The sequence below is a fragment of the Photinus pyralis genome, unplaced genomic scaffold (genome assembly GCF_008802855.1).
Source record: "Photinus pyralis isolate 1611_PpyrPB1 unplaced genomic scaffold, Ppyr1.3 Ppyr1.4_LG1, whole genome shotgun sequence".
In the NCBI taxonomy this organism is placed as follows: domain Eukaryota; kingdom Metazoa; phylum Arthropoda; class Insecta; order Coleoptera; family Lampyridae; genus Photinus; species Photinus pyralis.
In genome coordinates, this window is record NW_022170249.1 from 2090320 (window position 1) to 2162408 (window position 72089).

General features: G+C 37.5%; 1 protein-coding gene and 2 long non-coding RNA genes across 3 annotated transcripts; 1 reads left to right on the forward strand and 2 right to left on the reverse strand.

Moving 5' to 3' along the window:
- Positions 1–2440: 2440 nt before the first annotated feature.
- Positions 2441–25496, reverse strand: LOC116177235 (uncharacterized protein CG43867-like). The gene is made up of 12 exons (XM_031496153.1): positions 25401–25496; positions 13377–14021; positions 13137–13325; positions 10692–10806; positions 10420–10593; positions 9972–10372; positions 9762–9923; positions 9494–9712; positions 9245–9445; positions 5278–5530; positions 4272–5230; positions 2441–3406 (listed from the first exon to the last, which is right to left on the reverse strand). Exons 2-12 carry the CDS (start codon positions 14010–14012, stop codon positions 2942–2944), a joined length of 3774 nt encoding a protein of 1257 aa, XP_031352013.1. The 5' UTR covers positions 14013–14021; positions 25401–25496; the 3' UTR covers positions 2441–2941.
- Positions 22151–23099, reverse strand: LOC116177243. The gene is made up of 3 exons (XR_004146632.1): positions 22969–23099; positions 22653–22919; positions 22151–22215 (listed from the first exon to the last, which is right to left on the reverse strand). It is a non-coding gene; the product is annotated as an uncharacterized LOC116177243 (long non-coding RNA).
- LOC116177250 lies at positions 22696–23943 on the forward strand. The gene is made up of 4 exons (XR_004146634.1): positions 22696–22817; positions 22885–23039; positions 23091–23234; positions 23477–23943. It is a non-coding gene; the product is annotated as an uncharacterized LOC116177250 (long non-coding RNA).
- Positions 25497–72089: the final 46593 nt, after the last annotated feature.

Below are 72089 nucleotides of genomic sequence, written 5' to 3' on the forward strand. Positions count from 1 at the left end.
ACAAAGATAGTAAATGCATAGGTATACACAATGTTGGTTACACTCAAGGTTAAAGCAAGTTTTTGGGGACAATGGGTCAGGTAGAAGCAGGTACCAAGATTCTGAGAAAGGGTGAAATACACAGGATGTGACTCATCTTTGGTGCAATAAAGTCCTTTGTTGAAAGCAAGATGGAAAATTACATGGCCTTGTAGGCAAATTTGACTAAAAACAAAATATGTGGAAATTATTGAATCGCCACTCATTTAACGCACATAGATTCTAAACTGAAGAGCTTTGATTAGCGTAATCTCGCTCCTGCAAGATGGGTAGTCCGCCCCTGGTTTCGGGGTTTCGAACCTACAGTTGGATGTCGAAGACAGTGCACGGAATTAGGTGCCCTAACACATAATTATAGACTACAGTTTCTTTTTCCACCTTCCCGAGACTGCTTCATTCACGGAGAAAATTGTTAGTAACAAACAACAAGTCAGTACATACATCAAACGAATCAGCAATTTCCACATACCTATTAAAATAAAATGAAAACCTACATGAATGTAACTTCAAGGACAAGACCAAGTAATCAACATCAATAAACATAAATTAAGCAAACATTACACCAAAAATATAAACAATTACAAACAATAGCATAACGGTATCACACATATGATTGCATTGCGGTTAAACCAAGTAAATTTCAAAAACAAATATTGAAACACACACAAAAAATATATAAAAGGCGGCAAACAAATCACAAATACGTAAATGTAAATGTATGTATCGTCGTAAGCTGTATATACAGGGTGGAACCTTTCAAATGTTTGCTTAATTTATGTCTATTGATGTTGATTACTTGGTCTTGTCCCTGTGAAGTTACATATTCATATAAGTTTGGATCATTTTATTTTAATATGTGGAAATTACCGATTCGTTTAATGTATGTACTGACTTGTTGTTTGTTACTAACAATTTTCTCCGTGAATGAAGCAGTCACGGGGGTGGTTAAAACTGTAGTCAAATTTGTGTTACGACACCTAATTCCGTGATTGTCTTCGACATCCAACTGTAGGTTCGAAACCCCGAAACCAGGGGCGGGTTACCTATCTTGCCGGAGCGGGATTATGCTAATCAAAGCTCTTCAATTTAGAATCTATGTGCGATAAATGAGTTACGATTCAGTAATTTCCACATATCTTGTTTTTAGTTTTTTTTGCCTACAAGGCCATGCAATTTTCCATCTTGCTTTCAACAAAAGGACTATTGCACCAAAGATGAGTCACATCTTGTGTATTTCACCCTTTCTCAGAATTTTGGTACCTGTTACTACCTGACCCATTGCCCCCAAAAACTTGCTTTTAACCTTGAGTGTAACCAACATTGTGTATATGCATTTACTATCTTTGTTAACTACTGCTTAAACTTTTACAAAATATTTTGTTAATTAACTTTTGGACTGTTTTAATCAAACTGCAAGGTTTTTCTTTGTCGTACTGTTTTTACCCTTGGCAGTTACTTTTGCGAGAGTACGACTCCTTTTGGCTTTGCTTGCTTTGTTTACATTAATGTACATCAACTAAATTTCTGGGTTTTCACAATCTTAATTACGATCATTATTAAACAAACTTTTCACAATTACAGTGTTTTATTTAACGTTCCTTCCCTACTGTTCTTCAGGTCAAAGCGTTGTCTACAACTAACGTAAGGGGGCTCTGCCTTATATGTTTTATCACGTGCCACTTTTCAAATTTAAGCGGGATCTTGTTTAATTTTAGAGGGAATAGTCATTCGGGGGGAGGGGGGGGGCCATTTTTAAACGTTGCCGGGTTGACTTTATTTCCGTGTTCTTGTAGTGTGAAGTTAGCGTAGAACCTGGGGGTTAAGTACACTACAACAATATGGGCCTCGAAGTAGGTGGCAGGTGATGCCAGGAGGAAGAAGAAACTAATCTGTGTCACCGCTCAGGAATGCTACAGGATGCTGCGCCCATTATAGGATTCTAGATTAATAATAATATTGAGCATTCTACGGAGCCGAGACTAAAATGAGGGACAGGGCTGTATGTGAGGGTATATACAGGGAGACAGATAGACAGACAAACGAAGAAAACCATTACATTTTTGGATAGAAAAAAAATTCCCCTAAAAACTCATGGATGTGTAGAGAAAATAAAAAAAAGTTTTCGTACTAGCACAATTGTGACCTCCCTCACCCCGCCGACTTCATCTAGCGTACCTATACGCTAACTAATTTGAACAACACTAGTCCCCTGACTAAGGCATGGAAACAACAAACATGAAGACCAAGAGAAGCCAACCTTGTTGCTGAAAACGGACAGGACTGAATTAAAAAAAATAAAAATGGTTTTCTCTCTTTTAATAAAGTAAAAATAATACACAATAAATAATCTACATGTATGTTACAATGAGTAGTACATTTATGAAGATACAATTAAAAGAAATAATAAATTTGTATAAAATATTTAGATAATGAATCTATTCATCATAGAAAGTCAACAGTTAATTAAAATATCATCATGGTAACTATTAAATAAGAAACTGTAAGACTAGTTTAACATTTAAATGACTTCTTCGTTCACAATGACGATTATGAAGACTAAAAAATTAAGAATTAGCCTGCACCATATTGATGGCTACAGAGAGAGTTTACTAGAAAAGGTACATGTATGTTATAAAATATCATAAAAATACTGAATATGTCGTATGTATTTTCTCAGGCAAAAGCTAAAAATGATATCGTTACATAAATCTATCGCACTGTATATACATCTGCTCACAAAATACAGACAAACAGTAAACTATTTACATACCATTTTCTAAGTTATGTGGCACATAGCGTTAGAAAGCAACAAATAATTTAAAATATTTAAATCACAATCAAATATTACACCTCAACAAACTAAAACGTTGTTGCAACAAAAACTTACCACCTTATGACAATATCACGCGAGACCGGAATCAATGTGAGTCCGTCTTTTCGAATCTGACCTTTGTAAACCGTGATCGGGCGTTGACTTTAAAATATCCGGCTGACTTTGACTGACAATCGCCTGATTGATGATCGATTGGTTCACGACCGATTGATTTACGGAGACCATTGTGCCCCTACTTAACGTGCCTAAAAGAGGGGTGCCCGGGTTTTGTATGAGGAGATTCATATAGTCCGCAATTAGAAGCGTTAATTCTAATATTTTCGGTTTACTCAACGAAAAGATTAACTTCTGCGACGGCTGCTGATCGTTTTGCGTTACCACTAACATAAAATCTTCCTGGCAACCGCCGAAAGTCAAGACGTTCGTATAGGGATAACGAACGCATTGTTGCATCGTTGCTAAATCTAGTACGGTAATTGAGTCTTCATTCACAGCCAACCATATCATAGGGGAGTCGTGCTGACGCAGTCTTGCCTGTAACGCAAATTAAACATAAAAAAGTAGGTAGACACAAAGATTAGAGTCTATATACCACCTCTACGACTACAATAAAAAAATCATGACGGAGAAGACAATTAATGCCATACAAAGCGCTCTCCATAGATTATATGGTTAACTGAATCGAACTATCTTGGACTTGACTCTGCGCAAGATCTCAAGGTCAAAGTGACAAAAAATCGGCCTGTCCTGGCATGGTCAAAACCGACGCAATGCAAGTGAAGAGACTCCCACTACTCTCTATGAATGTTTAGCGCACTCAACCAGTCAAAGCAATCCATATTAAAGGGCATCCTGGTCTGGAGTGACCAAGATTACAGCCTCAATTTGTCTCAACTATGGGATATATGGCTTGGGTGATGTAAAGCAAGCGGGCCACTCTAAAGGAGAGTAACACTAAAGCATTGAAGAATTATAAGTTCAATTGTAATTCTCAACTTCAACGGAAGAGTAACACAAACCGGCGAGACACCTGACAGATGTTTCAATTGTGAGTCCGAGGGACATTATGCCAATGAATGTCCATCTCCGAAAAATTATAGTGCATGTTTCAAATGCAAACAACCGAGTCATGCAAAGGACAACTGCACCACTCAGAAATAGACGTCTCAGAAATAGATGTTTCGCTGAAAATACAACGCCAAAGGCGAGCACTTCCAGCAGACACAGGATCCTATAAGATTGCATACGCTAGAGTGGACGGGGCAAACTGGTAGGTATTCAGGGAGTGCGACGAATTTCCATTTAAAGAACAGAACAATAAACAGCCTCGTCAACCTTCCCTTCAAGTTTAATTAGTAATCCACCGCCAGGAGGCGCTAAAATAATAAAATTATCTTACCTGGAACAGAGTAGCTCCAAAGAAAGGCCATTTTCTGGTGCAAGTTAAATAAATCCTAACACAGTCGAGTTGCGTCCGCCCTTTCAGCGCGCGCCACTTCTCCAACAGTTTCGCCTGCAAATCGGCGAGCGCCTCCTGACTCAACTGATCTCTGTACCTATACGGGTAGAACTTATCTATCGCACTTAACGCTTGATTCGAGTGCGCGGTAAGAATGTGATGTACACTATTTAAAGCGGTCAGCGTGCTCGAATTTTGCAGCAGGTTGCTAGGGCTAAGAGTTCCGTGAAGGCTCGATCCGTTTAACGTACTATTCGGACTTTGATGTGCGCTGAGCGATTGCAGGTGGGTACTCGTGGGTTGGGCGTGTGCACTTTGTGCCGTGTGTAAGTTTAAAGTGTTGTTAATGCTAGTGTTTTTATGCGAGCCGAAACTGCAATCTCCGGTATCTAGTTGGACCATGAGAGCGGCAAGCTCCAATGCGAGCTCCTTGCTCAATGGAAACCGACCAGCAACTATCTGTTTATTGATTTGATAGCACAGCAACAGACGTTCCTTGTCGGTTTCCAATCTCGAGCTATTCTTCCACCATAACCTGTTTTTGTATGTCACCCTTATGACTCGCGTATTTTCGAATTTGCCTAGACCTTTCTCTCGCAAGGCCACCTCCCATTTGGAGATAACGTCGCATAACTTCGCCGAAGGGTCGAGAGTGTGTTCCAGGTCTTTTTCAATGGGATCGTCGCTGAATAAAGCGAAGCCGTTTGTCGCCCTACAGCCAATTTCTGTTGCCAAACTGTCTTGGAACTCTTTCACCGTACTCGAACCGTCGAAACTTGAAATGTGATATGTTCCGTTGAGGAGATGCACTGGCATTGAGTGAGGTAGCGCGTGGTGTTGAGGATTTTTCAGCAGTATACTTAGAACTTCCATTCGGGATGGTTTATATTCTCGTCCACCTAAAGTTAGGATTTATTTAAAGGAATTCCTTTGTGATAATGTGTACCTGTCAAAATGGTTCGTTCCAACGCTCTCTCGCAATACGAAGCGTATTTTCCACACTCCGTTCTGTTATCGGCGTTACGCTGGAGATGATGCTTCAAGAACCATAGCAATCTTGAAGATTTGGGAACGAAAAGACTAACGGACAAAGCCAATAATTGCCATCCTTGTATCAAAGTATAACTAGGAGGTCCCTTATGATCCTTGTGGTCTTTATAGTACTCCTTGTGTTCTTTGTATTTATCTTCTTGAGAAGCCTGTATATTGGAAGATGAAATTTGTTGTTCAGATGAACTATTTATACTGGGTGTTGTCTCACATGTGAATAAACTTTGTGTTGCACAAAGTAGGAGTTGCTGAAAAGAATTTTGGTGTTTCTTATTGTGTTTTGTGATAATTTGTGTTAAATGTGTGAACAGAGAAACCAGCCTGTATACCTATTTGTGTGTTATTTGTGCCTGGGTGTGTCAGTGTAAGTTGGTCGAAACATACACAGGCAGCTAAAATCTATTCTAGACTTCTATGAAGAAACATTCCGAAAACAGAACAAAATGAATGATAACTTGAAACACCAACATTCTTAATCAGTAGAACAAAAGTTATTGTACATTATCACAAATGCATGCACTAAAATAAGTGAAGTAACGATTGTGTGCAAGTGGAGAACCTCAAATGTACTGTGAAGCTAATTGATATGACTATACAATGAATGCGTGCAGAAAAATAATTTGGGATTTTAGCAAATCTGTTCAAATTGTGACACCAGAAATGCAATGTTGGACAAAGAAACGTTTACATCGTTTATAATCACTTTTGATTGTGCGATTGTACACCAATTTATAAATACATCAGTTTAAAAACTAGTAATACAGAGTAAGTTTATTTATTATATACCTAATAGCTTAAAAAGTTTAAGTTTAAAGTTTGAAAGGAAGGAAAACCTTAAATAAACTGCCCTGGTGACACAAGGGACTCTCCCCATTATGTGCACACACTAGGAAGCTTTTTAATAGAGCAAAAAACATGGGGGAGTATGGGTCATATCAAAATACACTTACCGAACACAATAAGGAGATATGGGAGACAAAACGTGATAGGAAATTGAACAAATTCCAGAACTCCACAAAGGAACAAAGGGTAGAATCGGTTCCTTGAAGAAAATTGAGGGGGGTTATACAGAGATCGCAAAGGAGACCTTGGAGCTTTTGCTTCAATCAAACTTTCCGGGATCAAAGACCCTCGCTCAAAATGAGGCGGGCGAATCAATAATTACTCTGGAACCACTTCTCAGGGGGAACAGAGAAAATTATGGTTTTGGCGTGACAGATAGTGAACCTAATCAAACTTAGGTGGGCAGTGAAGACTATGTACATTATTAAGGGCAAATTTTGCCCTGGAATACATACCTATGACGTGGAGGGACGTAAAAGTCGTATTCATACCGAAACCTGGGCGAGACTCATATGCCCAAGCCAAATCGTTAAGACCCATCAGTCTAACGTCGTTTCTACTACAACTAATGGAGGAATATATTGTAATGGAACCGAATTTGCCCGTTAAATTCGATTTAAATATTCCCGAAGCCACCTCTGGCGCAGAAGAAGTCAAGATTGAGCTTTGTTTCGTTTCCGTGGAACACGTGATTTTTTTCTTCTCTGCTCTACATTGAAATGGGCCATAATTTACAATAAAAGTGTCAAATATATCGCTATACGAGGGAACTTAATGATCCTTATCTTCGTCTATGATTTTCTTAAAAAAGGGAAATAGATGTAGATGTAGGTATTTGTGATTTTGTTGAGGGCAGAAGTAATTTTTACGTTTCGAATAGTGAGTGCAGCTTTGACGATTACAAAGGTTACATATGCATTTTTATCTCTACGTCTATTGCATCCAGGGGCGGAGTGATCCGGGGGGGCGGGTGGCGATTGCCACCTGGCCTGTAGGTAATACTCGCATATTGGCCCGTTGGAAATTTATAAGTCTGTGCTGTATTTAGTTTCTTGCACTATTAATAAATTATTACCATTTTCTCTCATTGGGGGTTGATAAAAAATTCTGTTTTTATTTAAGTGTTTTACAATGAATGTATCATTTTTGGTCGTATTTTGAAAGCGCTGAAACATAATTACAGGCGACGCGCCTCGCTTGGATTATGTATATTTTGTTACTTTTAATTATCAGCTGCAATAAAAAAAAAACTATATTCTAATTGATTTTCGAGAAAGGAATACTTTAAAATGAAGCAAAAAAGCAGAGTTGAACCCCCCCCCCCCCATCTCCATTGCACTAATACTTTTTAATGGCCCGTAACCTATGCAATTCCACCTGGCCCGTAAGTACCCAGTCCGTACCTGATTGCATCAATCTAGTAATGATATGATCATGTTAGATTATTTGACAATTTAACGGTATTCTCGTACAGCATGCGTATTGCCATTTATCACCCATTCTAAATACTAATTGCCCTTTTGTAATTATACTGGTCAGACTTTGAATTAAACGCATAGAGATTCTAGGTAAATATGTTGTTTTCCAATTTACAGTACTTTGTTTGTAGTGATGGTTTTACCTGCCAACCCGTAATATGAATTACTGTTTATTTACAGGGTGTTTCATCTGGGTACGTTAGGTGGTTGATTGTTACATATTGCACTTGGCATTGAGAATTAATTACTTTATACTAATTTTTTGCCACGACATGTTCCTGTGTTTTGTTGTAATGTGGTATTTAACGTTATGCTCCTACTATTTATTTGAATCGGGTGATATGATTATTAATATTTCGCAGAGTGACTTATTCCATACAATGTAACCATCCATACAATGTTGACATGTCATGACCAGAGCAACTAAAGACTACTCGGTGTGGGATTTGGACTGGCCATCCAATATTCAAACTTGTTAGGTGAATTTATTGCAATGTTTTAATGATTGTTTTTTTATTTATGTGTGTCAAAGATCGATTCTTTAGGAATTCCAGTGGAGCCTGTGACTCGACATTATATTAATTTACTTGACAACTATCATAATATGCATTTATCTCATTACAGATTTTGCTATAAAGTTTAATATTAATTTGTTCGCTGGTTTTTTTCTTGGTCAGTTCTTTTTTTCCCAGCCTATTGTCATATTTGTACTCGGTGAACTACCATTTTTTAAATTTGATCTTGCAATGCGAATTATTTGGATTAAATCTCCGTTTTTAAAGCATGTACTGGTTTTATTTGTATTCCTTACTTGATCCTCACTCTGACAAGCAATACATATCTTGTAGCGACTCTTAAAACACAACGTAGTAGTGGTGCTATTATTTTGTTATTCAGGTTAGGTAGCTTTGTCTAGACTCTAGACGATCATGTGGCATGCGGTTCAGTTAGTTTGGGAGGAAGGTTTTGAATTTAAATCTTGAGTTGCGCAGTCTCTCGGAGCTGGAATGGGTATGCCACAATATTGAGGGAGACATAAGGGATGAGGTGCTGAGGCCTGAACCCATCAGTAAAGACCAATGCGCCTATCAACCAGCAAAATCCAGTGAACTTGCTATCCACAGAGCAGTGGGTGTAGCTGAAAGGGCGATCTCCTGTATGTTACACTCGATATTTGCCATCTGATGATGCTAAATGCCTTTCCGCTTGTATAACGCTGCAGATATCACTTATCACACATCTACATGTTACAAGCTAAGATCCTGTAATTAACTTACTCTGTATAACTAGTAGCTAATAGGGATTTTGGTGTTTCAAAAGTTGAATATTTGTTACATGAAGTAAATGATGAACAAAACAATTTTTCATTCACAATAAATTAAACGGCGTTTTTGTAAGCCCACGATTTACGCATAAGCAAAAGCGAAACAATCGTTTATAACTTTAAGATCGAAATCTACCATGAGATGATCGCTAATCGTTTAAGAAATAAATATAAGAAGCAACACTTACACTTTTTTTAAGCAATTTTTGTGTAGATACCTGAACTCCTAGCTTGGGCAGGGGCGAACTTTTGCTCGTTTGTTTAATAAGCGCGCATATAAGTTCAGCTTGGAGTTCTGGCATATCCAGACACTGTTGCAACGCATTCTGCGCTAATATCACGTGATAGTCGATACCGGCCTGATCGACGGCCGCCGACATGAACAGCTGCAGACACTTAAACTGCTTAATTGCTTCGGCCTGTAATGAAATTCTCAGTGTTGCAAAACCCATTGGGTTGATAATCACCTGTAGTGCTTCGGTTGGAAGAGTTGTGAGTGGGAAGTAGGAAGGAATAGCTCCATCTTTGGTGCACGGGACGTGCAGTAAAACGGGATGCCTCCAAAGTACACAATTCGTATCGCCATCAACTTCCATCAATTTATGGATGAGCTGTTCGTACTGTGTACCACTACTAGGGCCCCCGCCGCTTGCAACCGTCAGATGGTACAACCACGAATCTTTTTCCTAAACTCACAGCCTTAATCTGGAGTTCCACACAACAGTACAAACTTACCTGTTTACCAGGGCAGAGTAGGTAGGTCGGTCCTTGGTGATTAGGAAATATGCCCAATGTCAACTCTGTGCATTCAGCATCCTTGTCCTCGGAATCGGAATCAGACAAATGATCAACTTCCTCCACCCGTGAATCGCGCATGTTGATCTGTCCGGCCGGTGTCTACATACCATAATTAGTCTCCCATCCCTTTGTGCGAGTAATACTTACAGTGTCAGTAGGAGATTTAAAATACAAAAACATTTTTCCTATCAACACACACCAGCATTTCTTCGCGTGCCCATTCTTAACTTTGGTAAGCCATCCTTGAACGGATGGCTTATTCTCCTCCTTACTTAACAATAACTTTGTCGCATTTCGGCGCTGTACATTTTGCAAGGTTCGTACCCAGTCTTCCATTGCAGTGATCGAGTCAGCAGTTAAATAGTACGTTTTCTTCCCTGTATCAATTTCAAAAGTATTGGACCCATCCGCTCTCGTTATTTTACAAATTTCATCTAATAATATTTGCCCTTGAGGTTTCCTATTAATATCACTTTGGTTCTTGTAGTACGTTAAAACACCATTTTTTAGAACAAACCACCGCTTCCGCCACGTTTTCAATTTTCCACCTGTGAACCACAAAGTAAACACCCGGTAAAGGTGGAGCTTACGGTACCTAATTTCGCTAAAGATCCACTCTTCTCTATACTCTCCGATTTTTTATTGGGACTATCCATAAACGAGGTTCGCAAGATTGATGATTCTAAACTTGTCGTATCACAACTAAGGGCGTCTGGAGGCACTGCGTAATCATCTGACATACCCGACTCGAATGAGGTATCTGAAACGCCTGAGTGTCATGGTTAACAACCACAACATTTGTAAAATAAGAAAAAGGAAAGTAAAATTGTACACGTAAATAAAAAAGTGTATAGTGTAAATATTAACCTCTTGTTTTACTTTTACTCGGCGACCCGCTGCTACTCGAGGCTGTTCGTTTGCCAGGACTCGAACCTGTTGTATCACCCGAACTTCTACTGTGAGTATTAGTTCCGTCGATTGCCTGAAATTGTTATACCTTTTAGATTATAATCGCATTGTAGTGTTTTTACTTGCGAAATGCGGGCGAAACAATTTCTACAAGTCACATATGATTCGAGTTATAGCGAGTTATGAGGATTCATATGTTGGCCCCTATTTTCAGAAGTTCAACTGGTTGCTTAGTTTTGCATTTGAACTTTTATTGTAACGGTAGCTCTTAAATCTGGATTTATTACTTCGAATTTTATAGAGCGTTAGAGCAGTTTGGGTATTACATATCATAGAACGGCTACAGGGTGTAAAAAATCGGAGGGATAAATTTTACAATAAATTATATGGCTGGTGTGAATGGTGGTTGAATTGTTAGAAAAAGTCTGTACGCAATTGGTAGAATTAAATTTTCTGCGACTTTTGATTTCTATAGAGCATTGTTACCTTACTAAATTTTGGATTTTGTTGCAAGAAATAGCTGACCAAAAAGTACCTAGCTGCAAGTTTAGCGTACCAATTTTAAAGATACAACTTGGTAGGCGTGGTTAGTTACGAGGTACAGCCTAAACCTCGTCTTTTTGGGGAGGTACTGCTAATCAGAGTTACATTTGAGCAAAATGGTTTACTTAGTCTCTAGACGCCATGTTAAAAAAAGTGAAAATTAATAAATAAAAAAGGGTGGAGTGATCTGGAGTAGTTGTGAAGGTATTCGTTCTTGGGCTACGAGATCGTTACGTACATGGTCCAAGACATGTGTTGTTTTTGAGCGCAAAACGCAAGATTTCAAGCAGTTGTAATCTAAAAGAAAGATTTTTCTGATAGATTCGTTTCTGTACCAATCGCGTAGTCACGGTATGGTTCAGATTAATAGAATCTGCCTCACGTTTTAAGCATTAAAAAAAGTTCCTTCGTGTTTTATCGGGGTGAAAATTGCAGTCTTTTCCTCAGAACGGAATCTTCAAACGCAAGTAAAGTGCGTTTACAATTAAATGAACGAACATTCGGTTAGTTCGATCGACCGACCGTGTCGGTTGTTATCTATGCTCAAGAAAAAGATTAGGGATAAAGAGAAGACGATAAAAATGGATGAACCAGGCGCTTCTTTATGAGAAACATACAGATCTGTTTATTTATGTTATAGGAGTGGGAAATATGAGGCAGAAGTAAGTGTTGTAACTTGTAGTGTCGTTGATAAGGAAAGCAAAACACCGTATCTATACTTGTTCCGTTTTTAATTGGTCACGTAGATATTTTAATGATTCTTGCAAGTCGGGAGAAAATATTGTGCTTCGTTAATTAATTATGAGCCGCTTTTAGTTTCTCAATGTTAAAAAAAGCGAGTATTAAATCAAGCAAGGCCATGTAGTTTATGATAGATAAGCAGACCTCTCGCTTGATCCAAACATTACAATTAACAATGCGCCTTACTCGATTACCAAATGTTGGAATTTTAATCCGGCCAATTAAGTGAGTTTAATTAGCCGTAGTGCAAACGTTATCAAAATGGGTCGTGTTTAGTATCAAATGAAGCGCGCTTAATTAACATGAATTTTAAGACTGGTTCCCGATTATCATAACAGGGAACACTGTAATTAATTAAAGAAGTTTACATTTTGGAATGTTATCTACAGAGTACGTTGTGCCGGTTGGAGAATCACCGGGCCCGTCCACAAATTTGCGAATTCTATAAAATAAAATAAAAGATCTTTAGGCGTCAACGAGTAAGTTTGGAACGTTGAATTTTCGCATTTTACCATACCGTTTAATTTCAAGCTAAGCATGTGAAACGTCTCTTTTCGTTAATTATGAAGGACATTTTGGGATTGGGAGTTTAATCTCCGAAAAAACTCTATCCAGAGGGCAACAGTAGTCATATAAGGTCGAACCTGGATCAGTTCAATGTCAAGTTATCTAGCTCTTCTGACGAGGAATTTCGAAGCTTGCTCACCGTTCAAAGTTCTAAGGTTGGTCAACGTTCAAAGTGCAAAGGTTGGCCGACGTTCAAGACCCCATTTTGTGATGTGATACTTCATTTTTAAGGTAACCCCCTAACCTAGTATGGGAGTACCTACACTTTCCAAGATTTTCATAATTCACTGCCCGCATTTCACAAAAACTCGATTTAAATTTGAAAAATTTAATAATTATCTCAACCTTAATTTTCCTTATTCGTCAAACCCTTGCCATTCAGTTATCTACAGTGCTGACAGCAGTACTGCTTTACCACTTCGAACTATGTCAAAACAACATAATTACTATTTATTTAAAATCATCAGTTTGAGGGTCGAGGAGAAAGGAAAATTGGTGTTGAGATAAGTGATTCAAGTTTTATTATTTATAGTTTACTACAACAATTTTTACCGCTGTATTGTTGCCTTCGCCATCGCTCGAATCGTCCGAAGAGTCCCCAGTGAAGGGCATAGACCTAATTTGACTAGCTCTTCCCTTGACAGTTGCATATACAGGCACCGGAATATCTTGGTAACCCGCCTGCTCGGGTCCCACATCACTAGGTGTCGTGCCTGTCAAAGTCAATCCATCTGCGGCAACCTACAAATGCTTAAACAGTGAAAAAAAGCGTTAAGTAAATCGCGTGCTCACTTGATATATCCTATTTTCCCAACTGGGAAATCGATGGAGGGGCGGCGTGGGTGCCCTGGGCCAAGGAACCTTTTCTCGACTGGGCGTGTATATTTCAGCGTAATCGTGCGCTAAATCGGGATCGGAGGCACTACCGCTCGTTATTCGACCTAAACTTAAATTATCGACAGCCACGCGCAAATCCTCCGAGAGAGGATCCATACTTGAATTGCTAGTTACAAAATTACTGTTTATAAAGCTAGCACTTGGCACAGATGGTTCGAATGAATTTGTAGATATGCAAACTGATTGATGCCTGCGGTGTCGGGAGGTTCTCGACGCGCTCTGCCCGACGGCGACCTGACCTCTCGGTTCGGGAGAGCAACTTTCCGATCTTCTCCTATCACTCAATGCTATGTGATTCTTTAACAGTTCCAACTGCTGATTGCACTTGATATTCTGCTCCCTTAAAACCTGGTTCTGCTGTTCCAATTCCCTAAGTTTGTTCGTGACCCATTCCTTTATGCGGGCGGCTTTAGCTTCGACCTGGCGGGCGTCGTGTAATCTCAATTGGCGTTGCTCTTCTATCTCTCCTTCCAGACGCGATATCTGGGTGTTGGAGTCATTTGATTGCGACCATGCCAGCTTTTGTTCCATTATTCGTACCTGCAAGGAGACAAACGGATTATTCATTGTGTCTTGTCAGAGCCGGAGTAGATCTTTATATAGCAATAGCGCAAAATTGACCACAAATATGAAGGAATATCGGATTGCTCTACGCAAATTGATGTCACTTGAGATGGGGGCGCCCAAGGGCACGTAAACATATACCATATCAAGTGTTTTAATTATTATTACATAGATTATTGTAATTTTTCGTCAAGGTTAAAGGTGCAGATGAGACAATTATTTACCAGCACACTATTCAAAATCTTGCGTCCAGATAATATTAGATATTAATAAATGTTTCAAAACCCATTCGTGGATGTTGCCAAGTAACACAACTGTAAATGATGAGTAAATGGCAAGTACAGACCATGATTGGAAGCAGGCCATCGTCGTCATAATCCTGCCTTTGACGTCGTCAGTGGCGGTTCCAGAGGGGGAGGGGGGGCGCCCCCCCCCCATTGTTCATTTTTTCCATCAGATTTCTTTTATTTTTTTCCGTGTTGGGACAAAGTTCGGGTTTGGGCCCCTCCCTTTACTAAATCCTGGGACCGCTACTGGACGTCGTTATACTTTTCCGTAATTATTTGGCAACTTAGGTCATTTACCTGCATTTTCAAGACAAATATGTTTGCACCACGTACTTATAATCGAATAAACTGAATTGCGTTTGCGTAACAATTGTTGACGTCGTTTGCGTGTAAGACTTTGGGGGTATATCATAGTCGAATTTATCATTAGGATTTGCACTCTAATTGTGTATTGATTTAAGACAGCATACTGCACTTGGCAGTATTTATTGATTTAAATGTATAATTCGGGTAACGTATCGATTTTGATTTTAATAGAATATTCATATTTGGCACTGAGCACAACGTTCCCAATTTGTTTTGTCATAATTTGCCGGCCCGTTCAGTTGAATCTGGACTGTGGTACTAAGGGTCCCTGGTTGGAATCCGGGTTCGGACATGGATATCTGTAAATGTATAATGGGTTGGGTTGGTAGAGCAGCCTTGGTTGAAATTTAATTACCACGTAATACAAAACAGGTATTTAAGAAAAAAAAGGTAAGTTGCAACGAGTTAATAACCTAAGGAGCAATTACAGGCCAACGAGTCAGTGAGTAAATATCAACAAATAGTGGCGTAACGACGTGGCGGTAGTACTTCCAACCCTACACATCTTGAAACATTACATTACCATCTCAAAAATTGGGTGACAGTGGATTATCATTTTCTTTGCCCCTTCCAATATGTACTTGTGCGAAAACTAAATTATAAATGTGAAAACAATTTTGTCGTGAAATACCATATTCACTATAGATGCATTCAAGAGAACCTTAAATATGCCAAAGGTTCTTATACTGAAAGTCCCTAAAAATACGATAGCAAGCGGAAACTAACTAGACTAAAACCTCTACTAAAGCGGTCTTAAGAACTGGTCGTATGTGAAACGGCTCATGTCATAACAGAACACGGTAACTTTGGCAGATATTTCAACAAATTCAAGGTTAAACACGCAAGGGCTTACCCCTTAATACTGCAGGAAAGAGAGAAAGAATATTTTTCAATGCATAATCGTCGGAACCTGATACGAACAGGAGCCGGAAATATGAACTCGTCCTATATGCAAAGAGGAGAGGGAGAGATGATGGATCATACTGAGAAGAAGAACAGAGTAGGAGTTAGCCACCGCAGGGGAAAATAAATAATTTAAAAAAACGGTTCCCACCTGAGATACACAGTGTTCTAACATTTTTTGATAAAAAAATCTTTAGGTTAAAAATTTTGACCATCAAGAGCGCCTTCAAAATCTTAAAGTTTCCCAATTTAGCTGTTTTTGTCGTAAATTTGAGAAATTATAAGGTTGCGGGGGCAAACAATTTGGATTTTTTAATTTTTTAGCATATTTAGCACATTTGCATGGCTACTTTACCATTTATAGCGCACACATACCTTTTAAAGCCTTTGGGATGTTAAAAAACTTCCGAATTCGACTATTTCCTTCGTCAATTTAAAAAATCATGAGTTTGGAGTAACAAAATATTTAAGAATGAACGATGGGGGCATCTGAAATCTGAATCTTTAAATTTTTTAGCACAGTTAGTACTTTTTGAGTCAAAAATCTTAAATTTAAAGCAGTTTTTACCATTGAAAATGCACATACGACACCTTTTATAGACTTTAAGATTATAAAAGCTTCCAAAATCGCCTATTTCCGTAGTGAATTTTAAACAATAATGGAATTTTTCACACACAAAATTAATAATACAGAAATGGCGCTGCTGAAACTCAAATCTATATTAGGTTTCAAGATTTTAAAGCTTCTAAATTCGGTATTTCCATTCGTAAATTCAGAAAATCATGAGGTTATGATTTAAAAAAAATGTAAAATGCAAAAATGGGTCTTTGGACGCTTAACAACTACAGTGAGTTTAAGTTTAGTCGGGTATGTACGTACTTCCCACCCTAATAGGAAGGAGAAACTCACCCTACCATTGGAAGATAGAACCTATGCAGCTTGGTGTCCTTAAAAAGTATACGGTAGCCTATCAATTCTGTAGATGCCGATTCTAATTAAAAACGTCCGCATGCCGTAGTTTACACAACAATACCTATTTGGTTTAGCGGATCCCAAGCTTTTTTTATCTGGGAACTGGGAATCTTCATCTTCATTCACATGAATGAGAATTTTCTAAGTTTAGATATGGTGGTTATTTGAGATTGAACACGATGTCGATCATATTATTTGAATTTGAAGTTCATTGTTTTTTGTATTAGAATTTATAAGATGTAAGATCTGGAAATAATTGCATTGTGTTATTATAAAAGTTTATCTCCGGTCAATCTGATAAGGAGTTCGTAATCGCTGCGTAAAAGCCAAATAAGTTGTAGATAAGTAAGTGTGTTTTTCACTGTAAGAAAACTCAGGTGTGAGTCGAAGACGAAAATTCAAGAAAACGAGGAAGAAGGAGTAGTCGTTAAATGGACGAAGCGGACGGGAAACGGCGTTTTTTTTGTCGAGCTTTTGGAACAGTTTCTGGTAGATGGTTTTTGGAAAGACAGTCAGTTTTGTTTGTTGTAAAGTTCTTGTAGAGGAAGGTCTAGTTGGTGCTCTATGAGTTTATAATTTGTCGCTATGAAAGTGAAAGTTCGAATTCCCGTTTCAGATTCGTGTCACGTTTATTGAGAAGTAGTCTGAGTTCCAAAAAAAATCTGTAAATTTGCAATTAAATATGTAAATTAATAAAAAATGAATCGTGTGGCCAAATCTACGGAATACAATTAAGTGAATCCCTAAACAAGCAAGGGTTTGACATTTGGGTATACCATCTTTGTTATATAATATGCAAACATTTCATTAATTTACACTATAACACCATGAACTGCGCAATATGAAAAGTGCAAATGCTGTAATTTTGGCAGTGACCCCTTACCCTTATTTACCTCTCCTAGCAAGTGGCCATTGCCAAGAACTCCAGATTCAATGTCAAAACCGAGGCTTCCACTCCAAATTCAAACAGCCTATGATTATGCGTCTTTCGATTTGTTTGGTAAGGATAGTAAGTACTTCCGTGTGACACGAAGCTTAAGTTACAGTTCTATTGAATTTAGTAATTTAAAAAACCCAGCTGTAAAGGGTATCATGCTTCCGATCTACAGTAGCTACCACACCTGCGTGTAACTAATACTTCACAAAAACGAAAAGTATTAGGTACACACTGACTCATTGCGTTTAATCATTTAATAATACCCTTTGGTCTGAAACCGGTGTCAGTCAACTCTTTCGCCTAAGATATTAATACAGATCGTATAAATAGAAACATTACCTGAGCACTCCATGATTGTCACCGTCGCTTCACATAAAAATATACACGACGAGAAGAATGTTCTTAACCACTAAAACCGAAAGCACTTAATTTAAAAGAAGGGAGTTCTCACGGTGGCCACAGTTTCGGACAAGAAACTGAGCTGTCTGCAGTTATAAATCGGCGCCAGATCGTCCCGACGCCGTCGCCGCCGTCAGTAAACTTCCCCAGTAGTAGGTACAGAGTTAACCCCCCTCGTTATTCGACTGGCAAACGGCCAAACACCCCGCGTATGAGCGAGCCGAGGACGTACACTTCTCTAAGTCACAAATTGTCACGTAATAATAATAAAGAGGGGTCCCGTACGAATTTAAAAGTTGTATCATTGTGTCACTCGCGTGGGGAAGGGTGGTACTTACCCTTCGTTTGTAAATTGTTAATGGAACAGATGTTCATAAAACAAAGCGACGGCGAGCATGTAGGGCAATTATTTAAATAAAAAAAGGGTATAAAAACATGCAAACTGTATTCATTACACGCACATTTCGGCCAAGTGTGACTGCGACAAAAGTGCTCTCTTTCCTAATTTTCCAAGTTCATTTGGAAAAAAACCAAAGGTCGCAAAGCAGATGCGCTTTTCCCTGGTTTCGAATTTAAGGCATAAATTTGTATTCGAGGCGTAGGCATTTTCTCTCACCTTGCGACGATAGGTGATTCGGATAAGACCGTAAAGGCTATGAAATTATGCAGAAAGATGGAATATCACTCAAATGTGGTAGGTACTACTCGAATTTCCAAAATTGCTTATACCTTATCGTTCTTGTGGTAGTAGGTATATCTATCACATAAATTTTTGAAATTCGTTCTTTGCTTTCTTGTGAGCTACACACTGGACACACGGTAGGGGAATTTTTTGACCATCGGCTTTCATTCAGAAACACGACTTTGAATCCGGCTCATATTCAATAGCGAAATATATAAAAATCAGTTGGCGAAGGTTTGACATGGCTGTCTCATTTCGTTCTAAAGTTAGACGAAAAACAGACGGACAGATAGATGGACAAACCCTCACATAAAGGGAATTTTCTTTTGAAAAATTTCCCTAAAAACGTAGCTTCCTACGCGGCGGAGATTTAAGGCTGACTAACAGAAAACGATAACAAGATAAAAACGTTGTCACCGATGAAAGTGCGATTTCCCCGCATCCAAAAAATCTTTTGCGGTTCTGATCTCGGGGCTGACCTACACCGTATAAGAAAGAAACCACGACGAGAGGACTAGTAGGGGTACGGACGGACAGACTGACGGACAAAGTGCGGACAATAGCGTTCATTTAAGGAAAATGCGCTAAAAACTTAACATAAACAATAAACATAACTGGTTGTTCCGTATACCTATTTTAATGTAAATTGTGTTGGGTTTTTATGAAATGTCAAAATGGATTACAAATAATTAACTAACATAATTGTACAGGGTGGTTCAAATTCGTCGCTCACCGGTGGGATCTCCGTAACGGTGAGCTATACACTGTAGGTTAAATGGGGGCTAAGTTGTCCCTTTTTGTGACTAAAAAATCGCATTTAAAATTTTTGAAAAATCGTTGGAAATAACTGAGATATCACCGAAAAACGTCAACTTTCGTTTTCTTTTTCGGTCGGAAATTGACGGGTCCCGTTAGCTTCTATTGGCACTTTTTTTCCAAGAATCTGAATCTGTTATCAGCATTTCCACGCTAGATATGTAGAAGCTACATGTATTTTTACAAAATGAAATAGAAGACAAAAAAGAAAAATAATGAGGCACCATACGTGATACTTATATAAATTGGCAAGAAGAATTTTAAAATCAACTAAACATCTCGCTAAACATCAACAAGTAACTAGATCTTACTGAATCAACATGACTATAATAGCGATGTATTCAAACGAATTTCTTTTTTCATAAAAATCCAATATGGAGTCTATAAGAAATAAGCAAGTAGCTTCTACATTTAGCGTGTTAGGAAATTCTGATATGAAATTTAGATTCTCCAAAAAAAGTGTCCAAAGAAGGTGCTGTAATCGTTACGGAGATCCACGAATTGGAACCACCCTGTTCATGAATAAGCTAACTTTTAATAATGCAAATTCAAATTTAAAATTTCGGGGTAGTGGTGATGGGGGCAGGTAACAAGATACATGTACGGTCAGCCCTCCACACTTACGATCTGATTGAAACTTTTCCAGTGTCAAGAGTTTCCAAAATTCAAACGTACTGTGCCTTGTAACGGGAGCCCTGTATTATGGTTTATTTACTTTGAATTTTTTACGGTTATTTTTGGGCGAATGGTCTTTATGTATGAAAAGTTAAAAGCGCCAACTTATCCCATCATGAGACAAAAATGATTAGATGTACGTGACCGTCAGGCTGAATCAGATCCGTTCGAGGTTTCTGGAAAAGTGCTTTTCTGAAGTGGGGGTTGGTGAAAAGAAATGAATTCTATTGGTAGAACAAATTCGAAAAAAATGTGGGGTTTAGGCCGTGAAAAATAACCACAGGGATTGCAGGACGCTGGAAATCACGACAGAGGCTATCAAAAGAAAAAAAATCGTAAGCAATCGCCCTTGCAATAGTTAAATCGGGGTGAAAAGAAATTCAGTTCAAGTAGCCAAAAATTCAAATTCGGTTAAGCTGAGAAGCATAATTTCCTTCCTCATAGCAGTTGGGCCCCGCCTAGAGAAGTTAATTCAATTAGGCGATGATTTTTGGATTGTGAATATTCGCACCTGGAAATTTTCACGTTGAATAGCGCCATCGAAGTTTTGTCCGGTGTTTGCTCAGCGACGAATTAAATACTGCGCTAGTTCGAACTGTACGAGTAGATTCGAAATAAATAAATTATAATTTTTGACGTTTTAATTTGCACAACAGTTGCAAAGGAAGACATAAATCGCGAATTACAGACAGCGTAACATTTAAAATCGAGAATTTGAACTCTTTGATCCTGAACATAGGAAAGGGGACTGTAAATAAATAGTAATCCGGCATCGCATTTCACTATTCGTGCGCACTCAATTCACTCAATGCCAAATTCGTATTCCGGCGGATCGCGTAAATTGTGCAATCTTTTGAAATTGCCAAGAAAAGGAAGTGCAGTTTCGGTCCATAGATTTTTCTCTGTTCGATAACGTTTTGTGGACAGACTAGAGACTAGCCTGTGCTCGAGTCGCACGCCCAGGGATTTCACTATCGTAGTTATTAAAGAAATAAGGTAATCACTTTTTTTTTTATTATATTCAACTTTGCCTTTAAAGATTTTAAAGAAGTTAGCTTTAGTCATTTAAATAGTAAGAAAAGAAACCCTTAAACTTAAAGAATCTGCACTTTCATATTGACGAATTTTTTTTAATAAATTTTGAATAGTGAAAAACTGATGGTATAGTAGGAATAATGATACTAGCAATTTTCTATTTTTAAGAGTACGAATTGTGCGCAGTAATTATTAATAATAATAATAAACCATTTATTTGTAGATAAAAAACAACAAAATATTTTTCACTTTAAACTTAAAAATTATTATAACAAATAAATGTATAAAATCTACATTCACACAAACATGGGTACATTGGACATTAAAAAGAAAAGAAAAAAAAATATCAACACTGAATTCATACCTGCAGCAGATATCTGTTTAAAAACTTGTTAATATCTTTTGGCAGGTGCAAGGTGAATAACTTGATAATAGAATTTAAAAAAAAGAAAAATAAAATTTAAAAAAAAATAAGAAAGAAAATAAAAATAAGCTAAAAATAAAAATAAATAAGATAAAGGGAAAGATGATAAGTAACAAAGGACTAATAGTTAAATTAAATTTGAACTAAAAGAATGTTTCGAACCTCTTGTATACTCATTGAAGCACACATTTTTTTTACATTTTTCAGAAATGATTTATTCGATAGAATAAAAAACAAGGAGCTATTGTACTTTAGTTGAAACTGGTTATAGACCTTGATTACATGAAAAGTGAAGTTTTTTTGTGCAACTTGTTTGTTAACTGTTACATTGTCGGACAGTTTTGAATCTTGTAGTGTAGTTGTGAGTAGGAATATTAAGCAGTGTAGACTTGCGTTTGTAGATGTATTTTAAGAAGGTGAGTATATAAAGATGATAAATAGAAAACAACTTAGTTTCTTTAAAGAGTTGTTCTGATGATAGCATTAACGGTTTTCGAAATAATATTTTTAAAATTAGTAAATTATTTTTTTAACATTAAAAAAGGGGTGAAGCAAGATAACAGAGTTTCCACTTAACTGTTATAACGTGAAAACCACGTTTACAAAAAAATAGGTAAAATATGCCAGCTAATCAGGTCGGCGCAATGGTCGTAGGTAAGTACATATAATTTATCTGTAATCAAAAGACAACTTAAACATTCCACCAAAAGAATCAAACTCATGCATTTACCCAAACACAAAGATCTTTATTCGAAATTTAAAAAAAAGGTTTTCGTTGGCACGTAGTGAACAAAATTAATTAAATTGATATAATTGAAGCTTACATCACACAGCTTTTATGTAAATGTGGCCATATTTTTACAGGTAGCGCTGCAGATTTAGAAAGTAAGTACTAATACTAATTGGTTTGAACACATCCATTACCAATGGACAAGTAGCCACTCTAGTTACGTTAAATTAATAAATATATCGAAATCAACTTTTAAACAGCAAAAGAACAAATTTATTTCAGCTGCCAACTTTTTATCCAAAGTTGTGCTTGTCCACGGTTTAAACAAAAATAACAAATTTGTATGAAAATAAATCAAAAACAAATCCAAAACTACATACCAACTGATTTGTGTATTGTTATAAATTGAACTTCGAATTTTCCAGATTGAATGGCGGTAGGATTATCCACAAAGGTTTTTCACGGAAGGTTACTCCCAACAAATGATAACGCTTGCCTCGGCGCCTTTTGACCACAACCCAAAAAAACGTCGAACCCCAAACGTGGTAAGTATTTCTTCTGCACAGCAGCTTCGCTTTATTTTTAGAACTTGATCCGAAACCAAATTTTCAGAAAAACATAAACCATATAAACCCAAAAATAAAAGGCTAAAAAAATATATGTATGAATAGAACAAACGATCAGAAAAAAACTTACGACTTGGCAACAAATCCCTTTTCAAAACACCGTCTAATCGAACTCAAATTTCAAAAAACAACTCTTGGTAGGTAAGTAATTAACCTTTGACAAGATTATATTTGCAGTTTGCCAGAAATTAGCAACAAATTCTACGGCGTAATTCGTTTCACCGCAGCCGTCTTTTCGCTTTCGTAGCTATCAAGGAAGTATTGGTGCTTATTTATTGGAAATTTTTGAGTTCCTTCAAGGATTTATAGTGATATAAAATTGAATAAACGAGAAAGGTACACTGTTAAAATGTATTTATTTTACACTGTGAACATAAATTTGTTACACTGTATGACTACGTATGACTTTAAGAAGGGATTTTTGAGTAAAAAAAGTTAAATTTAGAGAGAGGTAAAAAAACGAAGACAGAAGTTTGTTTTTAGAATTTTCTTTAATACACGTAACTAGTTTGACATTTTTAATTGTTAAATGCAATCAAGCGGTTAAGCAGGAGCGCGATAAATTAATAATTTTTCAGATATATCAGGAAAAGGTTCATATTCGTCGGGGGTAATCCACCCTGCATAAATGTACAACCTACGACGATGCACACATTCTCGAGAGCTGACAACCCCGCGATTTTTTAGAAGACGAACGGTGTCTACGCGGTCTTAAGCCTCAACATTGGCTACGTAACGGGATTTTCGTTTTAACTTTCGTCACAAAAGCGTATGTTGATATTTTTGTGTTATTTAATACAGTTAGTAATCTTTGCATTTCTTTATACTTTATTTGTGTTTTGTATACAACATTTTATATTTTTTATAATGTTCCATCTGTGTTTTCGAAACTGACTTGATTTAACCTCAATGCAGAATCACGTGTTTGATACCTTTAACTTTTATTGTTTGAAATTACATTCATTTTGGTATAAATGTTTGCTGAATTTATTCTTTTTATGTTTTGATTTCATGGTCTTGGTTTCAAATCAAATTTATAGTTTGATCATTCATTTAAATTTGTGAAAGTTATCGAATTTCACGTGTTTGTCAACAAATGAACGAAAACAAAACGGGCAGGCACTTTCTGCTACCTACGCTCATGTGTCAAACTTTGAACTCGAGTTGAAAAACTCCACTTTCTTCTCTAGTTGTACAAACAACTAAAATTAACGAAAAATTTCAATCAGAAAAATTGTTTGTAAACAACTGAAAAACGCAGGAAACTTGTTAGTCTCCCCCCCCCCCCCCCCAGAACAATACCGGCCACCCCTGCTACTTCATTCTGGCTACGGGCCTGACGCTGACCTAATTAATAACTCGATAATAATGTTTAAAGACAACCTTGGCTGAAAATGTACAAGTTTATGTTCAAGCTAACTTTTCTATTTATTGAGCAATTTTCAAGAATTTCCAAGAAAATAATTTATCGGAACCAACCAAATTTCTTCGTTCACCGTGGTTCGATCCGTCTGTTCGATTAGGAACCTCGGTCAAGTTTCATTTAAAAGATAATTAGCCAGAATAACTGCAGCTATTCTTACAACAAATAGTAGTTTGTATGACACTTTAGCTTTTCACTTCTCCATCAATAGTTTAGCTTCTTCGTTAACGGTTCAGAGGGTAAAAGCGACACGTTACACAATACCAACCACGTGCGAGGGGACGGACGTGGTCCGTACCTATTATTAAATGGGTGTTTGAATAAAAAATTATGCATCATTCTGTTTAATAAAAAAAATGTAGCACTATTGTTACCTTAACTTGGAAAAACCTAAGCGAAATTTAAGTTAAAGTAAAGCCGATATCGACTTCCAATACTACACGAAAAAAAAAACACTAAAATAGTGTTAAGCGTTTAAATTTCATGACTTTCTCGGATGATCTACTTAAATAATTAAAAACCTTCGCCTACTGTAAAATTTATACGAATTTCTGTTGCTTTAAGACTAGGAAGCAGAAACTTAATACGAAATGTGCATTTAGAGGGTTTTTTGGCCAAGCGATATTTGAGAACGTGCGAGGAAAAGGGCAATTTCAAAATACAACATGGGGTTTCCATGTTTCAACCACAACAAAGCGCTTTCTGCACACTTCAGGATGTAGGGAAACCTATACTAAACGTTCAACTTACATTTTTTCGCGAAAATATTCCAAGAAGCAAACAAGCAAATCGGCGCACAAACAAAACAACCAAAACAAAAGTCGAAATAAAAATTATTCCCAATTTCTCGCTTTTCTGTCAGCTGCAAGACGCCATATCCATGGGCACCAGCGTCGCGACGAAAAATAATCAATAAGGGACGATAGGGAAAGTGAGACGCGTTGCTCGGCAACCGCTCAGTACCCCCATCTCACGCAACAATTGATACATACTTCGCGTTTTTTTTTTGCAGCTGCATTTCGATTGCGCTTTAATTGTTTTACTTACATTCTAAAGAGAAAAAAACAAAGAAGTTATACCTTGTCTTCCGCTTCTTCCGCTCGACCCTCCGCTTCCAAAACCCTTTGCTCCAACTCGGAGAGCTGTAAACAAAAACAAACCGTTAGTATTAAATTTATTTGCGCCGCAAGTTTAAATGTTTTCACGTGCTACTGGCGGCGCCACCTAGGGGTGCGCGCGCCAAACACGCCGAAACTAAGTGCAGAAATCAATAATCGTGTAACATGTGTTGCATAACACTCGGGGGTTTATTCTGGCCGCGTTCAGTGATTAACCTTGGGTACAAGAAAATATGAAATTGTGTTATCGACGCAGTAAATGGTTTTCAATTTAAATTTATAATTTTCCTATTTCTGTGGTATAAATTATTCATTATTTTAAAATATCTGATCCAGTTCATGCGCATATAAATGCAAAATTACAATTTTACATAAGCAAGCTTCTTCAAGATAGTATGCAATGTTCCATGACCTAATTTTGCCAGCTGGCAAGTGGAATAGGAAAATAATACAAAGAAGATTGATTAAAATAATGGGAATCTACAATATATGGGCCGATGTGAAACAAGTTTGCCTTAATGCCGAAAGTACAAAAGATTCATCGTAATTGGTATTAAATAAGGATCTCCGAAATATTCGTACACGATTCGTAACCGGAACCTTCACACTACAAAAATTCGCTTCCATATCATTTAAAAAAACGCCATAAAAATTCACCTCGCCAAAATCGTCTGCCAGGAAACTCGATCCCTAATGAAAATGACCTCAAAAACCCACCCTTCGACTAACTTCTCTGAATTCCTTTATACCAAGCAGTATTACTCCGAAAATATTCATCCGAAACAAGATGAACTATACAGTGTGTCCAAGATAAGAATGAACAGCATCGAAGATCCTAAGAGATGCACAGTTGGTTACAACAAAGTTCCGTATTTTAGGGCTCAGTAAAATGATGTTTTAAAAATTGGGAAATTCCGATCCCTTTCCAAGATATTAGAAAAAAACCTTAACCATATTCGTTTTTAGTTTTTTCTGACTTTGTTTGAAAAAGTATCAAAAAACAAATCTCGCTTCCACATAGTAACTTTTTAAGCTCTACAAGATGGCGCGCACAGACTTTCAGTGCGACGACGTTTCGTCTTTGAGAAAAGAGAGAGAATTTTATTGTTCTCCTGTACTTTTGGCCACGTCCTGCATTTTGTTAATCTCATTTTCTGTCACATGCTCAATTTTCCTCATTGCAAAGTTGAAAAAAAACCATTTTTTTGTTCTTGTTTTTGTTATCACGTCTTTTTGTTCATCTTGTTTCCTGTCACATGTTCCCTATTGTCCCTGCTCAAGTGTCCTTTTTTCCGCATTTCAATGAAAATTGAATAACAGAGCCATTTTTAGTGTTTTCTTGTTTTTTCGTCACGTCCCACACTTTGTACATCTCGTTTTCTGTCACATCTTGTTTCCTAGGCCCATGCCATGTTTTAATTTTTTTCTATATTTCAATCAAACTTTTCTTGTTCTTTCATACTGTTTGTCACGTCCCTCAATTTGTTCATCTCATTTTCTCTTACATTGTGTTTTCCATTGCCAATGTCATGTGTTCCTTGTTCTTCCATGTGCCATCTTCCATGTGCTCTTTTCCACGTGCACTCTTCCATGTGCACTCTTCCGTGCGCACTGTTTCTTATGCATTTTGTTTTCCAATGCACATGCCCTGTATTCATTTTTTTCTCATTTCAATCAATCATGAAAAAAGAAGCGCTATTTTTATTGTTCCTTGTACTTTTTATCACGTACCTCATCTGTTCATCTCGTTTTCTAACGCAGTTTGTTTCCCATTCTTCATGCTCATGTGTTCATTTGTTCCTCATTTCAATCAAAATTGAAAAAAGCGATATATTTTATTTTTCTCTTGTACTTTTTATAACCTCCTTAACTTTGTTCATCTCGTTTCCTGTCATATTTTGTTTCCCAATTGCCATGCTATGTGCCCTATAGTTTTGAATTTGTCTTTTGGAACATTTACATATGTACCGCTTCATAGTGAATTTGAACAAAGATATGTCTAGCGATAACAAGAAACGTATAGCGCGGTTGCCACGATCTCTTCGAACTTCCATTCTATTTAAAGTCGAGCACGCGATAAAAATGCAGGTTTAATATTCGTTTATAAGGTGTGCTAGTCGAGATCGTTGCGTTCACAAAATAGGTCTACTGAGACAGAGCTGGGTCGAGCGTTCTAAAAAACCGCTCGAGCGACGAGCACTCGAGCGCTGAGGAGCGGAAGAAGCGCTCATGGGCGGAAAAACCGCTCGTGGGCAGAAAAAAGTGCTTTAAGTAAACGCTCGAGTATCGAGCACCAAGCGGCCGCTCTGAATAGTGCTCGCGCTCGCAAGCGATTTTTCGAGCGAGACGCTCGCGAGCAGTACCCAGCTCTGTCACGGGAGAGATTTAAATAGGTAAGCAGTGAGGAGCGCGGACATTCTAAGCTATTTTTCGCGAGCGGTCACGTACTACGTGAGGTACGTTAAAATTGGTTTCCTAGTGAAGTTAGGAGCGTAAGTCCATACGGAATCTTTATTCTTGGTTTATTTCGGGTAAATACAAAAGGTTTTCGTTTAACTTCAGGGGCGAAATATTGGTGTGTACAAAATGGATTCACGGTCGCATTTTTTTACCACGTATGTGTCAAGATTCGCGATTTCAAGAACCAGAACGCGCATTTATCGAGTGAAATCTCTCCGAATTGTAGCAAAGAATTAGCAGTTTAACTTCAGGTAATTTACGAGCGGTAAAATATGTGAAGGAACATTTTCGAATCGGAGAAGTGCTTTTCAAATATAAAATGCGATTAAATAAACAACCATTAAACTCATTGTGATAAACAATCGGATCGCTAACCGTAACGGCTGGTTAAAAGCAAGAAGATTTAAGAAAGTGCGAAGCAAGAATAAAACAAGAGAGAAGATGAGCAAGCAGTAGTACAACAAATGAAAATTCAAGAAAACAGAAGTTAATAACAGGGACGAAGAAAATTTAAGTAAATTGATTGAACGTTTAAAACAAATTTAAACCAAAATTGAAAAAGATAAAAGAAAAGAAGCAATTTAGTCAACCTATTGTTTTGAAGAGTTGGAAGGGGGTGCGAGAGCAAGCTAAAGAAATTAATAATTGGCAGGAAAGAGTAGAAGAGTTAGAAGAGCATTTAGCCAACGCACAAACATTACATTTGAAAAAAAAGTGAATTACCATTGTAGAGAAGAATAATTTGAAGAATCAAGAAGAGTCAACTTTACTACAAATATGAATAGACAATTAGAAGAGGAACTAAAGAATAAAGAAGATGAATTGAAGTTGAAAGAAGAGAACATTCGGAAGAAGCTAGAAATAGAAGGAGAAGTTAGAATAAGATTTTAAATTGCAGGAAAGGGAGAAGCGATTAGCGTTGACTAGAGGAAGAATCGAAGACGATTATGAAGAAAATTGGGAATAGTTTCAAGAAAGAGGTACAAGTTAAAGAAATAAGAAGAAAGTTTGGAAATTCAAAAGAGGAAGAAAAAGAAGCAATACCTTACTTCTCCAATTTCAATGTAAATGAAGTTAAAAGAAGTTTCGAAAAGAAGTGAAGTGATAAGTGATATAGTTCAAAAGTTTAGTAGAGTAAAAGTACCTAACTAAGCCGTTATTTATACTAATTTTATAGTAAAGTGCTGCAGATCATAAACTACTTATGACACTACATAAACTTGACCCATACTGTAACTCTTGAGTACTTAAAAAGTAAGGCTTATATTTATCTTTAGAGAAAATTACTTGAGTTCGAGAACAAAATAAAACAGGCAATTTATAATGCGCTTACAGCAGATAGACCCCCCAAAACGAGTAGAGTTTATTTTTTATATATTTCTATAAATCAAGAGACGGTGAATATTACCAAAAAATACAGCGGAGATATAGGCCCATAATCCATGAAAAATTTTCTACATTTAGATAAAGCTTTTTATTGTAAATTCTCTCGTAGAAGGTTTAGACAGCAATAATGGATGTACGGGGCCGGAAAAGCCGATGGACTTTAAAGTTTAACTCTATTTTAACAATTTATAAAGGATTATAAAGGTTCTGCGGAGGTATTCTATACCTAATAAAGAAAGGGACATAAAAATAGTGTTTATCGCCGTCAGAAATTCAATTACAGTATCTTCACAGAAAAATCTACTTGTTGAATATAGCGGAGGTACAAGGAATATAAGCAAATACAAACTGAATAAATTTATGGAGCTTTTGTTGAACGTTGATGTTATTCAAAATCTCGTTTTACAACGATGTTTATACGACCAAGCTCACGTGAAATGAAATTCTGTCGGTCGCCCTAAGGGCGTGGAGAAATGAAATCATGCTTGTGTTTTTGTAAGAATAACGCATGCATTATGTATTACGTTAGTTTCCTCTAAACAAACCTTAAAAGGTAGCGGAAGCGTTTTCTGTAAGGTTTAAAATCTCCACGAAAATTTCCGATGTTTGATGAGCGTCGTCGATTACTTCTTAATAAAGTGAATAAATCATCAGGCACGGATAGGGGAGAAATTGATTTATTATTAAACAGTTGCTTCGCAAAGTGTTTGTGTTACGGGAAAAGCAAACTTTAATGTATTGTTGTTCAACGGAGATTATTTACAAACTTGCAGTCAAATAACCCCCCAAACCGTCTATTCCTCTTCATGCACTTACATTTGGATATTCTGCGTTATACTATGAATGTTAAAATGATGGCGGAAATTACATGGAGAAAGTTGCAGTTTATTTAAAAAAATAAGTCAACTTGTGCCTTCTATTTGTACTGAACTTCGTTGTAGGTACTATAAGGCTATTTAGACTTCAAGAGTCTATTTTCAAGAAAATGGAATATGAACACGTGAGAAGGTAGTATTGAAACAGGTAAATGTGAAAAGACGTGTGCAGTTTGCGTACAATTAATTTTCGGTTATTCGCATTCGAATACGTTTCTGGTAAACAGTAACAGTAGTAATTACTAGACACCAATTTTTTTGCGAATCTGATTTGATTTCTTACCCGAAATCTTCGTTTGTCGTAACGCCACTTTTTTTATATATTAGAGTACCGCTGCTCCAGTCTATTTCCAATGTTAACGTGTATTGTGTTAACTTACGTAGCTTGGACGATGTCTAATTTTTGTTTATAGATGCATTGTAATGTTTGGAATTTTTCCAGAGGAGCTATTGGTTAAGTTAGATCGGAGCAAAGAAAAATTGAAACAGGAATGGAAAAGTTTCAAAACAAATACGGGATAAAGATAGAATCCATGTGGGTGCAGCGGACGTTCAAGTCCTACCCACTATTCGGAAAATTTTAATGAATCTAATATAATCTATAAGGCGGCTGGAGGCTTTTAAAGACTTTTAGAGGCCCTTAAAATCCCTTAAATGTTCTTATACTAGAAGCCTCGTGAGGAATCTAAAACATTTAACAAGCTCTTTAGGCAAATTGGAAAGAGATCTTAAAAACCGTTTAGGGATTCTTATGAACTCATAAAAACTTAAGACTAAATTGAGACATTTAGTCTATGGGAGATCCTTAAAGGATCTAAAGGCCCTTAGGAGACCTTCGAAAACTATTTGAGGATTTTCGATGGCTTAGAACCTTTAAAAGCTCAACTCACAGTTCTTAAACTTTTTGAAAGCTTGAAGGTTGTGTCAAAAACCCAATAAGCTCTCAGAGCTCGGTTTTCAAGAGAGAAGAGAATCAAAAGGACCTTAAAAGTTTCAGGCAGATTCTTGTTAGCTCTTAGAGACTGTTGCAACTCTAAATATATATTAAGACCTATGAAAGCTTTGAAAACTGTTAAGGACTCCTAAAAGCTCCACAAACTAACCATTTTGACTACTCTTAAAGCGTAGGTATTATGCTTTGGTAATGAACTTTTCAGCCGACTTACAAATCTTGAAAGCTCGTAAAGGGTCTCCATGGTTCTTTAAAATTCGTATATTCAATACTTTTAATGGTTACTGATAAGAGCCACTAAAAACCATTCATCATACCATTAAATACTCATAAAGACGAATAAATCTGTTTTGTAATATTAATAACAATAATTCAGAGGATAAAATGGTACTAGGGAAGTCTCCATTAATTACCGTTAACTATTGGGAAGTTTCCCGTGTTTCCGTGTAAATCATGTACGTTACGGCATTTGTTAATAAGATAGAACAAGACAGGTGATGTTTAGCGTTTCTGTAAACCTGACCCGAATATTTCGGAGAAGAAGTTCGTATCACTAATCCTGAAACAATAATCAAGAAAACAAAATACGTTCTAAGAAATTTTGGAATCAGGACAGCATAATACGGGTGAAGGTCTTTATCAGTGAACTGCTAATTTGGTATCAGGAACGCTCTATACGTGAGGTCTTAACCAATGACGATTTCTGGTCCTTCTAATCCTAATGTTTTTAAATTCGATAATGAGAGGTCTATGTCAATTTTTTTAACAAGAAGCTACTTATGTTTTATTTAATCTCGATACTTCTAGGGGGCAATTTGGTATCAGGAGATCAGAATACGCGTGATGAATGAAAAGTGCCGTCTTGATCTTTATTGAGGATTTTCAAATACTGATACACGTATTTTTAAAACAGGGCTAATGCACGAGTAATTATTTTCGATAATGAGAGGTCTTTTTCAATTTTTTTAATAAGAAGCTACTTATATTTTATTTAATCTCGATACTCCTAGGGGACAATTTGGTATCAGGAGAGCTTAATACGCGTACTTCTTGCGGATTCTCAAACACTGATACACGCATTTTTGACAGAGAACTTTCTCTTTTTCAAGGAAACGCCACAAATTTGAACTTTTTTGCATTCCTGTGATCTTGATACAAATTATTCTGGAAAAATAAAGTGGAATCGTGCGAACATAATAGGTGGGATAAGTAGGTAGTAAGCAATGCGTACTTGTTTACTTTTCTGTACTCATTACTTTGTTCTTGATGGTATCGCCTCAGGAAGTGGCGAATTTTGATCAAAAACACGGCAAATAAAAAGTGTCATCGTTTTCGGATAATAGAATCAGTTCAAAATAAAATTGATTGTTTCTTTAATCCTGGTACAATTACTTTTAATAACTTACTATAGGAAACTATAGTGCTTGAACAGGTGTTTGTCAATTACACGTTTGAATCTCCTAGCGTTTCTGCAATCTTTATACACGTAATTTCAGAAATGAATTTAGCGCGTAGAAAAAACATCATAATATGTTCTAAGGAATTTTGGAGAGGAGAACAGAATTCTTCTTATTAGGATAGAAGAACAAGATACGTGAGAATGTCTTCGTCAATCAAGTTTTACAAATTTGAACCTTAAACCATTTCTGTATTCGTGGTAGTTATTTTCAGTAATTTGCGAATAGGAGAAGACAGTACCTGAGAATGTCTTCATAACTTATATGATAAACACTTAAATCTCATTACAGTTCTGTAGTCCTGATAGAAGTGACTTCGGCAATGAATTTATTCCCAGGAAAAGATAATATGTTCTAAGGATTTTAGGATCAGGAGAATGCGTTACTGCGAGGTACTCACTCTTTTATGTTTCTGAATAAAATATTTTTGTGAAGTGATTCAAAAGTCTTCGTCAATTGGATGTCAGAAATTTATATACCTTCTAGTGTTTCTCTGATAAAAATAATTTCGCCAAAAATTTAGCACCGGGAATACATGATAAGTTCTAATAAGCATTTTGGAATCAGGAGAACATAATTTTACGTTGAGAGGTTCCACCCTGTATATACAACTTACGACGATACATACATTTTTGAGAGTTGGCAACCATGCAAATTCTAGGTGGGAAAAAGCTGCCTGCGCCATCTAAAAAGCACAAACGGGGGTTACGTTTGGCATCTTGTTTTGAATGGCGGTCGTGAACGCCTCGCTCCATAAATGTTTGTTGTTATTTTGTGTTTTTTTTTATGCAGGTAGTAATCATTGCACTTCTTTATATAGTATTTGTGTTTTGTATGCCACATTTTATATTTTTTGTGTTTGAATCTTTGTTTTTGAAATTTACTTCGTTTAATCGCAATGCATAATCACATATCTAATACCGTTATGCTATTGTTTGTAATTGTTTACGTTTTTTGGTGTAATGCTTGCTTAATTTATGTTTATTGATGTTGATTACTTGGTCTTGTGTAACTAACCACCGGGGTGGTAAAAACTGTAGTCAAAATTGACCTACGAATCCTAATTCCTTGATTGTCTTCGACATTCAACTGTAGGCTCGAAACCCCGAAACCAGGGGCGGGTTACCTATCTTGCAGGAGCGGGATTACGCTAATCAAGGCTCTTCAGTTTAGAATCTATGTGCGATAAATGAGTGGCGATTCAATAATTTCCACATATCTTGTTTTTACCAATAGTTAAATTTGCCTACAAGGCCATGTAATTTTCCATCTTGCTTTTAACAAAAGGACTTTATTGCACCAAAGATGGTCACATCCTGTGTATTTCACACTTTCTTAGAATCTTGGTACGTGCTTACCTGGCCCATAATTCCCAAAACTTGTTTTTAACATATCTGTTACCTTTTGAAGTTTACCTGCTACTTTTTGTGATGTTACGCATTCACATCATTACAAACAATTAATTTTACAACACAATTTGATATTAATTTGACGGCTGGTTTTTTTATTGGTAAGTTCTTATTTTCCCCAGACTATTTATATTTTTATTCGGTGAACTACCATTTTCAAAGTTTATTTTTGCAATGTAATTTATTTCGACTTAAATTTTCGAGCTTCCACAACCTTAATAATTGCGATCATTATTAAACAAAAATTGCACTATTTGAGTGTTTTATTTTACGTTCCTTCCCTACTGTTCTTCAGGTCAAAGTGTTGTCTACAACTAACGTAAGGGGGTCCTGCCTTGATGTTTGATCACGTGCCACTTTTCAAATTTAAGCGGGATCTTGTTTACTTTTGAAGGGAATAGTCATTCGGGTGGCCATTTTTAAACGTTGCCGGGTTGACTTTATTTCCGTGTTCTTGTAGTGTGAAGTTAGCATAGAACCTGGGGGTTAAGTACACTACAAGGCATCTGATAACAAATATTTTTGGAAGGTAATGGTACATCAGGAAAGCATAATGTAAGGTCTTACGATTGTTTCTGATAACAGACCGGTTTCCGTCGACAAACATAAGAACCGAATCGAATGACCTTCGACTTGGCATGGGCAGATCTCAAGGTCAAGGTGCGCTCATATAGGCCTTGTTTACCTACTGTCAGTGTTTTTTAAATATTTTTTAAAATAAATTCACTAACAAGAAACAAAATATGTTCTAAGGAATTTTGGAACCAAGAGATACTGTAACGTGCATTAGTTGTTCCCTAAAATGCAAGAACCAAAAAATGTGTACTCATTTTGTGCACCAAATTTGTGCGTCAATAACAATGGAAAAATTTAAATGTTGAGGTTACAACTTTGAATTTTTATTTTGTGATCCGTCTGATAGGTCATTTCGTACCGGAATTGTCATTACCTACTGTATTTCGGCATGTATCACATAACCGCGTATTAGGCGGCCATTTTGTCCGAGTAAATTTAAATTTGAAACTATGGATGCACAAATTGTGGGAGGTAGCGCACACATCAGCACAAATTGATGTGTTAAGAGCTTTTCAGTTCTTGTATTTGATGGAACAGCTCAATGCACATAGTATCATAAACATATTTCTTTTTGTTCTCAATTTTCCTGAATTTGTATGTTGAAATAAGAGCTATTTCCACGGAAACGTGAATAAAACGAATATTACTTTTTGCATGTAAGTGAATCGGGAATCCCTATTGACTTGGGGTAATTTACAAGCGCGATCATTACCCTTAGCCTTAGCCATGTCGTTATTTGTTTTACATTTCGCTCTGTTTTTGATGTTTACTTCTGGAGAAATTAAATTTTTGTTACACAATGGCCGTATAACGCGTTCAAGTTAAGCGCAATTTTTGTCATGCTTTCGGCGGAAAGAAAATTTCATTAACTCTCGGCTTAATAAAAATCATGATTTTATTTTTTCAAAAGTAAACCTTTTTATTATGCAGGGTGTTATTTTTTATTATGTTCCCACCGTAGAGCATAATTTTAGCACAAAGAACGCGGAAATGAAATTTGGCTTTAATAGAATTTTTCTCTTAACTGCATCTTATACTAACGATTTTTCAATGATAATTCTGTTATACGCTCTCGAAGGAAATATCTTACAAATTTTCAGTTCCTCGGAGACGAGAACGACGCCGACGTCGTAACGTTTTGATAAATTAATGAAATATTTCCGCCACCCCCCTCCTGTTGTCTTAATGGATCCGCGTTACATTGTTCGCTCTAGGCAGGTGTTGCGTTTTATTAATTTTGGTACTTCGTCAATAATTCCGGACAGAAGAGCGAAAGCTCGACCTCAACGAAAAATACAAACACGAAATTCGTATTTGTCTGTACGTATGTGCGTTCAAACATGACATGTGCGTGCGATATTCACAACGGCGTCATAAATAACAAACATGGCCACAACTCCTGCGGGATTCGCGTGATATAGAACTTGTCAATTGATACAAATGTTGGGCAAAATCGAATATCTCGAGATTTCGTATATATACGCTCGCATTTACATGTCGCATTTAAAGATATTTTTCAAAATCGAAACATTTATCTTCTGCGTACGATTGCTGTATACGCCACCAACATTTTATGATTGCTTAATCAAAATCGCATCGCCAGGGATTTGGGTGATTTCAACTCGATTTTACAATTTAAATGAAATACCGAAAAGTTGCGTATCTGTATATGTTTATAAACGATGTCTCATAAAATTGTCAATTCAGCGAGAGAGAAGAGATATTACGAACCAGAGCGAACAAATTTTTAACTAAAATTTAGTATGCAATAGTAGAGCACTGAGACTTCGTCGGTCATCTTGGATTTTATTCGCGGAATTAATTTAATCTCGGAGTCAATTAATCGAATAAATCCGAACATACGCAAAAAGTCTTGCGAACTCGTTTTATTCGATTGTTTGTGCATTTTTAAGAAGGTCATACAAACTACACTTTAGCCCAGATACAAACCATATGAAGTTAAGATTAAGAACTAATTTTACTTTAGTCAAGATGAGAACCACTTAATTGCAAGTAGGTTAATTTGTTTTCGAATGCGTTTGGAAATCACTTCCGTAATTGCATTGTAAAGAAATACTTTCTAATTCTTGTTAGTATTCGGCTGTCTACAGACGCGTCAACATCTATTTTGTCATTATAGTGATATTATCTGCACATTCCTTTCGCGGATGAATAATTGTACCTAAACTTGTTTAACTGTGCTTTATTCGCACTCATCCATAGAACTAATACTCACATAATAATCCTTTTTTTTCTTTTTTGACCAATTTGAAATGAATAATTTGTCATTTTTTAAGAGCAGCGTAGGTTTGGAATATGGCATCTTCCTTTTTCTCTCCCGCTCCCTGTTCACTGGGAACTTATATCGTGTGTAGCCACCAATTATGTTGGTTTTAATGTTTTCTTATGCAAAATTACTTCACATTGTCATTTTTATTGTATTATATTGTTTAAACTTTTTTTACCGATCTGGCAATTTTCGTATTTTCAATAGTGCGAGTGAAAAAAGGTAAGTTCAATTTTTTATTAATAAAACAGAAACAGTGCGCGAGTGCAAAGTAATAGAACGTCACACTGGAGAACGCAATTTTGAAATAAATAATTGATATCAAATGTCGCATTTGATTACAATTTTAATTACTTAATTTAATTTAATCCACGAAATAGATTAAATCGAAACGCTAATTAAAAGGCGCAAATCAAATTATGCGAATAAATCCTCCGATGAGAATTGCTTGGCCACATGCACAAATTGATCCGATTCTCAGATTTATAATTAAATATAGTGCATTAAAATCTAAGTCTAATTGTAAAGAATTAATTAAATTACTCCAATTAAACCCGCTAAATAAATTAATTGATTTAATCCAAATTCAAATTTTCAAGAAATTATTCAAAATTTCCAGAAATAATCAAAATAAGGTTCCGAAAACATCATTGACCACGTGACTTCTTTGATTTCATTACATTATTTCCCTCGTTCATCACATCTCGAGTTTTTCGGGTAAAACATTTTTTTTATTGCAATTCTTCATCGTTCCGAGTGCCTCTTAATTCTTGATTTTCCACCAAAAACTTTTGATTTCATTTTGCATACCGGAGACTCTTTTCTTTTCTCTTTTACACACTTCTTAATTGTTTCCTACATATTCCTTTTGCAATTTATTATTTTTTATTTTTTCCGTTTTCCAGCTACTTTTTGTAGTTTCGAGTCTAAATTTTTCTCAAATCTAGATAGCCGTTTTTTTTATCATAATACGTCTCTAGGAGTTAATTGAATACAAGGGAGAAGTAACTGTTTTATAACACGTGATTTGCGTGTCGCAATAATTTGAAATGTTGCGTTTTTTCCGTCGAGTCGAGAATTGAACTTGGAACATTTTTCAAACTGAAAGCACTATTGCCAATTTCGTTATTATAAGAGATAGAAGGTCGGTTAAATAGAGAACTGCCGTGTTTTTTACAATGGTGAAAGCAGAAAAACAATTGGCAATCGCATTCTTAAAATATCGACAAAAACCCACTTTTTAGCGCATTTTTGCAAAAAATTTTTTTTGTAAAAAGTAGCTTTTAATCTCACTTTGGCTGGCTGGCTGGCTGGCTGGCAGCAAATGTGGGCGCGTAGAAGAACTCTTGTAGAAAGGCAACGGGTGTACGTGTATCTACAGGGCCGTGAAATTTGTCAACCTTAGGGACATGGCTACATGATGTGGGGTTGGCGACATCTGGGCGTCATCCTCGAGCGTAGTATACTAACGTGAAGGTTTTTCAGTTTTTTCCTATCTTCTACTACAGTTTTGGTCCGATTCTTTTGAAATTGGTGTCGTCGGAAAGATGTTGTAAACGCGCACAACTCCTGCGTGGCGGAATTTTGTTTTTTGTCATAGGGGCGAAATTAACGACCTTTTGCGAGGCGGCGCGCGCGTCTTCGAGAAGTAGTCAGGCGCCTTTTACCTTCCGTTGCGAACTCACGCGGTTTAACGTTTCGTGAATCTCGAATCGCTGTCTCTCTTTCTCGTGTCGCCAATAGAAGTGAATTGCGAGTGAACGGGACGTCGGAAGTGGGTACCGTAAAAGAGAATGTGGTAGCCCGCGACACGATCTCACTGATGGTGGAGTCAAATCTTCAAACGCGAATTGCGAGTGAACGGGACGTCGGAAGGGGTACCGTCAAAGGGAATGTGGTAGCCCCCGACACGATCTTCCTGATGGTGGAGTCAAATCTTCAAACGCGAATTGCGGGTGAACGGGACGTCGGAAGTGGGTACCGTAAAAGGGAATGTGGTAGCCCGCGACACGATCTCACTGATGGTGGAGTCAAATCTTCAATCGCGAATTGCGGGTGAACGGGACGTCGGAAGGGGGTACCGTCAAAGGAAATGTGGTAGCCCCCGACACGATCTTCCTGATGGTGGAGTCAAATCTTCAAACGCGAATTGCGGGTGAACGGGACGTCGGAAAGGGGTACCGTCAAAGGAAATGTGGTAGCCCCCGACACGATCTTCCTGATGGTGGAGTCAAATCTTCAAACGCGAATTGCTGGTGAACGGGACGGCGGAAGGAGGTACCGTCAAAGGGAATGTGGTAGCCCCCGACACGATCTTCCTGATGGTGGAGTCAAATCTTCAAACGCGAATTGCGGGTGAACGGGACGGCGGAAGTGGGTACCGTAAAAGGGAATGTGGTAGCCCGCGACACGATCTCACTGATGGTGGAGTCAAATCTTCAAACGCGAATTGCTGGTGAACGGGACGTCGGAAGGGGGTACCGTCAAAGGAAATGTGGTAGCCCCCGACACGATCTTCCTGATGGTGGAGTCAAATCTTAAAACGCGAATTGCGGGTGAACGGGACGTCGGAAGTGGGTACCGTAAAAGGGAATGTGGTAGCCCGCGACACGATCTCACTGATGGTGATGGTCAAATCTTCAATCGCGAATTGCGGGCGAACGGGACGTCGGAAGGGGGTACCGTCAACGGAAATGTGGTAGCCCCCGACACGATCTTCCTGATGGTGGAGTCAAATCTTCAAACGCGAATTGCGGGTGAACCGAACGTCGGAAGTGGGTACCGTCAAAGAGAATGTGGTAGCCCCCGACACGATCTTCCTGATGGTGGAGTCAAATCTTTAAAAGCGAATTGCGGGTGCACGAGGAAAGTGGGAAGCGGTTAGTGAATGTAGTAGCCTTCGACAAAATCTGTTATTGATGGTTGAATCGAAAGTGGCTAATAGAATACTGATCTGCCACACAAAAATGCGCTGAAGTCCCTTCGATCTCAAACGAGGACTTTGATAATTTTTTAGTCTACGTAGCCGAAAAACAATAGCGACCTTTCTTATATCCTGAAGAACACGTTCAAAGGGATAGGACGTCTCGAGGATCGTTAATAATCCGCCGAGGTTTTACCTACGAGAAAACACATTAGTTCAATTAGATGCATTTTAGAATTATTATTTTCATTTAGGGACAAAATATAACGCATGCGGTGCCAACCAAACAACAACAATAATAATAAGCTGCAAAACTATGTGCCAACAAATATTTCAATTAATTATTTTTTCTCGTGACAAGTTATGATTTTGTAGTTTTGAAATACAATCCATTATTTGTTCATCTAAATTTTAGATCAAAAATTTGTCGAATGTAAAATTGTTGAATGAACAATTTTATTATTTAATGATCCTTAAGTTTATAACGAGAAGCAACTGTTGCAGGACTAATTTTAGTAGCTCTAATAACTAAAATACGTAGGTAAGATAGTCGCGCTTTGCTTGGCCATTTGGTTTCAAATTTCACTGGCAAGGCTTATGTACAGGTTGGGCAAATGACCAACCAACAAGAAAATTAGAAGCATTGTGCAAGGCCTGAATAAGAAGATACGTAACTATGAAACCTTATTATTGGAAATTTAATACATAAAGTCACGTAAACGCGGTTTCATATACTCGTATTGAGTGATAAATTGCAAGCAGCTCATGAATATCACAGTTCATCCCCATATTATGTAATGGTAACAAGAGCTGTGGGTAATAACGATGTAATTCATAGGAGCGTAGCAATTTAATAAATGATAATTACCACTTCAACGTTACACGTGCCACTTCTGCATTAATATATTATATTCCCGCTTAACCTAATTTTTAAGTCGTAGTTCATAATAGATATTTAACGAATACTCTCGCGAATACTTGAATTTCGGTATTTTTTATAAGATGTTTTTTCGAATAAGTTCATCCATTTCAGAACGACTAATGTAACGGAAATGTATTTTGAGAGCGACTCTTAAATGAAGTAGGTACGCACTTCTACTAAATTAGAGGATACAATATCGACAGAATATTAATAATGTTTGCGATGGAACTTTAATTCCATAAAATTTTCTGTGTAACGCTCTTGATAAACTTTATTTTTAATATATGTCCTTTCACCAATTTATAACATTTTACTGAAAGACTTTTGCAATAAAAGAGGTTGAACTTCTTTTCCTTTTCGAAATGAAAGTTTTGAATTTCTAAGTCAACTCATAAATTCTGTAGCCAAAATTATTACTTGACCAACGGCTAGCTTAGCTCTATATGAAATTTTATTATAATTGATTGATTTATTGAAGATTTCTCCTAGTTCCAGTTTCCTGAAATTTAACTTCAATAGGTAGGTACAATAGGTATTTTTTTCTATAGGTTTTCCCATATTACACATTTTTATACAGGGCGTCTTAAATTGAGTAGGATAACTCGGTTAAATTGGCAAAGTTGTGTAGATGAAGAATGAAGAAAAAATTAAAATTGTAATTTTACCCATGTTTATTATATGAATGATAACTTGTTATAGGTACATGGTTGGAAAGACAAAAAAACTGTATCAAACTGAGTCAATCCAATATGGGGTCCATTTAAAATAAGAAAGTTGATGACTATAATATGTCGAAAAGGTCATTGAATTTATCCCATCGAATCTTGCAACTTTTATTTGAAACTTTTATCTATAGTTCTCTTTGTTACTAAAATATTTGAACTTTTTTAAAAGGGCGATTTTCACTTTTTTCCAATTATCTACGAAACGATTTATTTTTCAAAATATCAGCATCAAAAACTACGCACCTTTAATTTAACCGAATCTGTAAGTATAGGTAATAATAACAAAGATAGCCATGTTATCCTACTCAATTTAAGACACGCTGTATACACAGTTTATCTAAAATATCATTGTAACGAGCGCACTAGATCGGAAATTCTCTACGATTAATTCAATTTTCGTGGGTTTATAGACGGTAAAAAATGCATGCGAGATAAAACGGCTTTAACTACCTAGAGGTTGAGCTCTTTAAGAATTTTCAAAACACAACATTTCTTAATTAACCTTTAAAGTTAAACCTCAATAATTACGATAATTTTTTCCTTAAAGATTCAAACTTTTCATTTTACATAAATGAAAAACACAAATGCTACGTTTTATACGGCGGCCTTTTTGCAGGTGACAATGTTGATACAGAATTGGTACCTTCTCTACAGTAACCAATTCTTAAGCTGGGTATCCATTTGTAACAAATGACCCGTAACGTAACTACGAACATGTTACGATACGGATAGTGGAGATGGCGACTGTTGCATAAATTCGACACGCGTAACCGTTACAAGCCGAACCACCATTTGTCGGTTTTTACTCGTCGCATCGCAATCAAAGAAATGATACTTTATACGCGGCGATTAGTTTGGACGAGTGCTGTATAACACTGTTGCAAGATATAAGAAAGGTCGCTATTGTTTTTTTGGCTACGTAGACCAACGGGCCAAAAAGTTACACCCAAAAGCTGCCCAAACGTCCAACAAGTTAAAAAGTAATCGTAAACGATTTACATAAAGCGCATTTCCACTTGCATTCATTTCCCATTTGTAAGATGCAACTTCAGTTAAAATCGTAAAAATCCGGCCACAAATATGAAAGATAGCGTTGCACATGGGCAATCCATTTTTGTCGTGCTACTTCAATGTCAGTTTATGAGAAGAATTACATTTCAATGCTTTTCTAAATAAGAAAGTTGGAACTGCGCATGCGCAAACCTAAATTTTGAAACTAATGTTAGATTTTCCTTTGTTCCAAGCGCCTAAGTATCAAATTTCATTTAAATTCTTCCATAAATAAAAAAGTTGGCACTGCGCATGCGCAAAACCAAATTTTGAAATTGGCGGTTGATTTTCCTTTATTCCAAGTGCCTATGTATCAAATTTCATTCAAATACTTTTATAAGTAGAAAAGTTTGCAATTCGGTTTATAAATGGTCGAGATGCGAAAAGGGCACTGTGAATTTTGAATCGATTCGATTCAACTTTTGGCATTGCGTATTATATGGCTAAAGCTATGCCCATATTAAATTTCATGCAATTCACGTCATAACTAACGGAGATGTAAAAGTGATCGAACATTTCTAAACAAAGTTATCGTTCACACGGACAGATAGATGGACAGACAGACAAAGGAACAGACGGACAGACCAACAGGCAGACGACAGATAACAATGCAAAATTATAAACGATCTCTAGGATCGTTAATAAACGGCAAAAGTGTAAAATTATGGAACATGTAAAAAAACGGTTTTTTGTTTTTTTTACAATAACTTTTTTGTAAGCGGTACAGAAAAAATTCCTTCCTTGGTACAAGACTCGACACCATAACGAACCAAATAGCGAAAAAAATAGAACAATAGCTCTTAAGATAAAGAACTAGTAGCGTCGCAAAACGAGCGGACGGACGGACGGACGGACGGACAAAGTGGCCACAATAGCGCATTTTTTTTTTATTTTTGTGGAAATGCGCTAAAAAGGGTTTCTTTTATAACTCTTGTTACACAGAACATATGAATGTCCGGTTTTCAGTGTTAGTAAGTATTCCTAGCGTGATATTTAAATGAAATTTTGCATCTAGGCACCTCACATAAAAGTAAAACTAATGTCTAATCAAAAAATTTGTTTTGTGCAGGCGCAGTCAGTTTTTAAAATTTGTTAAGATATTTAAATGATATTTTGTATGTAGGCACCCCCAATAAAAGTAAAACTAATGCCGCATCAAAAAATTTGTTTTACAAGCTATGTTGATCTGGTGGGATAGAATCAACCCCTTAAGGTGTATTGTAAAAATGATGTATGTGTGAAGATCTCGAGGATCGTTCGGTATTCAGTTGTATCGGATTTTTGACTATACATTTTTCCTTTTTAAACAATAACTACCGGAACTCGCTGTTGTTATATTTTATGTTCCAAACACAAATACTGGTCGTGACGGTCGTCTAAATGTCCGGATTAAACTTTATTAAGGGTCCCGTACTAGTAGCAAAGGCTTTTCAAATGCGAATCTTTTCCAAATTCTAACAGGAATCAACCGAAACTATTGGCTCTACTGCAATCAAGACACAAATTAATTAAACGCTCTAATTTTCAGGTTACCCATAGATTACCCTGGCAGTAGAAAACTCGAATGAAATGCAAAAATACTCCAAAAATTATCTTTACTGAATATTTCCTCTTTATAATATCACGTGTAAAAACAAAGTTCATCATTTTTTTAATTGTGTGATTACAATAGGGTAAGAGAATTAAGGGACCTATGAGATGCAATTTACTATTTGGGACAGAACTTATTTTTCAATATTTCTAATCTACATTAATATTCCTTATTACTGTATTTTCTTGCATATTATTTTATTAGCAGTCCATTTTTTAAACATTATATACGTAAAATATGGGTGGCTGATGTACTATAAAAACGGATACATCTCGGTAAGTATAATGGAAGCAATTTTTATTGGCCGGGATTATAGGAAAGAAACAAATTCCAAAAATGTTTTTTGTGATTTACAAGTATCCAAATAAAAAAGAAATTTTTTTCAAATTTTACGAAAACCCTTAGGTGAACAGGTTATAAAAATGTTTATTCGCAAGTTATAAGTTTTAAGGTTGTTTTGTTACCCAATAAATGAAGTTATACATCACTGGATGGCAGCACGTGTACAAGTATTTACGTAGCCAGTTTTACACAGCACAATTTGTAATCTCACGTCCGCCTTACGCAGCACAACTTTTAAAGTATACTACTTTATGACAAGATATAGTACATATCGTCAGTAAACTATAGTCCATATGCGCAGCAATGTAACATAAATTATTAAATCGTAAATGAAACGTCATTTATAACGCGACGGATAGTTGTATTTAATAATATGCACCTGAAATGCAATGTAAAAATCCGTTCCCTACGAGTGAAAGTTTCTCAAAACCAGCCGTACGGAGTCAGCGGTTCTCAATACAACATCCGTTGCGCTATAAATGACATTTGATTTAAGACTTATAATATATATTGGTCAGCATAATGGTGTAGGTACCTTTCTCAATATTTAGACCTGAGAAGCATAAATAATAAAAAATACACGTTTTGAAGCACCACGAAGCCGAATCAAACAAAATCTGGATTATCTCTATCTGTCTGTCTGTCGGTATTCTCATTTTCAGGTAAACGACTGAACCGATTGGAACCAAATTTGGTACATATATGTTTAGACATACCTAAAAGAAAGAGCAGAAAAGCTTTTGGGTAGAATCACGCATGTGCAGATATGCCGGTAGTATAGGTAAATGCTGCGATAAGTTTGCCTTTACTAGAAGCACATGTGGTTAAAATTTCAAAAAAATAGCCGATTAAGAAAGATGATATCGCTCAGCTTCCGCATGACACATTTAATTTTTACTATGTGCCTTGTTTTTCTTTACTAATTTCAAAGAAATGACTATAAAGTTGGCACATTGCGCAGTATGCGTATGCGCACATCTGGTTTTTACCATATATGCGATATGTCGCCAAGCGGAAAACATATTCTTGGTAACGATTCTACTAGTTGTGTGTCCATTGGTAATAATGCATGCGAATATCTTAATAAATCAACAGTTGTCTTCTGTACGCGCAGACCATGCGCATATTATGTTTTAAATGTAGGTACCAGGTTAGTAGGTATTGTTTCTAACAAGAAAAGAGATATAAAGGATGATGAATATGTAATAATACCTACATAACTGGTTTTAACTTTACCAGCCGCTGGTCAGGCGCAGGAGCAAGCAATTGGTGTAAATTTTCTTGGTTCTTGGTTGTTACTATACCCTAAGCTACCGAATGCAAACAGAACGAACTAAATATCTTGAAAACTGTAAGAGTAGATGCAGCTTCGAGTGGACGGACGGAGAAAGTGGCAATAATAGCGCCTTCCAACATGTATTGGAAAATGCGCTAGAACTGCCCTCTGCCATATTCGCTATGCGCACCACTTTTTTGTAAGACGAACATTTGGTGCAATATGTTTAGGTTATTTCAACGATGAAGTGCGCATAATTTTTTTTTAAAGTCACACGAAGAAACTGTCCGCAATTGCAGTTCCAAATATAAAATTTTGGGGGGACCAGACTTTTCACACGCCCGTTTAAGGGTGCATCTTTGGAAATATAAAATTAGAAAGAATACATCCAAAATCCCAGAGAGTCTTACTTGTTGTGTTCATAAGAAGAAAATGTAACTAGAAACGCAAATTCTATGTCCAAAGCGACACATTTTATCTGCGTCGTGCAAGTACTGGTTGCAATTTAAAAAATGTCCCTTTTTTAAATTAAAAACTTGTTTCCAGCCCCACCCCCATTCACCACCCTTAATCAAGTTCTTAGGGGATTGAGATTTTATCTGTGGCATTATTAAGAGGTAAAAACATAAGTGTTTTATGAGATCCGATTATCGCTATTGTGGTACATATCAGAGCCCGACTCTAGCCTCAATATTAGACCAAAAAATCCGATACAACTGAATACCGAACGATTCTCGAGATCTTCGCACATGCATCTTTTTTACAACGCAGGGATTGATTCTGTTCCACCAGATCAGCATAGCTTGTAAAACAAATTTTTGAATTAGCATTACTTTTACTTTTATACGAGGTGGGAGGTGCATATACATACAAAATTTCATTTAAATATAACAAATAAAAAAAATGGGATTGCTCAAATACAAAAGTTGGGTTGCACATGCGCAATTTTTTAAAAATTCATCTACTAACACAGAAAACCGGATATTCATATGTTCTTTGTAACAAGAATTATAACAGAACCCTTTTTTTGTAGGTTTGGGCAGTTTTTGGGTTGTAACTTTTTGGCCCGTTAGTCTACATAGCATTAAAAGTTGACCAATATATTATGTATATAAGTATTGACATTGATTATACACACTATAAATCAAGTGTATTGATAAGAACCCAAAATAAATCCAAACACAAAGCCAGTAACAGGTGATGTATTGTATACCTGAAAATTTGACAGGGCAAGAATAAATGATCTGTGGAATAAATTACAATCCTGTTTGTAGCATAATGTAGGACGTATCTAATTACGATAACAAACAAAACACCACCTTTATCTCTAAGAACAAGGTGAGCCTTTGGCGATAATATCCATGTGATAAATTGATGTAAGTATATTACAGGTTGCTATTCTTCGTTAATAGGTCACTGCGTTACCTAAACGTCCATACTGTATACAGACTTTAACTACACGCTAACAGCGCCATCTTACACGAAATCCACAAATTAAATTACAGGAAAAACATGTGGAATTTGATGGCGGCAACTCACATTTTAGCGATCAGGCACTAAAATGTACAAAACTTGAAAAATAAGTAAGTTTCATCCGAAACCAAAATACTACATCATTCTTCAGGGTACTACTTGTGACAAGACACTAATAGTTTGCTACACTATTTCATATTTATTTAGTGGTGTACTTTTAAAGGTTACGTAATATTTTTTTTTCTTTTGTATTAATGCGAAATATGTATCTCATCACGTAGTTGTCTCAGATGAAGATGTTACGAATTATCTTTTACGAAAAAAGTAAAAATATTTTGAAATTTGTACATTTGAAATTTGAATTTATATTAACCTCACATTTTGGTGTTAATCCCCCCTTAATAACGTTTACCTGTGTCATAAAGAAAAAAAAATAAATCGCGAATTTTTCAAATTTTAGCAAATTTCGCGAAAACCGTTCGCGAAACGCGATACTCGTGAGTTTGAAATCATTTCGGTTGATCACTATAGTCAGTGTAACTTGTTTGGAATTAACCTCATCGCCGTAAATACGGAGATTTATAGGGGTATTGTACAACAATCACAAGTTAAATAAGAAAGTGAATTGTTCAAAAGTTGGAAAGAGATGGATTTCCATGCTTTAGCATTTACGACCTTATCGTTACTGAAAGCATAACCGTATAAAACAAGTTTTGCTTGCAACTGTTTTTAGCAAAAATAAAGTCGTAAATGCTACGGCATGACCCAGAAAAGAGCTCTGCTGGATGACTTTTGAAGAAATAACTTTTCCATTTTGCTTTATGGAACAATATTGCACACATACAGACACATACAAATCTCCACATTAAGAATAACGAGGTTAATCCTAAAAATAAATCAATTTCATTTGCTACCGACTATATCACTAAATGTGACAAGTAAAATCCAACCAATGATTTAAATTCAAAATAAGTATGACTCAAATAGTTATGCCATTTTTCAAGATAACTTCCAGTCTAAAAACCTCAAACCACCAGCTTCACTTACCAATAACAAATACCACTTGAAACATTCTCGCATCTAAAGTTTTACAGAATCCTATTCACTCCCAGTCTAATATCAGTCGATATTTTGTTACCGCGAATACAAATCTCGTTCATACTGCAAGTAGGTAACTTTTTTTTTATGTCCAGATTCACAAAGAACGCTGATTAATGTTCCTGTTGGATGTAACATAGAAAGATGATTGGTTGATTAAAAGAGCATTTTTATTTACTACGTTGGAAATGTACCAATCATAGTCTTCCATCAAAGGATCCGTGATTACCTACAGAAACTTTAATCGGCTTTTGTAAACTTGAAAAAGTAGTTCTAGTTCTAGAATAAAGAAGCAATTAAAAGCGCATCTTAAATTAATAGTTTTCATCCTATAACAACTTTCATCGTTTCGTTTCCTTCCCATCCTAGTTTGTGAAACTTGCGTGACTGCGGTGTGAAATCGAAAAACGTTTCATACATTACTACATAATAAATTGAAACCTTTTTACGCTTGCTTACTTACCTTTTTTTGTCAGAGAGATAAAACATCAGCACGGCAACAAATGCTTTCCGTTGAAATTTTGTCGGCTTAAAATTAGTAATAATAGATTAGCGTCCGGTTTTATAAGTGAATACGGTTAAACAGAATGATTTAATTAAATTAACGAGTAGGGATTATAGGACTGGAGTTTGTTGACCATTAAGAAGTCTTTTAGTGGTTAAACTGTGAGAATGATGTCTCTGATATATTTTATCTAAAAATTATATTTATTACATATTGCATTACATTAATTTAACGGTTAACACCTGTTTCAATAATTAAAAATGCGTTTCTCCTCTACGGAGTGGGGCTGTCATTTCCTGAGACTGAGACCTGACAACAAAAATGTCACAGTGAGTGGTAATAAAAATAACCAATTCCAACAACACTATCTTCATCTGTGCGTTTGCTAGAATCCCATTTGTATTTCACCATAAAATATTGGAATAATTGAAGGTGATTGAGTCCTAATTCGTATTATTTACATTTTTTGCCACTTCGTTGTTTACTTTGTTAAAAGACAGAATGTCCGATCACGGGATGAGCCGATTATATCTGTTATTCAATTAATCAAGTTTTTAATTATTTGCCATTTATCATAGAATCTGCGTCTTCAGTTTATCCAATAAGTGAGATGTTTTAGTGTTGAAAACACTTATAGGGTGCTAGTTTTGAAGTTATGTAACGTTTATTATGAAACTCTCGAATCTTAAAAGAATATAGTGGGGAAGCGAGAGCAGATTTGAAATACGACACACAGTTCGTGAAAAAGAATTACTAGTGGTTTGCGATCGGCTCGGCAGTTGTAAGATATAAAGCATGTTATGCATACATCATCTATAATACATATTAATTAATAGTATTACGAGCATGCTACGACGTCCGTCGGTCCGTTAGCACGATATCTCGAAAACGAGTGGACCGATTCCAATGAAATTTTGCAGGTTGATTCTTTATCAAAAAGTACGTGAACTGGTACTGTAAAAAATAAGGGAGTCCCTTTTGACATCACCGTTAGTTATGAACCGAATTGCATGAAATTCAATATGGGCATAGGTATCTCGACCATTTATGAACCGAATTGCAAACTTTTTTTACGAAATGATATTATTATGGAAAACTGTAGAATTTCATCTATGACACTGGTACTTCTACAGTGCTGCACGGATTTTAGTAGGCTCCGCGAACCCGTGTGGTTAGGCACCTATCGGGCGCGTCTCCGGGTGATGGGGAAAGGGGAAAGCCCATACAGACACCTGAATGATCGTACGTGACTCGTGCTTCGGTGTGGGTAGTGACGATTATAAGTGGCTCGTCGGGGCTAAAACCCAGACTGGTAGCGACGAAGGTCGTCGCCGCGGACCAACCTCCCAAGTCAAGGTGTTAGCGACCGTGCCGAGGACTGCGTGGCACTGGGGTGCAGTGTCGATAACGGTGCCCCTCGGATACCGGGCGACCTCCGAGTGGTGGCTCCTTTCCTTCGGGAAGGGGCTGGCAGCCAAGCCCTGGGCAAGCGGCTCTGCCCAGGTGAGACCGCATTTCCGCACTACTCGTGGGAATTGTATGGAACTTTCAGACAAAACCTATCTGGGCTCCTCGTAAGAGGGGACCAACAAGCCGGGCCCTCAAAAGGGGTCCGGTAACGGGGCAGGCCCCTCGAAAGAGGGGACGGCTCCAACGCAGGGCCTTACCCAAGGATCTGGTGGTGGGTCAGCTCCTATTCGCAAGAAGAATAGGACTGGCGCACAGAAGGCGATGGCCAGGAAGCGCCGGCTCGAGGGTAAAACCTCGGGGCAAGCGGGCCCTGCACCAAAGCCTAAGGCTGCGTCTGGGTCGTTGGCTCAGGGGGGCAATCCGACGTCAGGGACTAAGCGTCTCAGATCAGAGGGAAGCACTCCAGGGTCTGGCTCAAGGCAGCCTGAGAAGAAGCCTAGAGGTTCTGATGCACCCAAGGGTGCACCACGAACTTATGGGCAAGTCGCTGCGGCAGGGCTTAAAGTGGCCGTCGTTCCGGTTTCATACCCGGAGGTGGACATCTCTGAGGCTCAGTCGAGGTGCATTATGGCTGCATTGAATGCAGTCGTAGACCAGATGGAGGGAGGGCCCTTTCCTCGGCTGGCAGGGTTCCGCTGGAATCCGCAGGGTGCCATCGTGGCCGAATGCGAGGACCAGTGGACCTTGGACTGGTTGGAGAGGACCGTCCCTCTTATCCGGCCCTGGGATGGCGCGTCGCTGAAAGTTCAGAGGCACGTCCCGAGGGTAACCAAGGTGATGGCTGTGTTGTACGGGCTCCCGGATGACACGGACACCATTTTGAAGCGCCTCCAGAGGCAAAATCCTGGCTTCAGGTCTATGGAGGACGTTCTTTCGCAGGGAGGAGCCTGGTAGGATTCTCCTCGCATTTGGTGTCGATGAGACGTCCTATCAGGCACTCCAGCGACAGAACTTTCAGGCGCACGCGGGGGTCTCGCGCGTCACTTTTGTGACGAAAGCGGGTGCTCCGGCTGCGCAAGGTAAGGGAGAGAGCTCCACCGAAGCAGCGGGACCTAGTTCCGTTGCGACGGAGGGGGCTCAACCTCGCAGTGTTGATCTCGAAGAGGCGGCGGGATTGCTCCCGGCGCCCGAAGAGATCGAGAAAGATGTCAGCGAGCTTTTGGCTCGTGTGGCGGTTCTTGGCTCCGACCAGGGGTCGGAACCGTCGGCATCGCTAACGGAGGAGGGAACCTAGTACATCAGTGATGGACAGAGTAACCTTCTTACAGAGCAATTTGCAGCACAGTAAGGGGGCGACCTGTCTAATAGGTCGTCAACTTGCTGTAAAGCAGACAGGCGTATGCCTCATACAAGAACCTTGGGTTTACAAGGGACGAGTAAGAGGTCTGGGCCAGGTGGAGGACTCTCTTTATTATAAGAGGGACAGCCAACTGAACCCGAGGACTTGCATTTATGTCGATAGACGAATCGAGTCTTATCTAATGGCTGATTTTTGTTTCAGGGATCTCGTAGCTCTACGACTTCAGCTGAAAGATGACAGAGGACGGGGCAGGCACTTGGTGGTCTGCTCCGCCTATCTCCCGTACGACTCAGAAGGGGCTCCACCAACCAAGGAGCTGGCTGAGTTGATAGAGTACTGTCGAAGTAGTGGTTGGCTGTGATGCAAACGCGCACCATGTTGTGTGGGGCAGCACGGACACGAACACCACCTTCTGAAGTACTTGCAAACAACTGATTTGAATGTTTTAAATCAGGGCACAGCGCGGAGGCAGGAGATCATTGATCTGACGCTGGGCTCCTTTTCAATAGCTCACATGATCACGAATTGGAGAGTGTCTGATGAGCCGTCACTTTCGGACCACAGGCACATTCTTTTCCAACTGAACCTGGCATTTCACTGCGGGCCCTGTAGGTTTCGGAATCCCCGATCCACTGACTGGGACTGCTATGTGGCAAAACTGTCGGACCGTTTGGATAGACCACCTTTGCTCTGTCGGAAAGCAGGGCAGGTGGAAGAGGCGGCCGCATTAGTAAGCGACGCCATAACAGCGTCCTATGAGGACAGCTGTAAACTGCGTACCTTTCGAGGAAAGAAGAGAACACCTTGGTGGAACTCAGACCTTGAAAAGGCTCATAAGGAGGTTCGCAGGCTCTTTAATAGGGCCATGCGAACTAAGTTACCTGCGGACTGGGAAGATCTTAAGATCTCCCAGCGCAGGTATAAGGACCATATTCGGAGGTCGAAACGAGGATCTTGGAGGACTTTCTGTGGTAACATGGAAGGTCTTCCTGATGTTCAAAAACTTCGTAAAATCCTTGTGAAGGACCCGGGGCAAAAGGTGGGGACACTGAGGCTTCCATGCGGCAGATATACGTCTACCGCGGGTGAGGCACTCACATGTCTCCTGGAAACACACTTTCCAGGCTCTGGGGACTACTTAACTTCGGACCCACCAAAAGGAGCTACTCGGGTCGGTGTAAGGCCGATCAACTGGAAAGTAGCTTCCCGGGTGGTTACCGAGGGATCTCTGAGATGGGCGGTCAACACGTTCAGCCCATTTAAGAGTGCAGGACCGGATGGGATATTTCCGGCTCTTCTACAGAAGGGCCTGGATCCGCTGCTCTTACACTTGTTGCATGTCTTCAGAGCCTCTCTGGCTTTAGGGTATATCCCCGAAAGCTGGAGGAAGGTAAGAGTTGTGTACCTACCTAAGCCGGGTCGTGCTAAATATGACGTGGCGAAGGACTATAGGCCCATCAGCCTATCATCGTTTCTTCTAAAAACGGTGGAGAAGCTGGTGGATGCATACATAAGGAATGGCGTACTGGTTAGTAGACCACTACATCCGTTCCAACATGCTTACAGGGCTGGTATGTCCACGGAGACGGCTCTACACAGCCTGGTGTGCAGGCTGGAAAAGCGAATGTCTTCTGGGGGGATAGCTCTGGGAGCGTTTTTAGATATCGAGGGTGCGTTTAACAACACCACGTTCGATTCGATTAGTGAGGCTGCTGAGAGCTTTGGTATTGATGGGTCGATCGTAAGATGGATCCGAGGCATGCTCGAAAGCAGAGTCATTATATCCTCAATTGGGATGACGGTTACTAGAGGATGTCCGCAGGATGGGGTGTTGTCTCCACTGCTGTGGTGCCTGGTACTAGACGGGCTCCTCCGCACCTTGAACGAGGGGGGAGCGTATACACAGGGATACGCGGACGATCTCGCGATCGTCATAACTGGGAAGTTTCCAAACACCGTGAAAGAGCTCATGCAGGGGGCTCTTGAACAGGAGGATAGGTGGTGCAGTAGCCATGGTCTTTCCGTTAACCCGGAAAAGACCGAGGTTGTTTCATTCACGAACAGAAGGAGAGCGGATCTTACTGGGCTCGCTCTTCGAGGACGTCAAGTGGGTCTGACCAGGTCAGTGAAATACCTGGGAGTCATCATTGACTCCCGCCTGACCTGGAAAGGGCACATTGAGCGCAAAAGCAAAAAGGCCACTGCATGTCTATGGGCATGTAGAAGGGCTTTTGGTTGTACATGGGGCTTGAACCCTCGACTGGTATTATTGGCTTTACACTGCAGTGATAAGGCCAATAATACTGTATGGTGCACTTGTATGGTGGCCTGCCATGCGCAGGGTAACCTACAGGAAGCAGCTAGGAAAGGTCCAACGACTCGCCTGTCTGGGAGTCACTGGAGCCCTAAAAACCACGCCAACCTTGGCCATGGAGGCACTTCTGGGACTAGAGCCTTTACACTTAGCTGTGGAGGAAGAGGCTCGGAAAGCTTCCATACGGCTAAACGATTGGGACGAATGGAAGGATCGAGGCAGCCTTGGGCACGGGCGGATCTGGGAGGAAACCCTCAGGACCGATCCCCTCCTCGCAAGAAGGGACGTGATCCGGGCTATCTTGCTAAGACCAAAGCGTTATAAAGTCATTCTCCCGGATAGGGAGCAGTGGCTGAACTCGGATTGCCCGTCCCTCAAACCTGAGGGGCTCGTGTGGTTTACAGACGGGTCCCAAACAGAAAGGGGAATGGGAATGGGTATATATATGGTGATCGACCGAGAGCCAGCGTCAGCGTCTCCCTTGGTCAGCATAGCACCGTGTTTCAGGCAGAGATGTTAGCCATCATGACCTGTGCACAGGAAAACCTCCGTAGAGGTTACCGTAATATACATATGCAGCGATAGTCAGGCGGCGTTGAGGGCCCTGTCGGTAGACAGGTTCCGATCAGCTACGGCGCTTGATAGGGCAAGCTTGATTTGGGTGCCAGCGCACTGCGGAATAGGGGGCAACGAAAGGGCGGACGAGTTGGCTCGCGAAGGCAGTGGTGGGGTCTTCGTCGGGCCCGAGCGTACCCTAGGGATTGCTCCTTCCGTTGTTAGGGCCAGGATTAAAGATTGGTTGACCAGTCAATTCCAGGCTCAGTGGCAACAAGTAACCGGACTCCGGCAGTCCAAGGCCTTTTTAACAGGGCCCCTTGGCAAATCGGGGTCTTCTAAGCTTCTAAAACTGAATAGAAGCCAGATTAGGAAGATCACCGGTGTCCTTACGGGACACTGGATGGTCAACTATCACCTGCATAACATTGGGCTCGCGGAGGAGTCCACGTGCAGGTTCTGTGGCGAGGCAGATGAAACTACCGAGCATGTGGTCTGTCACTGTGACGCTTTGATCAGGGACAGATATCAACTCCTTGCAGACAGATACCTGGAACCGAGGAGGGTGAAGCAACTTAGGCTAAACAGGGTCCTATCCTTCATTGAGAGGAACGGGCTCTCTGAACTCAGTTGCGAAGAAAGGGGGTACGCACAATGAGCCTCTGGTGAGCCTAAGTGCTGCCCGGTCGGGCTCCCCTGCGAATAGAATAGAATAGAGGCTCCGCGAAATTGCTCAAATAACACAGTCCGCGGAATGGAGAAATTCGTTATTCAATATTGTGATAACCCACCCTGATGGTTAGGCAACACACATTTTACATCTGAAACAAAAATATAATATGCTCTGTATATAACCAACGACCGTTTTGCGCAGATGCCGAATACTAGGGGATTTTCGTAACGAAGCGAGGAGAATGGGAAGAAGATGGCGACGAGGTCGACGGAAGATACACGCTTTCCCGGTTTTTTTTATTATTCTTGATTATTTTTGGTGGTGGTGTTTTGAAGATGTATTTACAGGTAGTAACCATTTTATTCTTTCTTGTACTACATATTTAATCATTGAATTTCTTGCCACAATGTGATATTTAGATTTTGCTGATTTTGCATAAACTACGATATCTGAATCATGGCGTACTCCATGCATTTGTTTCGTGTACCGTTAGATGAATCCTGTTTGTAATACTGTACAGATGATTATGCCATTATTTTGTTTAATTAAGTAATTTACTTCTGTTATTCACGAGGAGTTGATTATCGGTGTGATGTTGCTCTGTTCGATTGATCCGTAACTATTCCGTGAGGGAAGTACCTAATACAGTTTGATTGTTCGCTGTATCTGTTACTTGCTGATTCGTGGCGCGCTGCATTTCTGTGCGTTAGCTATACGAAAGGGGGGCTCTTTTATTTGATGTCTCGATGTTTGCGTGTGCGAGTGGGTTATTCTGTCTCCGTGGAGTAGGTACCTAATGCAGTTGGATCTTTCGCTGTATCTGTTACATGCTCGGCTCATGCAGGCTGCATTTCTGTGTCTCGCAATATGAGATGGGGGCCCTCTCAGTAACATTTCCTCTATTTAAAATATGTTCTGTTTGAGCGATAATCGATTTCACATGAATACTTGCTATTGACCAATGGCATTCTCACATGTACTTTTCGTGTTAAATTAAATTATGTTAACTGAAGGATGGAGTAGAGCCACACCATTTACATGTTTCATATGTACATGCAATTTGTTTATTTGACGAGTTGTGTTATCTCTATTGATCGTACAGGTATTTTGATGTGTTTTGTACTGAATTGATTTATCATGTTTTCCACTGCATTTATGATGTCTTGTGTATTTTGTTTTTATGAACTTGTTTAATTGCATTTGATTTGATTATCTGATTTTTATCATACCATTTGAGATGTTTTATTTATGTGTATTTTCTCTTGCATTTTGTTGCTGTAGGTGATTTATTTCATGTATTTGTGTGGCCTGTGCCAGGGTTTTAGTCCCGTAGAAGGTTTCCCTGGCATGGTCTTGTGTGTGCGTTAATATATTTATTTGATCTTTTCATTTCTTACGCACAAAAGTTCTGTCTTTTATTTAATTCCCTTCCCGATTATGTCTCACGGCCCAACACATAAAAGAACCGATTACACAACGTAGGAGTCCATTCGTGCCATCCATATCGAGCCGACTGTCATCCAAATTCAAAAGTGCCGCGAGACTACCATCGTTTTGACTTGAAAGGTAGGTGGCTCTGCTTGTAGTTTTTGCCAGAGTTGCCAACCGTAAGTATAGGGTAAGTCAACGTCTTCCGTGTCGGCTTGATAGACCCCCCTAGGAACATTACAATATTTAAAAGATTTAGGAAATATAGCATGCCGTGTGCTGTCAGGATGTACGGTGCCTGTTTCATTGCACGAGGAGCACGTATCGTGCAGAAGTAAATCTTAAAAACGAAACATTGAACTAGTTATTGTAGGCATTTCTGTGTGATATAGCACACGGCATGCTGGATTTCATAAATTTTCTAAATATTGAATCACGAATTTCTCCATTTTTGTGTATATCAACCATATGCATATTTTATGTTGTCGTACAAAAATTGATTGCTCATTTCAAATATCGTAAAAACCTAGGCATTGCATTTTCCAATAGGCGATTAGATCACACATAAAATTCTATTTGACAAATGTTTCGTATCTCGACAAATAAAAGAGATATTGAGGACACGGCAGATGTAAAGTTCGTGCCTTGGTCGGTCAAGAGTTTCTGGCGCTCCGTGGCGGACAATAAATTGTTGAAATATTAGTTAGGCAATTGTCTGGTCTGCGCTGAATAAATATTGCAAAACAAAATTTAGAAAATCATATTTGTTCGTAAATGTTGCTATTATTGCTTAAACAATATAAATAATTATTAATCACGACTGCGGGAGACACAATTGACATTTTTAAATACCTATTGCGAAAAAAATTTAAAATCATTTTTTTAGTAACTTGCTATTATTGTTTGAACAATATAAAAATATTTCCTGTAATTGGGATGTTGCTTATTTCGAATGATACTAAAAAACATGCATTGAAAAATTAATTTTTTTATCTTCTACGCCCCTACGGTATTCTAATTAAAAGTCTTAACAAAAGGAATTAATTCTACCAACCATCCCTCCTCGTCCCCTTATCGTAATCGGTTATAATAATTCCTTATACAGATTTTTTAATTTCCATGTTCAAAATGTGCACCATTGCGGCGCAAACAAGCTTCATGACGATTTTGCAGGTTGTCCAACATATTTATAAAGAGTGGGTCGTGCAGTGGTTGAAAACAGGCTATTATCTTTTGTCGTAGTTCTCCAATATCTGCTGGTGGAACTTCTGACTTAAATACTGATTCCTTCAACATGCCCAAATGTATACTTACATCATCATGTGTTTTTGCATTCGTAACGTTAGCTATGCTTCGTCGTGTCAAAGATTCCTTTTCTAAACGCATCACCTGCTTGGTACAGCGCGGAAAACATTTTGAACATTTATTAAAAAAATAATAATGCCGTTCTAATTTTTCACGACCTACTAATTTTTTTATGGCATTAAACTACGTCTACTTGATATCGTCCAAATTACTGAGGCTTTGCAAATCGAAAAACTGCACTGTGAATTATTTGAAATTGTTGAATTACAAAAAATATGTAAAAGATAAATACCGACCTGCTTATATCTCTAGAATGGTAATCAAATCCTGCATTTGATGCAATAAAAAAACTTGGTAGTTTCATTTAAAAAATCAAGTTACCATTGATTAAAATTTTGATAAATGAGGGAGTGATCTCTTTTAACACAAAAGAAATTCAACTTTGAGCGTTCGGCGTATGTTAAATAGTACATTTCATGATTATAACATTGCAGGTATCGACATATGCAATAATATACAGGGGGTTCTATTTAGAAAAGTGTTATATAAATCATTCTGTATAACAATCGCAATTTCGTTAAAAATATTTTTGGGTTGAAGTATGAAGTTTTAAAAGTCCTTCAACATGCCCCGACAATGAATATGTGTGTTAATAAACCCACAATCTTCCACCCACGCACTAATGGCCCACCATATAAAAAACATAAAAAATTATTAAGAGATTTCGCAATTTTCGATAATGATGTGCTTCACAGACCTATACCTATACATTGAGAAAAATCCATACCTGGATAACGGTAGGTTTGGTTAATACGATCTTTACAACACAAACGCGATTTATCATGGTACATGACCGTTTGAAATGCCAATCCCTTGCAAACTTTACGGACTGGATATTTTCCTTTATTTGCTTCATCCTATCAGTACCACTTTCGGATTTCTCTAGTTTAAATGGAACAAGTAGTATTACACATAAGAAAACGCTGTCAAAGTTCAACTCATAAATTACTGTAGGTAAATGCTGATATTTAAATTCCCAATTCGAACCATTTTAGTATTAAGGTGTATTCGATTATTATCCCTTTTGACTGCACGGTATTAACTTATAATTTAGTACATTCATGTCTACAATAACCCAACCCATTTAAACAGCGTTATAAAATAACCACATAAGCTTACTTTCTGCATAGTATACAGAAAAAGATACTACGATATTTTTAGTGCATTTCCACAAAAATAAAAAAAAATGCGCTATTGTGGCCACTTTGTCCGTCCGTCCGGCTGTCCGTCCGTCCGTCCGCTCGTTTTGCGACGCTACTAGTTCTTTATCTTAAGAGCTATTGTTCTACTTTTTTCGCTATTTGGTTCGTTATGGTGTCGAGTCTTGTACCACGGAAGGAATCTTTTCTGTACCGCTTACAAAAAAAGTTATCGTAAAAAAAACCGTTTTTTTACATGTTCTATAATTTTACACATTTGCCGTTTATTAACGATCCTAGAGATCGTTTATAATTTTGCATTGCTATCTGTCGTCTGCATGCTGGTCTGTCCGTCTGTTCCTTTGTCGGTCTGTCCATCTATCTGTCCGTGTGAACGATAACTTTGTTTAGAAATGTTCGATCGCTTTTACATCTCCGTTAGTTATGAACTGAATTGCATGAAATTTAATATGGGCATAGATTTAGCCATATAATACGCAATGCCAAAAGTTGGATCGAATCGATTCAAAATTCACAGTGCCCTTTTCGCATCTCGACCATTTATAAACCGAATTGCAAACTTTTTTTACTTATAAAAGTATTTGAATGAAATTTGATACATAGGCACTTGGAATAAAGGAAAATCAAACGCCAATTTCAAAATTTGGTTTTGCGCATGGGCAGTGCCAACTTTTTTATTTATGGAAGAATTTAAACGAAATTTGATACATAGGCACTTGGGATAAAGGAAAATCAAACGCCAATTTCAAAATTTGGTTTTGGGCATGCGCAGTGCCAACTTTTTTATTTATGGAAGAATTTAAACGAAATTTGATACATAGGCACTTGGGATAAAGGAAAATCAAACGTCAGTTTCAAAATTTGGCTTTGCGCATGCGCAGTGCCAACTTTTTTATTTATGGAAGAATTTAAATGAAATGTGATACATAGGCACTTGGAATAAAGGATCATCGAGCGCCAGTCTCAAAATTTTCTTTTGCGCATGCGCAGTGGCAACTTTTTTATCTATGGCACCATTTAAGTGAAATTTGATACTTAGGCGCTTGGAACAAAGGAAAATCTAACATTAGTTTTAAAATTTAGGTTTGCGCATGCGCAGTTCCAACTTTCTCATTTAGAAAAGCATTGAATGAAATTCTTCTCATAAACTGAAATTGAAGTAGCACGTCAACAATGGATTGCCCATGTGCAACGCTATCTTTCATATTTGTGGCCGGATTTTTACGATTTTAACAGAAGTTGCATCTTATAAATGGGAAATGAATGCAAGTGGAAATGCGCTTTATGTAAATCGTTTACGATTACTTTTTAACTTGTTTAGTTTTGGTACATTGAAACACAGATACCTGTTTATCAGTTTATAACAGTGTTTTCCAGTTATGAGTGAGATGCGATTATTAATTAGCAAAACGGTTATTTTGTTACGACCCGCCTATTTACATGTTAAATTGTTTGACACGACTTTAATACAGTGAAGATGAACTTTTTGCTTTCGTAATTATTGTGAACGAACAAATTGGGTTTATAAAAAATGGGAAAGAGAACGATGTGTAGCGGGAAATGTAAGTTAAGTGGCTTTCAGCTTCCACGGTTAGCTAGAGCGTAATCGCGAACACCTACGGAAATTAAAATGTCAAACGTAATATGTGGGTATTTGGAGTACGTTAGTTTCTTATTGAAAATTATATCTTAAAGATAGATAGCGCAATTCCAAACGAAAATTTTAAATAATAATAAAGCGCGTGTTTCCTACATGTTCTAACTTCGCTTTTAACTTCTCAGTGTCTACCTTCAGTGTCTACCTTGTATGAAATTTAACGAGAAATATTTTTAGCACCTTTAGCACAGGGTCTGGGAGGTGGGATTTTTAATATGTTGTTTCTGACACCTAACTGAATATATTCCACCATTTTTTCTTTTCCACCTCAAAATGTCAAGTTAGATGTCTTTATCGCCTAGAACCCTAGACTAACGGGAAACCTGTTAGATTTTTACTCTCGGTTTTTGTCTCCCGACCTCGAGCTAAAATCCAATACTTTTTTCCCTTGTATAATAAATAACTATTGTTTTACTTCTCTGCCACTTGATCCTCACTAATTTTTGCATCGACATTTTAAAATGCGACGTAGTAACTAGGAAGTGGTTCTAGTACTTTGTTATTCAGGTTATGGGTAGCTTTGTCTAGCTAGAGTTTTAGACGATCATCTGCCATGGAGTTCAGTTAATTTGGGTGGGAAAGTTTTAATTTTAAATATTGAGTTGCGCAGTCCCTCGGGATTGGCCTGGGTACGTATCAACACACCAGAATTATTTACACGGAGTGAAATTTGGCCTAAGTTCTAGAGAGAAGTGAAGGAACGTTCTACTAAAGTTCAATTCAAGTTGACTTTAGGTATGGGTCAGATACCCTCAGCACAAAAAGAAACCACTCCGAATAAACCACGGTAATAGGATTAGATTACTCAATTTTCTTTATATCCAAACGCAGGTTCTGAAGAGAATGTATGTAAAATTCTTCAGCTGTTAAAGTTATAAAACTATGAATTCAATAAACGAATTTATTTGTATTTGCTCTTGGCCCAGTTTGTTATGCACTTAATCGATACTTAATTAATACTTCACAAGTATTCGGAAAGAAAAAAATTTTCAGACAATTCGACTGGCGTAAGTAATTAATTCGAACAGAGGTAAGCAATTAAGTTACCTCCGAGCGCAGATTAACTATTTATAACAGTAGATTTGGATGAGAAACGGGCTGGGACTGCTGGGAGTGCACAATACAAAAAGAAGAGCGGAAACGAGTTAGCTATTAACATACAGCGTTCATGTATGAGGCTCTTGCCCTAAATAATACATTATTTTTCAAAGAGACTTTTACGACTCGTGTCTCTATGTTATCGATGCTAGAAAAAATCATTGTGAACCTCGAAGTGCTGGCTTCTGAACTCTGAATTGGTGTGTGGATTCCCCGCTCCCCAACAAGATCTCTGGAATTTAAAACTCCATTTGTTAACATTAAGCGGACATATTTGAGGAAAATATCGACTATCGACCTTCATTCTGTTTGGCGTAAGTAAGCGTTAATAAGTTTACCTAACTTCCATAGTTCCTTATCGAGACGTGGAAATTACATCAACAGGGCGTTGGAATTTTTTTAACAAATTTGATGCCATGTAGCTGAAAGAGCAATATTCGGGAGCTGCAATTGATATAATTATGTTCTAACTTAGTACCTACCCTAATTTATTGATCCTTCGATTTTAATGTATTGGCATTTTCTGCTAGCTATATAATATATAATTAGCAGACAAAAATTTCTAAAAAGTGGTCAATCTTAACTGACTACCTAAGTACTAATTTGGTACCCTAATTCGAAATGTGTTGCTCCTTTATTTTAATCGACATGCGTATTTAGCAGAACAACACTCTTAAAGGGGTAGTATACCCAAAATCAAAAAAATTGTAGACGAAAATCTAAGAACAAAATTTCAAACCGGAGTTTTCTACGATGAGTAGTTTTCAAATTATTAACGATGAAAGTTTGATGGACAGAACATGTGACGTCATCCCGACATCGTGGGTGCGGCGGCACGGATCCAAGCAGTCCAAACGCGTCAGTTCCTTCATATTCTAGTTCGCTTTTCTTTGAAAAAAACAAGAAAACCTTACTGAAGTATCATCCGAACATATATCCTCATATAAATTTGGATATTTGTAATAAATTTCTGTACTCAGCTCAGATTGGATACCTATGCTTTCAGTAAGCGTTATTGGTTCCATTTGATTCAGTTCTTCTGTTTGATTGTGGTATATGTTTGATGTTGAACTGGTTTCTCCACTACGAAGTTGATCGTTTACCCACAATAAGCAATCAGACACAATCTTACTTTCTTAGATAAGATGACTGACGTTTTGTAGCTTTATTAGGACCTTTGTTTCCTGTGAGATGTAAAGAAGGGATTGCAGTATTGTTAGCCTTCTCAAAACTTTATACTGAGGCACAGGGTCATTTCCTTCTTGTACCTTCCAAAAAAAATTATCAACTTTAAAGTGGACACTGCAAACGACGTGACTATCTATGATTCAGCGGTTTTTTCTACTTTTCAAGACTTTATTTCGACACGCCTCCTTCTTTTCTCGGGGAAAATTTGCAATGTTACATTGGCATTTTTCAAATTATTGTTGCAGCGGAAAACACAAAGTTAGGCATTTTTGAAAATAATGCAGATCAATGACTACCAGTCTCAAATTAACACGTCAAACGTCATCGAATCCATATATTACTATAGCGCGCCACCGACCCATTTGTCGGGATGACGTCACAACGACCGTTTTTTACATTCGACACCTTACCATTTAATAACGAAACGGCGTAGCGAGTTGCGGTTTTCACCGTTACTCTTAGATATTTTTAATCTATCTTTAGACGAAAACATGAAATTTGGGTATACTGCCCCTTTAAGAGATATTCTTAAAAGAGCGACAGAACAAAATCTGTATATGTAGTTAGATGCTTAGTTTATTCGAGTTTGAATGTTGCTTGTGAAGGACACAAGTTTGAAGTTTAAATGCAGCTCTTGGGTTTAAGTTGTTCAAAATTATGACCTATATTCCAATTATATTTATATTATATAATTATAATTATAACAACACGCAAACGCATTTCATTAGGTAGTAGAAACAAAACATTTTGCGATTCATTTTGAAGTATCCCAACTCAATGGTTTGCAATTGAATCAGTCACTCAAATTAAATTAAATTAAATTTCCTGTATTGCTCAACAGAAAAACACAAAGTCCAGAAGTGTCAGAAATTAAAATGGAAAACATCAGATGTTGCACTAAATATATGTACAGGTTATAACTATTAAGTATGTAAAAAGATACGTGGAGACTAAAACAAGTATTTCTTTTTGAGATGCCAAAATGTTTCGTTTGGAAGCTACGCTCCCCAAAGACGCGAAATGAAATAAATAAAATAAATAAAATAAATAAAATAAATAAAATAAATAAAATAAATAAAATAAATAAAATAAATAAAATAAATAAAATAAATAAAATAAATAAATAAAATAAATAAAATAAATAAAATAAATAAAATAAATAAAATAAATAAAATAAATAAAATAAATAAAATAAATAAAATAAATAAAATAAATAAAATATGTGACGTGGTCAAGGACACTGAGTAAAGGAGGACAAAATAAACCACGGCTGCGGCTGCTCACGAAGAGATGAGATTGGTAACAGCTGTAACACTTTAGGCACCACTAACTTTTGTTTCCCTGTTAGAGTACCGCCCAAAAATTAGAAAATAGCCCTCTGGTGGCCGAGGAAGCTAAGGCTATAAAAAGAATGAGGGGAAAAAATAAGAAACACAAATTGTGAGGAGCATAAAATAATGTTTAATCTCGCCTGGTATTTCTTGAAAATACAAAATAAATTATGACTGCAAACTGTTTGCTTTGTTTTTTTTTAGGGAAATAATCTAGGGGAGGACAAAGGGATGAAGGCTAGGTAGGAACAACCAACTATTAAATAAACGGGTAACATAACAATCAACGATTAAAGATTAAGTGTCAGACTGATTTATATACTTTAACTGCTTGCGAGATCTCACAGTTACAAACGGCCTTGTTACCTTTCTTTTTTTTTACATATTTACGGGGAATGATTGGGGTGAAACAAGAAGGGTGATACAAACAATTTGTTTAATGATGGTATACTTGCGGTCTATTTCTGGGGGCCTCAGGCGTTAATGTTAAAGGTAACGTAGGGGTAGGTAGAGGATAAGGAGAAAAGGGAACGCGAAGTAACAATACGAAACACGACAAACAAACCAAAAAAATACTTACAAGGTGTTGGAGGCCTTAAAGAAGAGTCTATTGGTGTACGACGAAATATAGGAGTTTAATTACAATTCTAAAAAAATATACAGGAAGTACGAACAAAAAATTCCAAGGGAGTACTTACGGACAATGAAACAGACGCGCACACCGAAAGATTGTTACTATAATCGTAGAACTGCGTGTAATTGAGTTATCTATAAATCCCCAAAATATGGGCGGCTCGCAACAATAAACTCCTTGGAGCTCTTGGCGATCTCAAAAAGAGACTGAATCTCAATTAGGCTTGGATCGAAAATCACAAAATTTTTCTGCACCTCATGCACGCATGACCGAACGACGATGATTATTGGAATGGCCCCTGGAAATAAAATTAGAAGACCAACACGCAATCAAGGACGACATTTGGGGAAACATCAAAAGGCGGGAAAATTAATACAACAAACAAACAATAGAGGACGCTACAGAGAAAACCAAAGAAGCGACACAGAACGTAGAAATCAGGGTAAAAGATAAACGAGCATAAAACCATAGGGAAGTGATTAAAGAAGAAAAAGAAATAGGAAGAGGGTAAAAACGGAACAATGGATTTAAGGAAAATACAGGTGAATTTCAAATATAATTTATAATCACAAAAGAAATAAAATTTTAGCGAATGGTACGCTACTGGTATAAAAACTACCACCAAACCCAAAAGAAAATCCCTAATTATAAAACTAAATCTTAACCCTAACCTAAAATAACAACAAAAGAAAACAAAACAAAACTTCTTGAAGGGTTTTGAAGGCGACAAAACTAAATGAAGATTGAAGGAGAAAAAAGAACGTCACAAATAATAATAATAAAATAAAAATTTTTATGAGTAAATAATATCAACTTTTTTATTTCTTATAGACGCCATATTGAATTTTTATATTACTCCATAGAGAAAAAAATTACAAAACCAGTGATACCAAACACTCAGTATTTCATTTGAGATAAAATCATTACTTAAGGTCTTAAGGGTTTGTTAAAATTATTTTTTGGGGTCCTTGAAAATAAGTGAACGTCAGCGCATTTTCGAAAATGACGTTTTTTGAACATAAGTGCGCTATTTGTAGAGAGAGAAATTTTGAATGATAAAATTAATCAGCATAAAATTCTTCATAATTTTGCCCGTTTCTTACTCTTTACGAGACCCCTATAGTCAAAATGAAAAGCTCACTATGTATACCGCGCAAGAAGCAGAACGTACCATCCGCCATCATGAGGTGGGACTATTTTTACACAACCAGAAAAGGAACAACCAAAAACTGTTCCTGTGCTTATTTGGAAAGAAACTCTATACCAATCAAAAATTGTATTTTGTGTATTTCACCGTATTTCTTCAGTTTCCGACCGCGTTTGATGTTGGTCACTCATCTTTTTTAGTTGTACATAAGTACATTAGTGCTATTTTGATTAAGTTTATTATTGTCTGAAAAGTGCGAGAATAGTCGGGCTCGGGAGTGCATACTACATTCTATTGAATTAGTTTTATTACGCACTACAACGCGGCGTGACTAGGGAATATTCTACACTATTGTACTTTCCAGCAGTCTCAAAGATGACAGCCACAGCACTACTTATTGTATCACCGATCTCTTTCATTCCATTAGACTTTAAATTACATTATTATTGGTATTGACGTTAGTGTCATTTATTTTATAGTGGGTACATGCTTTGTAGTGATAATATTCACTATGCCGCTATGCGTCTAAAAATCAACTTGGTCCAACTACCATTTTAATTATAAAAGAGCTAGAATTATTTATGCCCGCTGGCGCTTTATATGATATCTACGAAAACAATCTTTCCAGCCAGAAACGAGGGTAACGCAGCACCAGGAGCAGTTTAGCTCGTACTTTAGTTTTCCGTTGTCCGACATACTCAACTCGAATTGAAAATGGCGTAGGTCGACAACGTTTCTCCAATCTACCCGTTATTCGCGATTAAATTCACTGAACGATACTGTTTTTAGTATAGTGGGAACTATGGATTGTGTTTTACTGGTACGCGCAATATAAATAACTTTTCATATTTCACGCAAAATTGAGGGATGCACATAAAAACGTTCCAGAAATAACGACGTTAAGCGTTAACGATTTTTTACTCTGTACATCACAAAACAGGGATTGACTGAACACTAGCCAACGAATGACAACTATTTTATACAAATTTTAAGAAAAAATGTTAATGCAGTAAATAATCGTTTATTGTCACCAATACATAATTTACGTGTAGACCACGTTGTGAGTAGGCCGGTAGGTACTTTTGTAATTTAACAAGCAATTCTGGATAAGCAAGTCGTATCCTAGTAATCGTTTAATCGTATCTACTAATCCATAATGGCAAACACAAGAAAGAGAGTAATCCGATAATCCAACTAAAGCAAAACGAATGGAAACGTCTGGACGAACTAAACGATCTTTTCCTGAAGCATAATTGTAACTTTTGCTGCATTTAAGCTAGAAAATTAATTAATGAGAGAAATTTAAAACGTAAGGATCTAATATTTCTCGATATGTACCTAACCTGCTTTGAAATTGAACTCACTTGCACATTAAACGGCTTATGGTTTTATCGGTATTAGGGCCGGTCTTTCCACCTCCTAAAATTAACTTATCTTATTGTTCTAATAAAGATGTTATAGGTACCTTGCACAGGGCCGGCTCAAGACAAAAGTTACGTGTAAGTAAGCACTAAAATTTGCGCCTCTGTCCGCCTCGCTAACGTCTGAATACTGGGAACTTTTGGAAAGCATGCTTTTTAAAAATACAGGATGTTAATTAATGTCCTAAGTATTCCTGTGGGAAGCGTAATCGTAATTCGTAACGTTTCTCTGATTCTTCTGAGATAGAGCAACTTTTTAGTTACACATTCACCATCGATTTTGTTAAATTCAACAACTTCGACGGGTTCCATTTCTCGTAGGAACATCTTAGGGCTGATAGAGTTTATCCCTGCCTCGCAATCGCAAAGGACAGTGACCATGTTGTCATAGCTAAGTGAGCTCGACCCTCGAGAAATCCTACCAAACGCTCCCAGAATCCGCCCAACCATGGAGATGAGGGAGGATTGAAATACCATTGAAGTCTAAGCTAAGGTCTAACTCCTTTTGAATTGCATCCCACTGTGGACCGTCACTTGAGGACCCTCCCACCAACGAGAATGAAATAATTTCTCGGGGATACTTCCCCTAGATGGCTGGATTCTCATGACCTGGTATATGACGTCAACTAGTGCAATTGTCATGCGACGAATATCCGCTACGCGGTTGCTTACAAACACGCTCCACCGATCGTGTCGCTTTATCAATGAAAGAACCGTCGGTCGTAGAGTCGGTCCAATACGGCTCGAATACTTGTTACTTCCGACCATCTTTTATCGACTGGCCCAGCCGAACATCGATTACTGCTGCCATCAGCTCCAATCTTGGAATGGTCAATTTTTTCAATGATGCAACTCTACTACGTAATGCCAGCAACCTAACGAACACTTTACCATAGTTGACTCCTCGCAAAAACACAGCGCGGCATATGCATCAGTTCGCTAGGATCTTCTCTAATGGGCATCTAACAAGGTCTCTTGATGTTGACGAGCAGTTTGCAATTAATGAGCCACTTCCTAAAAGTATTCTCAATTTCGCAAAATCTTTGGGATCAGACTGACTGGGCTGGTGAATCTAATGGAATCGAAGATTTGTTGAACCATCGAGAGCAATTTCCTTTTTGTAATGGATTCCGAACCTAGTTTTTCTATGCCTTAAAATTCTCTATCGAAATTCTTAAAGTGTCATCATTCTTATACCACAATAAACCAAGAACTGATAGGCCGCTAGTGTCCGATTCGTTCACCGCGGACTGGTCGATATACTCCTAGCCACGGAGGTCAAACTTAGCTTTGTCTATCGAACATAACGGATTGAGATAGAAAGCTCAACATCCTATCTTCATTGGGTAAACTTGTGACATAAATTGATATCGATAAAGTTCCAAAGATTTATTAATTTGTGAGCCGCCCATATTTTGGGGATCTATTTGGGTATCAACTATACACACCGTTTTGGAAATTTTGTATGTGAATCTAAACCAATCCAAACAATCTCTCGGTGCACAATCCAGTTTCTTCGCGTGCAGTAAGTATCCCTCTGTATGTTATTTTTTATTTTAAGGGTAGTATACAGGGTGTTTAAAAAACGGATATTTTATCCACGTTTATAGTGCTCACGAAAAGAAGCCAAAAAAATAAGTCCGCAAATTAACTGTTTCAGGGATAAGAGTAGATTTGGTATGTCTTCAACAAATTATTTTATTTATTTTTGCCTTTATTTTTGAGTGGTCGGGGTTTTAGCCAAGGCTGCTCTACCAACCCAGCCTACTATACATTTATAAATATCCATGCTCGAACCCGGACGGATTCGAACCACCCTTAGTCCCGCAGTCAAGCTTTATTACATCTCAAATTTTATCAAAATCATAAATAGTTTAGATTGTTTAGATTTTTACACGATACTGTTTGGATGCTCAAAGGTCAGATAGATTTTAATTAATTTTTTTTATCGATATTAAGGAATTTATTCAAAAATTAAAATTAATTCATTGATCGGTGCGATTGGGGAGGTTCCAGCAGTCTCACTGTTTGTGTATTTTTAAGAACGCCCATGAATAAAGAATTTCAAAGAACTCATTTTTCTTATGCGATTCTTGCCATAAAACATCGTTCTATGAAAGATCCTTTAGTTATTGTATAGCGAAAACTTATAACGCAATTGTACGTAAGTACTTAAAAAACTAGATATTAACGCTTCAACAAAATTTTTAGCGCATTTTTGAAAAAAATACGCTATTATATTCGTCATTGCTGGCAGGCCGGCTGTCCGCGTTAGATCTCCACAACTACAATAGCTAGAGACTTCAAATTTTCACTAAAAGCTTTCTGCTATAGTGTAGATGTGCAGGCACTAGTCTATTTTGAGTTAGATTACTTGTGAGATCGATAATTGAAGAAAATAATTTCGATATGGGTTTCGGAGGTGCTATAATTTTACCGTTAGATAGCGCTACCAGTATAAAAACTTATTATTTACTTTGTGATTTGTTTTACAAAATGACGACGTACATACCGTCAATAGAAATTAAATAAAATTAATTATTTAATGCAGCCGAAATTACTCGTGAGATCGATAATTTTAAACTTCGCTAATAAAATACTGACCTGCATTACCAAAAATGCGCTTTAATCATGCATATGCTGATTTACAACTTGTTTTTATTTTATTGTTTTTTTTGTATTATTATTATTTGAGTCATAAATTGTGCCATTGTGTATTGTGTTATAATCTTTTCTGTAATAATTTATTCAATGATTGGGTTAAGTGGAAGAGCAGAATTGGAGGCGGTCGCCTCCACTAACTGAACTTCGCCCATTAAGTTGCATTAGTTTAATTTTGCAATATGTCATTTAGTTTATTAGCTTCCTAGCATGTGCTAGGTAGCTATTGCGATAGTCGTTTTTTGAACATTTCAAAATTTCATCAAATGTCGACGTTTTAGACCATTTTAAGCAACTTTTAAAGAATAAAATTTTTTTCCGTCTGTATGTATGTACGTACATACGTACGTTTGTTGGCAATTTTCTGAGAAAACGGCTCGACGGATTTTGTTGAAATTTTGTATATATGTTTTAGGCATACCGAACAGAAAAATAACGGGCCGGATTTTTGAAAAAAAATTTTTGGGCGCCGTAACGGCATCGAACTTTTTTTTTCAAATAGCAACATGTGTTGCATATGTGCAAAACGCAACGATCTTGTTTCTGAAGCAATTTAAACGAAATTTCTATGGTAAGTCCCTTTAATAAAAGCAAACAAAATTCATGCGCAAAAATCGTGTTGCGCATGCGCAGAAATGCAATTTTCTTATTTATGGAACAATTAAAACGAAATTTGGATGGTAGGTCCTCCTAATAAAAGAACACAAAATGCATGCGCAAAAAATCGTGTTGCGCATGTGCAACATCCAACTTTCTTATTTATGGAGCAATTTTAACGAAATTTGGATGGTAGGTCCCTCTAATAAAAGCGAACAAAATGCATGCGTAAAAAATGCATCTTTCTTATTTTTTCCGTCTGTAAGTGCGTACATATGTTGGCAATTTTTGGTTTCAGCTAGGAAGCTATTCTGTCAAGAATTTGACACCTGGTTTTTTACTGTAATTGTGTGTATGTAACTTAATAAAAGACATTATTATTATTAATTTCAAGAGGTAATTTGTTTTTGTTCATTTATATTTATAGGTTTACTTTATTTTTATGGTTGACTGCACTTCCCCACGCAGCGCACGCACTTGATTTATAAATGATTTTTGTTTTTCTTTTCACTAGCGTCTAATGTCATATCGGTACCCACCGATAAGTCTTTGACTTGGTGGGACCGTCAATTATGTTTTATTTTTAGATAAATAAATGAAATGAAAACGAAAATGAAATTATTATGGTCGGTGTTTCTTGTGAGAACTCAGGTCTAGCCTGGTTAACTAATCGCACGGATTAAATCAAGTAACGATTAGTGTTTGTCTGTACGTGGTTCGTATATATAATAATAATAAAAAAAACACATTAAGGAAATATAGGAATAGTATCTAATTCATACTTAACAAAATTGATGGCCACAACAGCCAACGCTAACAAAAACAAAAACAAACAAACAAAAAATGCTGCAAAATTAGCAATTTAAGAAGTGGCGTTGTTACTAGGTTAGTTTGACTTTGCGTTTGGGTTAAATACGAGTGGGTTGTGATAACGTGGTGTGTTTGAGAAGAAAGAGTTTTTGTTGCTGTGCTAAGACGTGTAACTTTATTGGGTGGATCTGTCCTTGTAGTGCATGTTGCGTTACTTGCATTTATTATGTTTCTTTGTTCAAGCAGTTGTATTTGTGGGGTTTCCTGGGTTATTGATGGAGATATTGCAGTATGTTGTGAGTCAAAAGTGCTGTTTAGGTATTTGCGTTTGGGTTGAATACTAATGGGTCGTGATAATGTGGTTTGCTTCAGAGGTGAATCTCTGATTGTAGTATATGTTGTATCATTTGTTGTACTTGTTTGTTCGGTAAGTTATATTTGTGTGTTTGTTTGGGTTAGAGGTGGAGATATTACAGTATGTTTGTGTACCGTGTTGTGAGCGAGTACTGTTGTTTACATGCGTATACGTTTAAA

Excerpts from the sequence above, each read along its gene's own strand:
- LOC116177235 (XM_031496153.1), bottom strand. The coding sequence starts at position 14,012 with ATGGAACAAAAGCTGGCATGGTCGCAATCAAATGACTCCAACACCCAG. Across the intron at positions 9,446-9,493 it reads TTCCAACCGAAGCACTACAG|GCCGAAGCAATTAAGCAGTT; the intron begins GTGATTATCAAC and ends ATTTCATTACAG. Across the intron at positions 5,531-9,244 it reads TGCCCAAGCTAGGAGTTCAG|GCTTCTCAAGAAGATAAATA; the intron begins GTATCTACACAA and ends TCCAATATACAG.